Source organism: Perca fluviatilis, chromosome 6 (genome assembly GCF_010015445.1).
Source record: "Perca fluviatilis chromosome 6, GENO_Pfluv_1.0, whole genome shotgun sequence".
Taxonomy (NCBI): Eukaryota; Metazoa; Chordata; class Actinopteri; order Perciformes; family Percidae; genus Perca; species Perca fluviatilis.
The window spans coordinates 22776967-22837914 of record NC_053117.1 but is presented as its reverse complement, the minus strand read 5'-3'; the positions used below and the strand labels follow the sequence as shown (position 1 = coordinate 22837914).

The 60948-nt window shown below is 40.3% G+C and overlaps 5 protein-coding genes across 5 annotated transcripts; 3 read left to right on the top strand and 2 right to left on the bottom strand.

Moving 5' to 3' along the window:
• Positions 1 to 2844: 2844 nt before the first annotated feature.
• Positions 2845 to 11289, bottom strand: tspan36 (tetraspanin 36). Its single transcript, XM_039804277.1, has 7 exons — positions 11100 to 11289; positions 7537 to 7728; positions 7287 to 7361; positions 7073 to 7168; positions 5195 to 5344; positions 4778 to 4861; positions 2845 to 4434 (listed from the first exon to the last, which is right to left on the bottom strand). The coding sequence occupies exons 1-7, from the start codon at positions 11157 to 11159 to the stop codon at positions 4354 to 4356; spliced, it is 738 nt and encodes a 245-aa protein (XP_039660211.1). The 5' UTR covers positions 11160 to 11289; the 3' UTR covers positions 2845 to 4353.
• A 2425-nt stretch (positions 11290 to 13714) lies between these two features.
• Positions 13715 to 14599, top strand: LOC120559996 (protamine-like protein). The gene has a single exon (XM_039802079.1). It carries the CDS (start codon positions 13781 to 13783, stop codon positions 14348 to 14350), a length of 570 nt encoding a protein of 189 aa, XP_039658013.1. The 5' UTR covers positions 13715 to 13780; the 3' UTR covers positions 14351 to 14599.
• A 3394-nt stretch (positions 14600 to 17993) lies between these two features.
• mpeg1.1 (macrophage expressed 1, tandem duplicate 1) lies at positions 17994 to 21512 on the top strand. The gene is made up of 2 exons (XM_039804357.1): positions 17994 to 18506; positions 19096 to 21512. The coding sequence occupies exons 1-2, from the start codon at positions 18057 to 18059 to the stop codon at positions 20779 to 20781; spliced, it is 2136 nt and encodes a 711-aa protein (XP_039660291.1). The 5' UTR covers positions 17994 to 18056; the 3' UTR covers positions 20782 to 21512.
• An 823-nt stretch (positions 21513 to 22335) lies between these two features.
• On the top strand, positions 22336 to 25731 carry prf1.5 (perforin 1.5). The gene is made up of 5 exons (XM_039803610.1): positions 22336 to 22673; positions 23031 to 23306; positions 23507 to 23778; positions 24272 to 24413; positions 24576 to 25731. Exons 1-5 carry the CDS (start codon positions 22650 to 22652, stop codon positions 25461 to 25463), a joined length of 1602 nt encoding a protein of 533 aa, XP_039659544.1. The 5' UTR covers positions 22336 to 22649; the 3' UTR covers positions 25464 to 25731.
• A 791-nt stretch (positions 25732 to 26522) lies between these two features.
• smarcad1a (SWI/SNF-related, matrix-associated actin-dependent regulator of chromatin, subfamily a, containing DEAD/H box 1 a) lies at positions 26523 to 46377 on the bottom strand. Its single transcript, XM_039803609.1, has 23 exons — positions 46269 to 46377; positions 45671 to 45809; positions 45457 to 45586; positions 45099 to 45168; positions 44594 to 44688; positions 44218 to 44319; positions 43626 to 43704; positions 42803 to 43491; positions 41795 to 41991; positions 39555 to 39645; positions 38957 to 39056; positions 38537 to 38596; positions 38259 to 38334; positions 37990 to 38125; positions 37697 to 37828; positions 37426 to 37521; positions 36888 to 37005; positions 36682 to 36797; positions 36358 to 36546; positions 36126 to 36244; positions 34680 to 34862; positions 33886 to 33992; positions 26523 to 27858 (listed from the first exon to the last, which is right to left on the bottom strand). Exons 1-23 carry the CDS (start codon positions 46375 to 46377, stop codon positions 27794 to 27796), a joined length of 3198 nt encoding a protein of 1065 aa, XP_039659543.1. The 3' UTR covers positions 26523 to 27793.
• Between the last annotated feature and the right edge of the window lie 14571 nt (positions 46378 to 60948).

Sequence of the window (60948 nt, the reverse complement as noted above, 5' to 3'; positions counted from 1 at the left end):
TGATTGTGATTGGTTTAAAGAAATGCATCAATCCAGAGCATTGTTTTCACCCATCGTAGAATGTATCTGTGGTATAGCCAGACCTTACTCCACAGCGCTGTGGCAATGCAAGACTACAGGGACGATTACGCAATTAATACTATTTTGCAATAAAAGTTAAAATCTTTTCTTTCCCTTTCAAAATTGCTCAGTGTTCTTAAAATCACATACTATTTCATCATGTTATTTACATAAAAATAGAGAGATGGCAGGAAAAAAAACTGCTCTAATGTACCAGCTATATGTGAAAGTTAGAAAATAACCTCTTCTTAGCATTTCTGAGTAATTTGGGACACCTGTGATTTAAATTCCCTGAAACTATTTCCAAGGGGAGGAGTAACACAGGTTCTTTTATGAGTACTTCAAATTCAATAGTAGCTGAAGGCAGAGGGAAAGTCATTAGCCTCTGGAGGTTAGCCAAAAACTAGATACAATCACAGGCATCTTTTAAATAACACTGCTCACAAGAAACACTGAAAAGAACCACAAAGAAGAGAAAAAGAAAAATATTACAGAAAGAAAAGAAGAAGGATCAGCAGTCAGGATAATTGAATATCTTTTAAGTGAAGAAAATGATAGGTGATAGGGATAATATTATGCCACTGCTGGTACTCATTTGATTCATTGTTCTCTGTGCTGTATTTCTGTTCCTCTTCTGTATTTCTGCACTCTCTAATAACACTGATAGCATTTGACAAATGGAGACATCGCAGTGTCGGTGGTGGGTGGCATACACACACACACACACACACACTTACAAAGCTATGGCCGACTTTGGACTCCTGGATTGTGGTGCATCATCCCACCAGACCAAAAATGAACATCACCACGCTGATGCGGATAATGATAGCTGCTGGAACCAAAATGTACTTGTCCTGAATTAAACTGTCATAACGCACATACACACACACACACACACACACACACACACACACACACAAAACCTCGACACCGTACTGGTTCCCTGTTTGTTTTATTGTTTCATAAAAAAGGTCATATTGCCTACCATGCGATACAGTTCTTAAGCAAACTGTTGGTGGTAAGCAGGGTTCTTTGCTACTTGTTTGATGTAAAATCTAACAGATGGAACAAAACAAATCCAGGAAATGCATTTAGTATTAGAAATGTTATGCAAGGGATGAAGGAAATGACTGGACAAGAGTCTGCTGATCTCTACACAGAGAAACTTCCTGCCCTTCTGTCGATGTACCTTCACAGCAGCATTGTGTGTGTGTCCTCCTCAGATTACCTCCCTCCAACAGATCCACGTGTAAGTAGGAAAGGAAATAAATAAATTAGAGGTCAGGCTGAAATTTCCACGTGACAACATCTGGCTTGATCGGCTTGCTTGGTGTGTGATAAATTTGTTTCCAGAGATGTGATGGCCCAAAGTGGAAAGAGATAGACAGATGAGGGCACATCTGTAGTTGTGCAAAGATGACTCATGTGGGAATAGCAAATGCTACAATGGCAAATTATACTCACAAACAGCTCTTACCTCAGTGAATTCAACACCTTTTAGTTAGCTTTGTTTTTACCTTTAAGGTGACAGACAGGGAAGTCTGAACACAGGGAAGAAAATCTGACTCAAACCTTATTATATCATATAATATAATATTATAATACCATATAAACATTATATCAGTTATATATCAGTTTATTATTTCTGCACTCTCTCTCTCTCTCTCTCTATATATATATATATATAGTTTAAAAGTATAAACTATAGTTAGCTTAAGATTACATTTTTTTTAATCAGAAAACCAGAGGGGGTCAACAAGGTGCATGAGCTTTCTCTTACAAGCTTGGTTTATTACCATATAATCTTTTTTGACAATCTTATTTATAGCTTTCCATTCAAATATTAAACCAAGAAAAAACATCAAAACATAACACAATCCTACATCCCAACATCCACACCCACCCAGATCTACAACTGGAGCAAAAACAAAAAAAACTGTCTCACTATCTCACTTCACACATGGCCCAATTGTCATGTTTGTGATGGGATGCCTCAACAGAGGAAAGTACTTGACTCTAAGTAAGAGTTCACCGCACTGGCCCATATAGAGCTAGCTGCCAATGTTTGAGAACAGAAACTAATAATATTCTTGGTTAATATTCTTGGTCTTCAAAAGACAGCTGCTCTGCTCTGCATTACTGAGAAAGAGCTGCACCACCTGATATCAAGTGTTAACACTTGAGATACTACAGAGTGAGGGAAGAAGAGCAGAGAACAGAAAACAGATGGGTGGTCTTGGTAGGAGATAGAGATGCATATTCAACTTGAATGTAAAAAAAGGAAAGACGAAAGAAACCGGTAAAAAAAGATGAATGACAAGAGAGAAAAGGTGAGCTGAGAAACAGATAGAGATAAACAGACATGAGAGAGAAAGAGAGACAGTAGAAATAGGCAGCTTAAGGAAGGAGGGAGCTGACAAGGTTATCTAGCCGTGTGTGTGCCAACAGTTCTCTCTAAAAAGGACCGGCCTGTCTAAATGTCAACACAGTCCGGAGCAGCGAGGATATGCACTGAATAAGATATGCAGTCGAGAGATATGAGAGGGACACAGACTGAGACAAGGCAGCAGGGTCATTTACATCAGGGGGGTTCAGGTCGTTAACACAGCAGCACAGCAGCACAGCAGCACACACAAACACACACACACACACAAATGCACACGCGCTCGCACACACAAACACACACACACACACACTAATCACATGTAGAGCAATTAACTGAAACAAGTACCAAGTGTAGTTTTGTCAATATGAAGTAGATAATTGTTTAATGTCTCTTCAAACTTTAAAACATAAAAAAAAATCATATTTATTCCATTGTTTGAAAACAGACTTTCTACATTCATGCATTGTGTCCTTTATATTATAACTAATTTACTACCTCTGCAGCGAGTAAATATTAAAAGTTGTTTTTTTGGGGTCCCTTCACCGCCACAACTGCTGGTTTAGACCTTTAATTCAGAGCAGGTTCTTTTACACCCCCTGCAGGTCTTTCTTTGTTACTGCAACTACACTAACAAAAGTGTTGCAGTTGATGCTAATGGATATTTTTTCATTACAGAGGTTGGGACTGGCAGAAGGGGAAACAATTAGCTTGATACATGGTTGGTTTGACTGTATCATTAATAAAAAGAAAGGTCAAGAGATACTTTACATTTTAATTAAACTAATGGATTAGGTTAGTTAAAATCAACAGGTGATTTATCCTTTAATCTGTGCTCTGTGATGATTGATGACTATAATGAACCTGGACACAAGTTTACATTCCCAACCGTCAGTGGCAGATGGCCGCTCACCAAGACTCAGGGTCGGTCCGAAGTTTCTGCCTGTTAAAAGGAAGTTGCTTGCTCTTTGGTGGTGAAATTGTTGGGTCTTTGTAAATTGTAGAGTGTTGTCTAGACCTACTCTATTTGGAAAGTGTCCTGAGATAACTATTGTTAGGATTTGACACCATAAATAAAATTGAATTGAATTCTCAGTTATCTTTATGAACACTGACAAGACTTATGTAAGATGAACACTCCTATCTTCTGTATGTACGGCACTAAGGGCCTCTTTATCAGCAGAGTCAGGAGGTAAGACATGACGTGGGGCATGTTTAATGTTGTGCTCTGAATGTACACTCTGCAACTGTTTGCTGTGTCCTCCTAGTTTCATAATAACACATAATAATATGTGAGCAACTGTCAGCATGTCCTATCTATAAATATTTATTAATATGGTAAATTACAAAATGTTAAAAACACAAACAGTAAAATACAATAATGTGATATAACTGGACTGAACTCCAAATTATTGTGAAATGTTCACTTTTTTAATTTAGAAACACATAAACACAACCAAAGTCTATCTATGTAGAACTGTAGCTTAATTTAATACAGTTAACTGACCATAAAACTTATATATATATATATATATATATATATATATATATATATATATATATATGCATTATATATATAGGCATTAAACCGCTGTCCTTTCGTTTACAATCAATAAAGCTTAAAATATAGTTTGAAGTCAGACAGTACAGAAACCTTTGGCTACTCAAACATATGGAAAACGTTATCATAAACATTCAGCAAAAGTATTTAACAAGTCAGAGGAACATTTGTGCTGATTTCATATGTGGAGGAATGCTCTGGTAAGATCCACTTTAGATTGGGACAAGGTCTGCCACTTGTGTATACTTTATATGCCATTATCTAAATAAAACTTGTACACTGCTGAGTGAGTGGTCAGCTAACCTAGACAAGCAAAATGAGGAGGTGGTAGGTGGTTGCAGGAAGTGATTCAGGCATACAGAGGCTGGTAGCCGCTCCTCTGGCTGCCACTTTTACAGGTGATCACACATACACTCAGCATCCCAAAGAACTGCAACAGGAGAGATAAAGGTAATCAGAAACAAGCTCCTAAAATCACTTTTCTGCAGCTTCACGTGTTTAGTGATGGGACAAACTCAACTACTTTAGTTTCTATGTTTGAATAGATTATTCAACATATCACACAATTAGTGCTAGGGAAGGCACTCCAGCCACTTGGGAGGTACATGGCACGGAGGAGTATATTATGTAGCCCAGTATTCCTCCAAAATACACCAGCAATTGATGTGTCACTCACTGCACAGTCCCACTCTCATAGAGTAGGATTTACAGTAACACTCTACACAGCTGCTAAACTACAGTATATGTGTGAATGTGTATGTGACCGCCTTTACCTTGATGATGGCGAAGGCCAGAATGACCAGCATGGCGTAACCCAACACATCCTGTAGGAGGCGATCCAGCTTCGCCTCACAACCCTAAAATACATGCACAAGTACAGTGAGTGCACATACTGTACATGTACATTGAAAACTGTCTGTCTGAAATGTAGCTCTTGGGTTATTGCCACAGAGGTGGAAGATCATTTGATTTTGCAGATTTTATATTTTGAATCATCAAATCATTAAAAAAGCATACAATGTAAGATAGTTCAAGTTTCAAAGTATTCCCAAAGTCACAGGTGGAGAAGCAGTTAAAAGCATTTATGAAACAAAACCAAATAAACAGCTTACAATCCCAATCTAACCACATGTACACCCGACATGTTATTTAAAATCCAAAATAGGAAAGTGTGCTTCTGTATGATTTACCTGTATGTTAAGCAGGTCTGGTTGGTCCAGTCTGCCAGTGCACTGTGTGGTACTGTTTTTACAGCAGGACAGAGGCACTGTGTTGTTGTGGCTTCTAAACCAGGTAGTGTTGGACCAGCTGGTGTAATTCATGACACCACAGCACTGCAACTGCAAGGAGACAAAGAGAGAACAGGAGTAGGGGTAGTAGGAGAGTTAATATAGAACTCAAAAGAAAATATATATGACAGTGAAAAGGAGAAAAGGAAAGGGTGACCCTATATCATCAACCTTGTTGAGCGAGTTACAGAACACAAGTTATTTGAGATTGTGCGATGTGAGGCAGTCTTGTTTCTTCACACTTTCAATCAACCTGCTTTATCTTATACTATTACTGCATTTCCCAGAATGCCTTTTGATAGACTCAGAGGTGTGAATATGGTGTATTATGCCGTGTTCCATTTACCTTGGAACTCGGAAGCCGGAGCTGGGAATGACGTCATACACGAGTTGAATGCGTTCCATTTAAAAGTCGGATTTTCATTGTTTTTGTTAGCTCTAGCCCAGTTAGCTATTGTTAGCAATACCAGTTGATAACAACGCGTTACGCCGATTTTGTTGTGCATGCAAACACCGTAACAACATGTCCACAGATAGAAGTTGAACATGCCTGTGTGAACGAATGACAGAAGTGCTTATAACTTTATGTTACTGCAGCTTTCACAACTGTTGATACAGGGGGCAGCCATGTTGGATTTTGAACTCGGGCTACTGCGAGGTTGTCCGAGTTCTGAGCTCGGAAATCTGAGGTCAGGGGGCGTGTTTCCGACTTTGACCTCGGAAAATACGAGTTTTGAGGCATTAGGAGCAAGGGGGTAAACCAGCCTCCACAAAGCATAGCTCCTATGGAGCTATGTTGATGCTAACAAGCCATCACCCCTTAGCATACCATTGACTGCAATTCATTTTGGCATCACTTTGACAGCGAATAACTTTACATCTGAAGCATTTAAAGACTTTATTTGTCCACTGTTTATTTCTAAATAAACACCACAATGTATAAGAGGCTCCATTACCTTGTATCTCACGTTATGGCTCCATAGTAGACGTTTTTTGTAAAAAAAATAGGCGATAAATGATTGTGTCATAACCACGTGACTTACTGTCGCATAGTAGAGGAATTACCGTACAGTACAGGAGAAGCTTGCAGGCAGTTTCAACTTACATTAGCTGTTTAAGTTTAATTACTAATCTTAACTAACATTTCAGTTAGCAATAATTAGCCTGTGCCTATGTTATCTCCTTACATATACCTACGCTCTCCGTCTCTGCAAGATTGGGAATGATTGAGATTTCTCTTGGCACAGCTACCAGAAGACTTCCAACTTTCAGACACGTTGCTCACGTCACATCTACATCGGCAAGCTCAGTTTGCAGCTGCGCAGTAACACTCAGCCATCACCGGAAAAGTGCTTCTAATATACTTCACTGGTCTCCGTCCAGAGCGAAGGGATCTGTTGGTCCATTTCGTTTACTGTCTATGAGTAGGAGGATGTAGGTGGAGAGCGCAGTAGACGTTATTTTTATTTGTCTGTTTAGTAAATACCTCAACATTAGGGTAGGCTAGCATGAGCAACATAGCATGATATTTCTGACCATATACTGTGACATTGATATGTATGAAATACAAAATAAATCACCAACAAAAAATCTCTTTTTTACCTTTTCTTAAAAAGGTAAGAAAGAGAAAGAAAGACTGAGGATTGAATTGAAAGTACAAGAGAAGGAAATGAAAGCAAGCATGCGAGAGAGAATGCAAGCAAAGCAGAGGAGCTGGAAGAGAATGAAAGTACAACTGAGAAAACAAGCTATTTAAATAGAGTAGGATATAAAACCAACCTGAGCCTGCAGATAGTCAACAGCTTTGGTCTCTGGGTCCTGTCCATCATACTTTATGAAGACTTCATTCATAGAGCGCTCCAGGTCTGCGTTTATCTGAGCAGACACAGGACAAAAAAACACATTGTTGGCAGCTGTGTACTTTACTAATGAGCACACAAATTACTGTCAGCAGCAAACATTGCATGCCAGAGAACATGTATATGTGACTCACCTTGCCTTGGTAGATGAAGCTAAATACCAGAGCAGCCACTTCAGCTGCAAACATCCCCACGATGATCAGAAAGAACTGGAGGGGAAGAAAATTTGAGATACTGAATGAGTAAACTAGAGTGAAAGGATAAACAAAAGCTGAGGGGAAACAAAAATGAAACATGAAAAATTATGACTAACAGTGTAACTTGAAACAGTAATTGTTTGCAGATGCATTTTCACCTTCAGGCTACGCACACGCACACACTTACAAAGCTAAGGCCGACTTTGGACTCCCGGATTGTGGCGCAGCATCCCACCAGACCAAAAATGAACATCACCACGCTGATGGCGATGATGATAGCTGCTGGAACCAAAGTGTACTTGTCTTGAATGAAACTGTCAAAGTTGTCATAGCTCTTGATCACGTAGGCTCCGACGTAGGCCAACGCTGCTCCTGCAGCCTGCGAAGAGGAGAACGCATCATATGTTACACATCAAGGTGTTAATTCACAGTCGACAAGTTAGCAATATGGTTATGGTGGGAATAAACATTGAACACAGTTTCGATTATTATTAAAAGACATTAGTTTTCCCTTTTTTCGGTATATTGGGAATAATCAAACCTTAGCATATTTAGTTTTTCTCTCTGTGCTGTAGTTGAAAGTGTCATGTTCATATTCTGTAGTGTAAATTAAACAGCCAATCTCTCATCCACTCATTTATAACCTTTATTTATAAAGCGGTCATTTGTTTGGCAGCTTTAAAGCTAATCTGAAAAATCATCTAAAAATTCTCAGCAGTGCTCGCACACTGTCAGTTAATCATTCCTCAATACTTTGTCTCACTATTATTTTGTGTGTGTGTGTGTGTGTGTGTGTGTGTGTGTGTGTGTGTGTGTGTGTGTGTGTGTGTGTGTGTGTGAGAATGTGGGGGTTGTGTGCTGTGCACACTTGATCATGTTGTGTGTGTGTACCTGTAATATGAGATTTATTTTATTGCTATTTGTTATGTTCTTTTTTACTAACCGAGCATTGTTTGGTTTTTAAAAATTGTTATATTTGTGTTTTCTGTGGGACTACAGATGCAAATTAGCCTACGGCTAACTTTGGTGCAATGCATTATATGAGTACATTTATGTTTAAATTGCACACTGTCCCTTACAAATAAAATTTAAATTGAAATTGATCAGCTGCTTGTTGATGCACTAGCACAAAGATATTTGTTCTCCCATCATTATCTGCTGTGATGAACACAGGCTGTGAATGTCACTGATGGTCTGTCAGATGTGGATTAGGCATTAAGTCACACCATCATCACCACTTTTCTACAAATCATGCTTCAGCAGTGAGCTCACCGATCATAAGACTGCATGTATATGGGCCTTTTTTTGCGCATACACTTTACAGACAACTACAGAAACTTCAAGAACAGAGACAACAGTTAAGAAAACAACGGCACTAAAGTAATGATCTCATAATCAGCACTCTTGATTTCCCTTTGCCCTTTGAAACTCACTGTAGCAGACTTGATTTAAACTCCAATCTGCGCTAAAAGAAGGCCAGTAGTAGGGTGGGAAAAAGAACAATGGAACTGATTAGGTAAAGCTACATAAATAACACTTCAGAATTTAAACTGCAAATGAGATTATTTAATAATAATTGAACTTCCCTTCGAATAATAGCTGGAAAATGTGTGGCAAAAAGATGATGCCATTTCCCTTTATTACTTAAAGTCAGAAATCCCCCTTCATGTGACTGCAGATTAGCGTCTTTTTAAGTTTCACTTCCCCCGTACTAACGCAAGTTATAGACTATGCGTTTGTCTTTGTTAGTATGTGAGCATGTGTGTTTTGTGCGGCCTAACAATCAATTCATCCTCTACTTCAGCCTCATGACTCACTTCTCTTAATCACACCATAGTCACGGGATCCCTGTGGGGTAGTTACTCTACACCCAGCCAACCCTTCCCCTCCTCCGCTTACCCCTAATCTTTCCAGAAATTCTGATATTGTGCCTAACAAGCAGCACAAAGAGGCTTACACAATGTATAGTCCCCATGCACGGTGCCGCCTCTCTGGAATGTGAGAAACCTCTGAGGCGATGTCTCTTGATCAGATGTATTTAGCAGGTCCCTACTGTATCTTAGAACAGGTTCCAGGGGGCCGACACAATGTACGCAAATTATGCTTCAAACATTCTCAAAACATCGATCTTTTAAAATGATGATTTTCCACTTAAATCACGCACTTTTATTAGAAAAAAAAACTTTTTTTAATTACGCAATCCGATTTTATCGCAGGACCATTACACAAAATGGGAATATTCTAATTGTTTAGTGGAAATTTTAAACACATTTTCTGCAGGTTTGCTATAAAATAACAACCATCTTTTGAAACGTTGGGGTCTTCAGAAGACTTTTTGGTTTGGTACAATGTTTAGCTGCATAATATGATCTTGTAAAGACAGACCTGCCAGTGGGACAGGCGGGGTTTAAAAGGATAATTTATTATAGATATTGTTTTAATTATGAATAATAATACTCAATTCTCAAAAAGTCTCCCCTATGCCCAAGTTATTGTTAGCTTGTTTAAAATGTGTGCTTTCTCACAGTGTAAACCAGCACTGAGAGCCTTGAATGGCTTGATGAAATTCAGCAATGATGGTGAAGCTAATGATAAAAAACAAATCTAACTGGCACAGCTGGTGAATCAGAAGATGGATGCTCACTTTTAGATTCTAATACATTGACTTGGCTTGTTTAGTTTAGCAACTTTGACAGACTACCTAACTGAGCTGCAGCTGTTTGAGAAAACAGGACAAATCCAGATGTGTGTGATGCTTTGAGATACTGTATGTGTTTTACAAATGAGAGTTGAGCTCTCATTCAATTTTCACTGCTTTAACCCTACATGTGGCAGCACTTTGCCTGTGGTAGGAATGTGTTGGGGGTAAAGCCTAGCCGGTGAGAAAACAAGAACAGACTTTTTGATTTTGTAATATAGTGATGGGCGGAGGAATGCATGTGTCTCTACACACAGAGAAATAAAAAGCATTATACTGGAAAGAAAACTGAGAATAAGGAAGTGAAAAGTGGATGTGGATATTTGAATTGAAGAGATAAACCATGCCCATGTTTCCCCTTGTAAATACACAGGCACACAGGCCAGTTTTCTCTCACAGTAATCAAATTACACAGACATGCACAAATATTTACTGGGTCCCTTCAAAACCTATTACCTCTGGAGGAGACAGAGAGTTGACAACTGGGGAGAGACATGATGACGCAGCTAATATGAGACAACAAGATACAAAGCCAGGCAATGAACACTGGTCAAACTTTGATAATGAGTCAGAGTTCAAGCTGACTGACTGACAATGTCGCAGCTAAATCCGCTTAGTCAGTGATCCCACTGACCTCAGCTGGACTTAAATTCACATTATTGGGAAATGTTACTCATAGCCTTAAAGGAATCATTTGACTTAAAAAAAGAAAAAAAGATGTGACCTATATTAGGATACAGTAAAAATGAGGAAGTACAGTATAGCGATAGGGACTGTGCCGTCCAAAAATCTGGGGCAGGACCAGGACCAGGTCAAAACTCTGATTTCCAGGATGTAAATCTTAAAGCGCACATGACTAAATGGCTACACAATAATAATAATAATAATAATAATAATAATAATAATAATAATAGCCAATAGCAATGATTGACAGAAAAAGGCAAATCTGTACTATTGCAAAGACACACCAAAAACGTTTAATTTCTCCCTCTTATAAAGCCGCCAGTATGAATTCAAATCTCTGCAGGTGGAGAAATAACACCGCGCCTTACCCAAAATATCAAGCTGAGGAGGAGGAGGACGGTCTTGGAGGTGAATATCCCGCAGTCCATCTTGTCTGGCGGTGATGAAAGGATTGAAGAAGGACTGTGGAGTCGCTGCGGTACAGTTTTGTGGTATCGCAGAGCTGGTTCTCCTGCTGTTTTGGTCACAAGTTTTCTCGGTCTGTCTGGCTGCAGTGACTGTGAGATCACATGAGAACAGAGCCCCGCCCCCCCCCCCGAGGCTACATCACACATACCCCTCCCACACAGAAGAGGGGAAACAATCCCACATAACAAGTAATACAACGGACTTCAATGAGAAAACTAGACGATAATAGTCCCCTCTTTTGCCCATCAGTAGTTCAGAGCAACGATCTCATATGAGGAACACAAAAAAAACACAGTGGAAAATTACTGCTACTAAACAATGGTTATTAACATTACTTCCATAGGGGGATATGGGGCCTTCTACTGTATCTGATGAAGTGAATGCCTTAGTTGCATCACAGTGGCACTGTGATTTAATCCACTGACACATTTAACTCACGTTACTAGTTATTATGGAGGTAACTGCCGCTCTTTACCATATACTTTTCAAACCACAACAGCGAATAATCTAAAAGCAGTCACTTGTAAGTGAAATATGTACAACATTCCTTACTTGTTCATTCACAAGTGCTGGTAGAAATGGAAACCCCCACAAAATGTTCAGTAACTCTTTGCTCAAGTAAAGTTTTGGTTTAATTATGGGGACAACATGTCAGTCACAACAAAATCTGATCCAAGCTGTATACAGAGTAGTGATAAAGAAGGTTAAAAGGGCGTTCCCAATTGAGATTATTACAACTTTATCTGATATGTTTGCTTCAGTCTCTGTTCTCCACTCCAGCCCAGTGTATCTACACTCCTCGTCTACAGGGAAATGACACATTCACTGACAAGCCATTTAAAACCATAACTGCATTTTTTTCTTCAAGCTAATTTTACTCACTCTGTTGTACTATGGTCTGTATGTGTGTGTGCGTGTGTGTGTGTGTGTGTGTGTGTGTGTGTGTGTGTGTGTTTGTGTGTTTGTGTGTGTGTGTGTGTGTGTTGTGTGCGCGCGCGCAAAACAGGAGGAGGCGCTATCAGTGCACTGCAGATGGCAGGACTACATTTGTCAACCTTCTCCCTCCCTCCCCCCTCCTTTTAAGATCAAGTTTGCTTTTCCAGCTCAATGTCAAATGCAATTCAAAGTGCTTTAAAGGCACAATCTGCCTGAATTTAAGGACTAACACAACAAATGAATTGGTCATTAATGTTATCTACTGATTTGTTCAATCAAAATCAATAATGTTTATGCTGTTTATGCAAACACATCAGAAAAAACAGCATTTATAATAATAATAATAATAATCACAAACAAGTTTTTTCATCAATACGTCAAACTATTGAATTTTATAATCCATGTGAAAATACCTGTAATTTGGTCAAGATTAGATTACTGATTGTGCACACAAAAAACAAAACAAATAATATGGAGTAAATCCTACTTTATGTTTGAAATCTGACTGAACTTCATATTTCAAATAATCCTTAACACTAACCCACTATACTGGAGTATTTTGTGCTGTTCATTTACCAAAAGAACAGACTGAAGAAATGCAGTCAGATGAAATACACTATGTTGCCATTGCTTCATTAATGCCTTTGCACTTGAATTATATATGCAGAGGATGTTGCTGTTAACAACGCAATGGAATAATTACGTTTTCTTTATGGCATCATGTCCTATAAAATGTTTAAAGTGATTGTCAAACATAGACTGGCACTGTAATGCGATCAAACTGGTTTGAAATATATGCATGCATACTAATACAAATGCATCCATCACTGGTCATTTCATAAAGAGAGGGAAAAGTTCAAAAAGACCCGGGAAATTAATCTTAAATTCGTTTTTCTTGCCGCTCCACTGATAACTCTTATTCTGGCTGAGGCCCATCTCCCTCCACAGAGGAGACAGTAGCCCACAGTAATATTTAGCCTATATAACATATTATGACATAAAACGTCATTTTCTATTAAGCTATTTAGCTTTTTTTCCCATCTCGCATTTTCATTACAACTGTCCTGCCTCTGCATTTCAGGAGTTTATATCTATGCTGAGTACACGGTGGTGGTGGGTCTGCAAGGCAACTGTGTTTCTTTGGTCATCTTTAAATGAATTCAATTGGCAAAAACGGCTGAAATAAAACCAGGTTTTGGAGCCAGTATATCAGACATATTACTATTTAAGCTTATTTAATTATAGAAGTCTGTACTTGTTTGTTTAGAGGGTTTAACCTTGTTAAAATGTTCAAAATGCACGCCTCAAATTACGCTTCACAGCTGTCAGCCTGTGATTACACAACAGACTTTAATATATTTTATTAATTAAAAATACTGTTATAGACAGTTAAGATTACGCCTATTCATATGCTTTGCTTTTTATATGGATATTCAATATTTTACGCAGGGGTTTTAAAGAATAATCCAGCTGGAGAAAACACAAATTTGATCAAGTTTGATTGACAGAGAAGAGGCGCGCTGTGGTGGCGAGGCTCACTCTACACGGTTCTCACCGGGGCTTTATAAAGCGTGAAGCTGCCAAGAGGGCAAGCAGAGATAACTAGTCTTCTCAGTCTCTTGATCCTGACATCATCGCTAATACAATGTCTTCTGCTGTGAGTGCTTTGCCCTCGGCGGCTCAGGCCAAATCTCCCAAGAAGAGAGCCAAGTCTCAGAGGAAGAAGACGGGTCCTACAGTGTCACAGCTGATACTGAAGGCTGCATCCGCGTCCACAGAGCGCGGCGGCGTGTCCCTGGCAGCCCTGAAGAAGGCGTTGAAGGCCGGAGGATACGATGTGGTGAAGAACAAAGCCAGAATCCTCATGGCCATCAGACGCTTGGTGGCCAGCAAATCCCTTCTCCGAACCAAGGGCACCGGGGCCTCCGGTTCCTTTAAGCTGAACAAGAAGCCCCCCACACCTAGGAAGAAGAAGGTGGTGAAGAAGAAAAAGCCAAAGGTGAAAAAGGTCAAGAAGGCCAGCCCCAAGAAAGCAGCCGGAGGTGCGACTCCAGCAGCCAAGAAGTCACCTAAGAAAAGAAAGAGTAAAGCAAAGAGTCCGAAGAAAGCAAAGAGGCCCGCTGCGGCCAAGAAACCCATGAAGCCAAAGAGTCCTAGCAAGATCAAAAGCAGGATGGCCAAGTCTACCAGGACCAGGGCTGCTGCCAAGAAGTGAAAACTCTCTTAATGAACACTGAATTAGACTAAACGCCTTTCTGGCGACGCTTGACTCGTCTAACGTGTGGCCCAAAATTCTGCCTTCATTCCGAAAACTTGAGCTTGCTTTACCTATTTTACAGTTTTTCTATAATGGAAAAACACTAAACCTGCTGTTGTGACACATCTTTCTCTGACACCATATGCCATGGTTTGTAAAGAATTGGATTTAGCAATTGTAAAAAAATAATAAACCTATTTTAATGTATAGTGTGTCGTGTGATTTTTTTAATCTCAGTTATGAAAAAAAAAACTTTGACAAACTGGATATAGCTTATAACATTTTATATTACATTTTTTATACAAGAACTATCTGGGTAAGAATGTCTGCTGTAGACAATATAAAACGGAGAAAAATAAAACGTAATTGAGCCTTTACAAGTGAATTATTTACTTATTAATATTATGTTGTTATTCAGCACCACTGACTTCAGTATTTCAGAAATATAAGTATTCTGTGGTTAAGTGACCATGGCATGTAACTACACTACTTTCTGTTATTAACAATCCCACAGTGCAATGTGGGGAATTACCATTGTGCGTCTCTACAGCTGCCAGTAACAGAGGTGTATAGTCCAGGTGCCAGAAAGTAGAAATCCTGTCCAGCAGCTGTCCCAACCATCACTAAACCAGCTCCTCTACCAGGTAGATGAGCTCGTTAGTGAAAACACCTGTTCTAGATGTAGAGGCAGATCCAAAAACATGGCAGGATTTTTACTTTCTGGCACCTGGACTATACACGTCTGAATTTCAGTATTTGTGATGGTAGTTTTGTAAAGTAGATTAGAATTGTATTCTAAAGTACAGTTGCTGATATTTTAATTTGAAAAGTCTGTGTAGTGCATCCATGTCTCGTTTGGAAACTACTGTATACCGTCTAAGATGTGTTGGCTGCTGAACAGACGTGTATAGTCCAGGTGCCAGAAAGTAAAAATCCTGCCATGTTTTTGGATCTGCCTCTACATCTAGAACAGGTGTTTTCACTAACGAGCTCATCTACCTGGTAGAGGAGCTGGTTTAGTGATGGTTGGGACAGCTGCTGGACAGGATTTCTACTTTCTGGCACCTGGACTATACACCTCTGGCCAGTAAGGACGCAGAATGATGATGATTAGTATTCCAAAATCTGCATTTACTGCTCACTATTGAGTGTCCATCATATAGGGAGCAGTGGCTGAGTGAAAAGGGGGGTGATTTAGGACACAGCGTTGATTTGCCTGATTTACAGTGACGCAGAAGAACGCGCGGGACGTTTTGAAGTGGTGCTTTTACGCACCGTTACGCACGGGGACCATGGCGTCCAGCACTGTGTATCCACACACATTTGAACACAAAGTATTTGTTGTGTGGCGGACACAAAAAGCTATTGTGGTCACAAATGATCTTGAATAAAACGTGTTTATGCGTTACACTTAGGCTACATGAAAGAAAAACGCTATCTGACTATGCGTTACAGTAGCATCGACTTTTGTCGCCAACAGTCAGATAGATGCTGAGAAAGAGAAAGTTTGTTGAACCTGGATTCGAAACACTGTACTACACAATTTGTAATGTTTTTGTTTGTACCAGTTTGAATTGTGTACTCATGTCCAGCCTGGTCTTAACACGGCAGCTGGTGACACACTGTATAGTTTTTATACAGTCTATGGGTGACACTCGCCAGCAGCTTGCCAAAGGCAGCTAATCATCACAGTGAGGCTTGACGGGCGTGACGAGCCGTGTTCGCTGTCCTCTTATCTCCAGCAGAAAAACCACATGCCAGGGTTTCAGTGTGGGTGAAGCGATCATCTGACCGGCGGACGAGTATAATACAATCCTTATCCAAGGTTATGATGGAAGTTAGGCGACAGATGAAATAGTGTTTACTTTGAGTGAGTTTGGGATGAGAATAGCTCCAGGTGAACAGGCAGGTGGTATTTCATCTATAAATTCACATAAAAAGAAAGTGAGAACAAGCTTGACAAAAGCATGATCTATATTCATACGAGCCTTAATGATACTATATGTTGGAGTAATGAAGTCTTGAATCCGTAAAGTGAAGGTATGTTGTGAATCACACAGCTGAAGAGTTCATCAGCTGTTTAGTTTCGTGTTGCCACCTACTGGCCGGGTTTAGTCATCATTAAGAAGTGGCAACCGCAGCTGGCCGGAAAGGTTCACCTCAGGTCAGGTTGCATTATGGTCATATTTTACTTTAGGTAAAATGTGGCAACCGTGGAGCAATTAAAAATAAATAAATACGATGTTCTCCTTGTGTGCAACCCAAATTTAACTTTTTCCATAAAAACTTAAATATACACAATTTGTCAAATTGAATTCGATATTTTATCTAGATGTGTGAGGATAGTCAAAATGACAAGTACTAATGTAAACTAGAAAAGTTTCTGTGAGTCTATTAATTACACTAAAAATACAAATACGCAATATATTGAAAACGTTAGCACTGAATAAATCAATAAACAAAGAAGTAACAACAAGTAGTAGCAAACAAGTAGTGCAGTTACATGTATCTTAATGTTTTTAAAAACGTATTTTCTTACATTTGAGTTATTTTTGTACTGGTATTTTTTATCGATAGACCAGTTATTTAGTCACTTGTAACAAGAACCAGTTTTTCAACAAGCTTGTAGGCCTACTTATTACTTTATACAGTGTATTGTTGAGTCTTATCACCTGTGATCCTGTCAGTTTAAACATGTTTCAGAAGTGGGATGTGGGAGGAGTGCGGCCTGATAAGTGTGAGCATTATTGATTTATGCCATGCCACGTATTAACCTAAAATATACAATGACAAAAAAGGAAAACTCCCCATGCGTGATATAATACAAAACTTATATTACTTATATTGTTCTAAATGTTGCATTTATTGTAATTATGATTCTAAGTGTATTCCTACATATATTGTGTTTACTTTGTACTTGTAGTTTGCCTAACATTTAATCTGAGGCTTGATGTTGGGTGTTGACTCAGACATTCTCCGGACATTCCCAGTGACATATACTCATGTGACTGTTCACAAACATGTGAAAACACAACCACTTCCTTTTAGGTATATGTTGTTTTTAATATCTGCTTTCTGTTCCCTTTATTAAGAGGATGTTTGTGAACAATTGTATCTTTACTTTTTATTCAGAAACACAAAAACTATGTAAAGCAGAGCATTTATCAACCAAAGCAGTCTGGTCTGCTCTGTTTATGTTAAGCTTAAGTTTAGTTTCCCCTTTTCCTCAACCATCCTTTTGTGTGCAGAGAGAGAGAGATAAACTAACTGAGAAATCACATCTTTAAATCACTTGAATGTTTAGATAATATAAATCACAGTAATTGCAGTAATATACAACACAGGTTTGGCTCTTATTGCTGGTTTTAGAATATTGCCTTTAAATATGGTTATATTAATCTTTGAAGGTATTTTTTAAGGTATTCAGGTAAAATTCCATTCCAGCCAGCAGAGTTCTCCTTTCTGTTAATAAGTAGCCTGGAGTATATATACTTTGGGATTAAAAAAAAAAAGCAGACTTGCAAATGAAAGTAAAACTTCATCCTCCCCCACCAGTTCTTAAACTGGATGTTCCTGTTTATCATATGATAAACTGCATAAGAGAAGGAGGAACTTGTCACGAACCCTATATACAGTCGTCTTAGCTCTTTCTGACAGAGTCATCATGAAGGCAGCAGTGACCCTCCTGGCTCTCTCTCTCCTTAATGTCAGCTTCTCTGTCCCTATTAGCCGCCCCACCAACTGGCTCAGACAATGCCGTGCCTCCACCAACCTCTCCATCACAGCACTGGAGGTGCTGCCGGGCGGAGGCTGGGACAACCTGCGGAACATGGATACGGGTCGAGTCATGAACCTCAGCTACTTCCAGTGCCAGACCACTGAGGACGGGCTCTACCTCATCCCTGATGAGGTGTTTGTCATCCCCCACAAGGAGACGGGTGTGGAGACAAACTCAGAGATAATCAGCTCCTGGCTGGAGCAGAAAAGCTCTACATCTTACGGCATAAATGCTGACATATCATTCCTCTCGGTGCTGAATGGCAAATTTTCTACAGAGAACCAGAGGATGAAAACCCATCAAGTCAAAGACTCTTCAACTACAGCCAGAGTGCAAGTAAGTTTCTATTTTACATAGTTTGGATGAATAAACGGCACATATAGTTGTGGCAGTGGTTGTGAATGCAAAGCTAAAATACTCTTTTATTATTAAATATTTTGTTTATGTATGAAAAATTACTACTCTACCATGGATCATGTATACATTTGGTTGATAAAAATGTTGATTGATTTTATCTATTTATAGGTCTATTTACCATAGACCGTGCACATTACACAGTAAATTTGCCAGTGTGAGTCAGGAGGCTATTTATTATGTGTAGTTCCTGGACAGATTAGATTAGATTCAACTTTATTGTCACTGTGCAGAGTACAAGTACAAAGACAACAAAATGCAGTTTGCGTCTAACCAGAAGTGCAAAAAGCGCAATGTGGTATACAAAGTATAGGTGGTGCAGAGGCAGGACAAGAAATATATTGCAGTGTTATAAGAGCAGAATCAATATGGCAATATGAACAATGTATGAACAACCTGATGTTACAGATGTCACCTTAAATAGTAAATTAAGAAAAGGAATACAACATTAAAAGGCTGAAATAAAAATAAACTATAACATAATGACATTTCATATTTTTCTTTTAAAAAGGTCCGTAACTTCATCTACACGGTTAAGGCTTATCCAGACTTCACTCTGGATACACGTTTTGCTCAACAAGCCAAAGAGATAGCCAATGCTATTGAAAACAACCAAACAAGGAACGCAGCTTATCTCTCAGAGAAGATGGTGCTGGACTATGGAACCCATGTTATCACTAGTGTCGATGCTGGGGCTACTTTGGTGCAGGAAGACTATCTCCGTTCTTCATATGTATCGGACGGTTTATCAGAAAGTTCCTCTATCAAAGCACAGGCAGGCCTTAACTTTTTTGACAAACTCAAGTTTGACATAAGCAGTCAAAGTACCCAACAGAGCTCATCACTTCAAACATATCAGTCCAATATTCAGTACTCTCTTATCCAAAGCCATGGTGGCGGCACACCTTTCTATCCTGGCATCACTCTGCAGAAGTGGCAGGAAAGTACCAGGAACAACCTGGTTGCTATTGATAGGTCAGGATTTCCCCTACACCACTTCATAAACATCAACAATTTCCCTGATCTGCCACAGCCTACAGTTGGCAAAGTGGCTGTTGCAGTGAGTCAGGCCATAGAGCGGTACTACAAGGTCAACACGCGACCTGGATGTGTCGATGTCAGCTCCAAGAACTTCAACTTCCAAGCCAACATTGATGACGCATCCTGCGAGGGCCCCGCTACCAACCTCAGTTTTGGTGGTGTCTACCAAGAGTGCACTCATTTAAGCCCAGATGCAGGCCCACTATGTGATGTCCTGGCCCAGAAAAACCCTGAAACAGGGGCCTTCTCCTGTCGTTCGCCTTACTCTGCCACCTTACTGAGATCAGAAGTCAGACAGCAGGGTTACACATCCTACGATTGCCACAATGAACGCTATAGATGTGGGTTTTTGGGCCTTTCACATTGCAATCGTCAAGTGTGTCAGGACAACTACCACGTTCGCTCTGCTCGCATCGACACCTTCTGGTGCTCTGTAAGCGGAGAGGCCCCAGACAACTCAGGGTATCTGTTTGGAGGCATATACAGCACCTCTCTCTTGAACCCCCTCACCAAAGCCAAAAGCTGCCCCCCAAACTTCATTCCCGTAAAATTTCTCTCAGATGGCCAAGTGATCTGTGTGAGTAACGACTATGAAACTGGCAGCAGATACGCTGTACCATTCGGAGGCCTCTTCAGTTGTCAGTCAAACAACCCGCTGGCAGGGAATCAACGTCGCTGCCCTCCTAAGTTCAGTCAGCACCTTGCATCAGTGAGTGATGGCTGTGAAATTCTTTACTGTGTCCAGTCAGGACTGTTCACAGGTGGGCAGCTGCTTCCGATCCATCTGCCACCTTTCACTAAACCTCCACTTGTCAGCATGCAATCCACAAACACAGTTATGGTGATGACAGAAGGAGATAAGAGCTGGGTCAGAGTGGGGCAGACCAAGGCGTGGAAACTGGCACAACCAGAGGAAATCCAGGCAATGTTACGGAAGATTAACCCAGAATCGAGTCAGATGTCTAGTGGTGAAAAGGCAGGGGTAGCATTCGGGGTGATGGGTATGATGGTGCTGGTGGTCATAGCGGCAGTTCTTCTGGTGAAGAGGAAGAGGAGGCCGTCTGGGTTTTTGCCAGCTAGAGGCTATGAGGCAATAGGTGGTGAGGTTGACCGTGATGAAGAAGGAGAGAGGGAAGCACAACAAGCTGAGGCTTAAAGGCTTGGCACGCAGAGACGGAAATGTATCTGGTGTGTCAGATTTTGTTACCAACTTCCTTGTTGATTGTCACCTCAGAAATCACTGTCATGCATCTTACAGGGGTGGACTTTTTTGTATGTTTAAGGGCTTCTAGTTTGAATCAGTTGAACGTATTATTCTTTTGAATCGTCTATGAAAGCAATTCACATTTTAACAACTGCTATGGAAAATAAATGTAATTATTTTAACAGTACATTTATTGGTAGACATTTTTTTCCTAGTAACGTGTTCTTTAAGCCGTTGCTTAGCATAAGTAAACTTTGTATTATGCGTATTAAAAACTTTATCATATTATGTCTGATCTAAGAAACAACAATCTGCCTTTGAAATCACCAAATGGCACGAAGCAGAGGTGCTTTCCAAGGCAACAGAGAATCAATACTGCCCTCATGAGGCCAAGATGCATTATGTCATGTAGTATATAAACCCATTTAAGAACCTGCAGGCTTTGTACCTAGTACCATTCACAAAACATGCTGTTAATACATATTATTTAGATAGTTGATTCACTTTTGGTGAAGCCTTTTTTTTCCTGAATATATTAATAAAAGAAGCGTTAGATTGGGGATTATGTTTTGTGCTTAACTTTTTGTATCACGCCACTGAAACTGACAGGATTTATAAATGTCAATGTCAATTAAACTCTTCTGCACTGTACTTAAATTCTAATAAAAGTAATGTAAAACAATTCAATGGATCGATGTCTTCATGTACAGTATATATTATGTTTATGATTGGTATGTCTCTTTTCCTATAAGAAACACCCTAAATTCTTTAAAGAAATGCCTTGGCCAGCGGTCACTTAAGCAAAGTAATCAGTTAATCAGTCTTGTAACAGATCTGCGCTGAGTATTCAACTTTTTTAATCTTGCAAGCTTAACAAAAAAGTTATATCTTTGAGCTAAACTCAAACACATCATGACAGAAATCATATTTACACTGCAGTGTTGAGGTCAGTACAAAATACAAAATCATTCTGTAAGCAAGCATAAGTCTGTAAACGTGGCACCAAAGCACATACTGGTTCTCAGAATAAAACGTTGACTAAAACCTCTCGCACAGAGACACCTTTATTTTAAAACCACCAACATTCCACCCACATCCAGAAATAGACAATGGCAAAACTGACCTCATGATGTTGGTAAGGTTATCAGTACATTAGTACAGTACCTCAGACATTATATACACAAAATCACAGTCACTCCAGACAGACAGACACATATGTACTGTACATTCCCATGCATGTACATACACAAAGCAATTTCCTGTAAAGAGTGCTCATACCAATGTGCATCTTTTCTCTCGTGAGTCTCCCTCCCCCACATATGCACATGCACACAAAACATACACAGCTGTGAAGGATTCATAGAGCTGGGTCATGAACATGAAAACAAACCCACTCATGCTGAGGAAATTGTCAAGGCCTGGGGGGGGAAGAGAGAGAGAGAGAGAGAGAGAGAGAGAGAGAGAGAGAGAGAGAGAGAGAGAGAGAGACACACACAACGCTGAAGCACCGGAACTCCCTCCTTGGTCTTTTTCATAGGGCAGAGGACGGACAAAAGAGTGCACCCAGGCTTTCAGCACAGTTGGCCAGTAAAGCCAAAGCTTTCTCAACCGTGATTTCATTTCCAGCAGGATCAAGAATTTAGTCAGTTTGCATTTCATCTTTTTGACGGTGAGCTGCGCCATCGATGGGGTTAGTAAAAAGAGGGAGGCACAACAAATGTGTTTGTCTTGGCTGTTAAAAGCTCCAAGTGGTATTTCAGTAGGCAGAGAAAGCTACAGCCTGGCAACTCCTAAAAGAAGACGAGGACACACCCTGAAGGATGATATATAGAATACAGACCAAGGTAAGAGTGCATGTCTATGTTGTATTGTATGTCTCTGTTGTGCATGTTTTCACAGTTGACACAACATCTGTGGCAGGATTACTCCAGTTTATAAAGCAGAGAGGATTAGGAGCTCATCTGCATTTACTATGTGACAGACATAACTCATCAGATAGTTTGCATACTAGCAACAACCCAGCAGTCTGCTCACTGGTAAACCTATGGAAATTAGTTTAAGTACAAGGCAAAAAAATGCAACTGCCTACAATGGGCTTTATATCAGACACTAGTTTCATGTTTACGAGAGTATTTAAGAAGCAATCATTAAAATATAGACTTTACTGACTTCTTTCTCACCCTCTGTGTTGTTACATTTAGGTAACCATGCAAGCTGGAGGATCCCAAAGGAGCAACGTTGGGCTGTTTATATTGGGTTTACTGGTCATGTTGGAGGTCTGCAGGGTCCATGGCTGTCGAGTTGGCTCAGGGTTAGAGTGTGAGAAAGCCCCTTTTGTCCCGGGCCACAACCTGGCAGGGGAGGGTTTCGATGTGGTGCGGATGCGTCGAACGGGGGCATATGTCATCAATGTCAAAGCTCACCTGGCTGACAACCACACCTGTACACTCTGTCCGAACCGCTTCCAAAAAGGACAGGTGAAAACTGTAACACTCACTCTTATCCATTGTTTCTTCAATGTCAAAATTCCCTTAACTTAATTCCATCCAAACTACTTTTTCTCTTTTTGCTCCTCCTGCCCTGTGTTTTTCCTCCTTCTGTACTATTCCACACTTCCTATAACTATTTTCTTCCTCCACCTGCTTCCCAATCAACATCCTGCCTCTTCTCTCCTCAGATTCAGAGGCTCCCAGCTGCGGTGCTCGACTGGCGTCCCTTCAGCCGCTGCAGCAAGCAGCTTTCTAGTGCCCTCCACCACTCTGTGGATTCTCTGCTGCGTAGCTCCAACTCCCTGGTTAACAACAACTGGGGCCTGGGCTTGAGTTTAGAAAATATTGGCAAGGCAGTGCTAGGAGGAAGCCGCTCAGACTTGGCCAAGTTTGCTCGGTCGCAGCACAGCGTGGACAAGGCCACTTTTGCCATCCATGAAATCAGTTGCACCTACTACAGGTAAAGAGGAGTGTGCTTGTAAAAATTGTGCTTTGTAATCATATGTAATTGGCTGATTGATGTAGAATTACTAGGATTATTACATTAATCAGACTGATAGTCTGCACTAAAAACACATTCTTATGATGAGGCAAATGGATTTGAATAAAGTATTGTTCCATCTATATCTAGTTTTGTTATAACTGGATATTGAGGATAAGTATGGATATTATTGTGGATATGCCAGTTGCAAAATTATTATAGTAATTGCTATGTGCACATACTAGCTCATTTTGCTGGCATCCAATGCATTTAAAGAATGCAAATGTATAATTAAAATATATAGGTCACAGATGTGTGCAGTTTTTTTGGTCGTTTTCTTAGAAAAAAACAGACTTTGGGAAAGTTACAACAGCTTATGGTGAAACCTTATGGTGAACTTGACTGTATATTGTTTGTCACATAAGCGTGAAGATTCTATTCTCATTGCTCCACCTGCCTTTTGTTTTTCCAGCTACAGGCTGGCTGATCACCCCCAGCTGAGCACAGAGTTCACAAAGCATCTGAAAAGACTCCCACAGAGCTTAAATACGAGCCAGAACAGAGCCCTATATAGACGGCTGATAGACACCTACGGAACACACTACATACACCAGGTCAGGTGGTTGACAGTGCTCTTTTACATGTCTTTTTGATATAGCTTAACGAGTGAAAAATAATCCTGAATATTATGACGTAGGGAAGAATGATGAATCGTGTTACTGATAGGCCAAAAGGAAGTTTTCAGCCTTCATTTTATTATTTGTTCCATCTCTTAGGTCCAGCTTGGTGGTAAGGTGAGGCGAATCACTGCATTCAGGACCTGCCTGGCCACGCTGAAGGGTTTCTCCGAGTCAGACATAAAAAACTGCTTGAATGTTGAACTCCGAATGGCTCTTGGTTTCCTCCCTGGCAATGCATCCTTCTCCAACAAGTGCGAGAACCTCCTGAAGGGTAACATGAGCATGGGCTTCTACCAAGGCTTCATGACCCATAAGATTGAGGTTATTGGAGGGGAGAGGTACTTCCCCGACATCCTCTACCAGGAGGACCCATCTGAAGCGTACCAGAGCTGGATGAACAGCCTCCACGACAACCCTGATGTGGTTTCTTACGGCATCTTCCCTTTGCATCATCTAGTGGAGGACTCACAGATCAGTGCTAATCTGAGAAGCACTGTCACAGAGTATATTAAAGATAACCAGCTGCAGGAGGACCAGGTCCGTCTTAAGAACTGCTCCCCAACCGCCAACCTGGACCATAACTGCTGTCCTCTGCGGGCTGGCAGAGGAACTCTCAGACTGGAGATCCACAGAGCTGCAGGTCTGAGGGCGGACACCTTCACCAAAACGGACGCCTACGTGAAGATCTTCTACAACGGCATGTACGAGGAGACCAATACGGTGATGGACAACAATGACCCGGAGTGGAACGTGACTTATGGCTTTGGATCGGTGGAACTGGGTCAGGCGTTGAGGTTTGAAGTCTGGGATCGAGATGTGCTTTACAATGACGTAGCGGGTAGATGTGTGGTCTTCCCCGAGCGAGGAACTCACTCGCTTAGCTGTCAGCTGAGCAAAGGAGTTCTCTATTTCACCTACACCGTCAAATGTGATGCTCACTTGACAGGATTCAGGTGTGGACGATACTCCCCTAACGCTGAGTAGATTAGATTACAACATGTTAATGTAGATTTCAGCAGTTTCTTCATGCATAATTTTAAACTTTCAAGTAGCAGATTTTTCAGCAAGAGCTAGTAAGCTGTCATTTCCCATTTTAACCAGACTGTAAAAATAGTGAACGCAGCAGCAGTGACGTCACACATTGGTTTGTGGACTATTGTTTCTAACACGGATGTATAGTAATAATGGCGAACAATATTTCAGTATTAACTAACCAAAGTATAATATAATAAAGTAATTTTGATGTAGGATATTTACTGTTGTCACCTTGAATTGTATTAAGTCTGATGCAATGACATAACGCATTCATAACCACAAGGGCTACACACACCATTTCTACAAACCTTTCTTATAAGTGACTTATCAAAAAGGTATAGGTTTTTTTTTTTTTTTTTCCTTCACATTTTAAATCATTTAAACCTCTTAATTCGCAAGAAATTAAATGATCTTAGTAGACTGCTGTTCAAAATGTAAACTCATTAAGTGTACTTTTTTGCAAAACGTGGACATACATCTTCAACCAGGTAGCACAGATCATCTATACCAGAGATCTTCAACAGGTGGTCCCGGACTCTCGCTCTCCCTCCTCTTCTCACTCTGGCACGCCTCTATGTTTACACGCGGCGGGTTAAGTCTTCTGCGAGGAGAAATCAGTGTATCCTCGATTTTGACTTCTCCAAGGAGCCTCCTCGATGCTCGATCATCACTCCTCAATGTGCCTTTTAGGAATTGTGACGTCCTTCAACACGGCGCACTGAGAACGATTTCCGGGTCACAAGCCGGAGTATCGGGGGTCGAGGAGGTACAAATTTGGGAATTGGGAAAAGCCCATGGTTTAGTGAAAACCCTTACTAAATGTATACCACAGACCTTTTTGTTGCCAAACCTGGTGTTAAGAGGTGCAAGTCTTTAATCTGCTGCCAAATCATTGGTAGTATAATATACGATAATTGATATCATTCAAGAAAGATTTTTTAAATTAAAAGATTGTTTTCTTAATGGCAGCTCCTCCTGCTGAATTGCTGTAGGCATGACCACACAAACTTTTATTCCAACCTTTATTTTTTTTGTTCAAACAGGAACCTTTATAAACATACAAATGACTTAGTAAAAGCTTTTCACTTACACGTGTACACTTACAACACATTAGCCACTTACACAGTACATGAATGCAGCTGCTGCATTAAATCATCATCTCTGTGTCGCTTAGCTCAAGATATTTAAAAGGAGTAGAAACAGCAAAGAAACCAATTCAAAAATCGTTCTTATTAAACATTCCATATTTTGTTTATCTAGTTTTACAAACTAGAAAAACTGTACTAACTTCACTGACTACACTGACACAACCATGTATCTCCTGCATTTTCCAAGAAAATTGCCTTAAAATATATAGGGTATACGACAAACCTTGACATAGATACTTGGCTTACTTTCTAATGCAACCACAACTGTCAAAACCGTTTGATTGGGAATGGTATCAAAACTAATCAATGTGAACAGCAACATTTTCTGTGAAGTGGTCATCATCTGCTGCTGTTACAATGTTGCTGTGGATTACAGGAGCAACAAAAGTTCTGATGTAAACCATTTTTCTTTTTTTTAAGAGCTGGCTTTTTAAGTAAGAGCATGTATATTAGGCAAGATCCAACACTGTCAGGTAGGAAGGATAGTATAAAAATCAACCATTCTCCATCTCTGCACAATTTCCGTGCTAGAACTTTATGTTAAGTGTTAATAAGCAGTAGGCATACTTTTCCTTACCAACATACAGCCCCCTTTATCAGAATGTGAACAATATAAGACTGCATGGCTTATGTGAAATTCAGATACTTTTGTCCAAACAAGTACCATGGGGTACTCCACCACATGCTGCATTACTGACGGTTGGGTCTTAACTTTGAAACACCACTTTCAAGTTTCTACAAAGTAACCTTGGATAACATGTTGCAATTTTAAAAAGGCAACATTTTTGTTTAGCCTTTATATACTGATCTCATAATCAAAGTAGAAGCAAAAACTGTGTGCATGTAAAAAATAGTGTTTTAGGCACAGCTAACATGCTACACAGTAAATCAGATCTCAACATCAAAACTTTGTTTCATGGCAGCATATGGTCTCAGTAGTTTCCCAGTATAGACGTACGTGTGTGTGTGTGTGTGTGTGTGTGTGTGTGTGTGTGTGTGTGTGTGTGTGTGTGTGTGTGTGTGTGTGTGTGTGTGTGTGTGTGTGTTCAGTCAGAACACTCAAGTCTGCCCAGAATCACAAGATTGCTATCAAAAATGTATTTGTACAGTCAAGTTTCATGTGTTTGTGTATCACAGTCCTAGTGAGGCTTTGAGCAAAGATGCCATATCTTCAGGTATGGTCCCCTCACCACCACCTAAAGAACACATGATGCTTTATTCAGTTTTTTTTTCCATTTTCAAATCATTCAGAAGGTTAGGGTAAACAAGTCAACTGGGTCAAACACTGTGTGCCCAGAAATATGGCTAACCAACTTGCAGTGACAGACGATTAGTCACTGCCCTCAAGCTTTAGATATTTTGTACTGCGCAGTACTACATTAAGGCTTGGAGGCACCTGAAAGCTATATATACACACACCGTATTGGTCTGAATATAAGATGACCCTGATTGGCATGGGGTACTTTCCATAAAATCATCTCTCAGTGCAAATCAAACCAGCTATTAGGCAAACCGACATAAAACCATGCCAGTCTCTAGGTATGGTGAAGGGTATGTGATTATGTCGGGCTATTTTAATTCCAAAGGCCAAGGGAACTTTATCAGGATGCATAGTATCCTGGATCCATGAAATAACTGGCCTTTAAAAATAAAAATCTGCCTGCCTCTATGGGAATTTAACATAGGGTTGTGCTCACTTTTGTTGCCAGCGGTTTAGACATTAATGGCTCTATGTTGAGTTATTTTGAGGGGACAGCACATTTACACTGTTACACAAGCTGTACACTTAATACTTTACATTGTAGCAAAGTGTAATTTCTTCAGTGTTGTCCCATTAAAAGATATAACAAAATATTTACTAAAATGTGAGGGGTGTACTCACTTTTGTGAGATACTGTAGCTCTCCACATGCAAAGTTAGGACTAACAAGTTAATTAGCAGTTAAGAAATAGAACGTATAGCCTATTTACATTTTTATCATGCAAAAGACGTTTTTTTTAAACTTTATACAAAAACAAATAAAAAAAACGCAGTGTCCGTCGTCGAATCACAGTTACTGTAGTTTGTGTTAGAGTTGTTGGTTTAATAGATAAATCTATGTTTTTGTGGTGCCTGCAGAGATGCCGTGCCATGTTAGTTGTGCTGCCAGTGGAAGAATATGGTGCACACACATAGCAGAGCTTACAACTGTGGCACTGGAAATCCATGCCATGCTATCTTTTGACTGGCTGTAGCTAAGTTAGAGGAGGTTGACTTGCAGCACTTCAACACGTTTTTCCGCTTGGCAAGCCAACCGGACGGGACATGGGGGCGTGACAGAATTGACGATTCCATTTTTTTATTCGAAGTTCGAGATTGTGACTTAATTTCAGTCAATTTAAAATCGAAATCGTGACACCCTTACTGTTTGTAAAATTAAATGCCAGTTTATAGCTGATTCTCTATTGGCTGTTGAAACAGATGACGTCCCTTACGTTCTGCGACTTGAACAGCTGAAAGTCTAGACCCTAGGGCTGGGCGATAAAACGATAACGATATGTATCGCGATAGACACGTAATCAATATCAATAGAAAATGCGGTCGATAAAACGTTCGATAACTTGTTTTTCTTCTTTGGAAGAAACCAGAAGTTGCAAAGCAAGTTTGGTTGCATGAACAAAGGCACTCACTCTCTGGTAACCTAGCAACGTAGGGAGTGACACTCTAACAGCCAATCATGTAACAGTATCATGTTGTTTGCGGCCACTACTGTTGTCTCGTGTTGGATTCTACAATAACAGAACCGGGCGGCGTGTAGCGATAAGTGGAAAGTGAGTGCCGCAGCGAGCGAGGAAATTGTTGATAAAACAGGAAAAGTCAGTATGGCAGTTTTGGGGATTTTATAAGTCTGACCGTCGTACCCACCAACACTACCGCAAACTTGTTTTACCACCTTAGCCGCGCTCACACTTTGGAGCACAGCCGTATTCGTCAGCAACGTCCAACATCTGCAGCTGCTACACCGCACAAGCAGCAGACCGCCATGGAGAGGTACTCTGCATCAGGGCCTTACTAAACGCTACAAAGAAGTAACGGAAACAGACGTGCTGAGCACTGTCCAGAAGCCAGGTTACCAACCTGCAGAAAATAGTTCTTCTCAGGTTTCAGGTTTCTCTATGCTTATATTTAACACTTTGCACCATTTTATTACACCTTATTAAGCAGTTCTTACTTATTCTTTCTTCACTGTGGTTTTAGAATTTTTATATTTTTTTAAAACGTCTTTTTACAGACGTTTACATTTTAATTATTTGAGTGATTTCCATGGTTGTGTTGACATTTCTGCTTTTATAACTGAGGGGATTATAATCAGAGGAAGGTTACATTTTAAATAAAAATGTTTAAATTTAATATATTTTTCTCCTGGTCCTTATTTTAAATAGGTCATAAAAAATATCAATAATTATCGATATCGACCGATATGAAACACTTATATCGTGATACAGTTTTCAGCCATATCGCCCAGCCCTACTAGACCCCGATTATAAGAGGACCCCACTTTTTCACGGGAAAAAACCCTGTCTTATATTCGGACCAATACGGAGTATATACAGTACAGGCCAAAAGTTTGGACACACCTTCTCATTCAATGTGTTTTCTTTATTTTCATGACTATTTACATTGTAGATTCTCACTGAGGGCATCAAAACTATGAATGAACACATATGGAATTATGTACTTAACAAAAAAGTGTGAAATAAATGAAAACATGTCTTATATTTTAGATTCTTCAAAGTAGCCACCCTTTGCTTTTTTGATAGCGCTGCAAACCCTTGGTGTTCTCTCAATGAGCTTCATGAGGTAGTCACCTGAAATGGTTTTCACTTCACAGGTGTGCCTTCTCAGGGTTAATTAGTGGAATTGTTTCCCTTATTAATGGGGTTGGGACCATCAGTTGTGTTGTGCAGAAGTCAGGTTGATACACAGCCGACAGCCCTATTGGACAACTGTTAGAATTCATATTATGGCAAGAACCAATCAGCTAAGTAAAGAGAAATGAGTGGCCATCATTACTTTAACAAATGCAGGTCAGTCAGTCCGGAAAATTGCGAAAAACTTTGAATGTGTCCCCAAATGCTGTCGCAAAAACCCTCAAGCGCTACAACGAAACTGGCTCACATGAGGACCGCCCCAGGAAAGGAAGACCAAGAGTCACCTCTGCTGCTGAGGATAAGTTCATCCGAGTCACCAGCCTCAGAAATCACAAGTTAACAGCAGCTCAGATTAGAGACCAGATGAATGCCACACAGAGTTCTAGCAGCAGACACATCTCTAGAACAACTGTTAAGAGGAGACTGCGCGAATCAGGCCTTCATGGTCAAGTACAGTGCCTTGCGAAAGTATTCGGCCCCCTTGAACGTTTCGACCTTTTGCCACATTTCAGGCCTCAAACATAAAGATATAAAACTGTAATTTTTTGTGAAGAATCAACAACAAGTGGGTCCCAATTATGAAGTGGAACGAAATTCATTGGCTATTTCAAACTTTTTTAACAAATAAAAAACTGAAAAAGTGGGTGTGCAAAATTATTCAGCCCCTTTACTTTCAGTGCAGCAAACTCTCTCCAGAAGTTCAGTGAGGATCTTTGAATGATCCAATGTTGACCTAAATGACTAATGATGATAAATAGAATCCAGCTGTGTGTAATCAAGTCTCCGTATAAATGCACCTGCTCTGTGATAGTCTCAGAGGTCCGTGTAAAGCGCAGAGAGCATCATGAAGAACAAGGAACACACCAGGCAGGTCCGAGATACTGTTGTGGAGAAGTTTAAAGCCGGATTTGGATACAAAAAGATTTCCCAAGCTATAAACATCCCAAGGAGCACTGTGCAAGCGATAATATTGAAATGGAAGGAGTATCAGACCACTACAAATCTACGAAGACCCGGCCGTCCCTCTAAACTTTCAGCTCATACAATGAGAAGACTGATCAGAGATGCAGCCAAGAGGCCCATGATCACTCTGGATGAACTGCAGAGACCTACAGTTGAGGTGGGAGACTCTGTCCATAGGACAACAATCAGTCGTATACTGCACAAATCTGGCCTTTATGGAAGAGTGGCAAGAAGAAAGCCATTTCTTAAAGATATCCATAAAAAGTGTCGTTTAAAGTTTGCCAAAAGCCACCTGGGAGACACACCAAACATGTGGAAGAAGGTGCTGTGGTCAGATGAAACCAAAATCAAACTTTTTGGCAACAATGCAAAACGTTATGTTTGGCGTAAAAGCAACACAGCTCATCACCCTGAACACACCATCCCCACTGTCAAACATGGTGGTGGCAGCATCATGGTTTGGGCCTGCTTTTCTTCAGCAGGGACAGGGAAGATGGTTAAAATTGATGGGAAGATGGATGGAGCCAAATACAGGACCATTCTGGAAGAAAACCTGATGGAGTCTGCAAAAGACCTGAGACTGGGACGGAGATTTGTCTTCCAACAAGACAATGATCCAAAACATAAAGCAAAATCTACAATGGAATGGTTCACAAATAAACATATCCAGGTGTTAGAATGACCAAGTCAAAGTCCAGACCTGAATCCATCGGAGAATCTGTGGAAAGAACTGAAAACTGCTGTTCACAAACGCTCTCCATCCAACCTCACTGAGCTCGAGCTGTTTTGCAAGGAGGAATGGGCAAAAATGTCAGTCTGTCGATGTGCAAAACTGATAGAGACATACCCTAAGCGACTTACAGCTGTAATCACAGCAAAAGGTGGCGCTACAAAGTATTAACTTAAGGGGGCTGAATAATTTTGCACGCCCAATATTTCAGTTTTTTATTTGTTTAAAAGGTTTGAAATATCCAATAAATTTCGTTCCACTTCATGATTGTGTCCCACTTGTTGTTGATTCTTCACAAAAAATTACAGTTTTATATCTTTATGTTTGAGGCCTGAAATGTGGCAAAAGGTCGAAAAGTTCAAGGGGGCCGAATACTTTCGCAAGGCACTGTAGCTGCTAGGAAACCACTGCTAAGGAGAGGCAACAAGCAGAATTGATTTGTTTGGGCCAAAAAAACACAAGGAATGGACATTAGACCAGTGGAAATCTGTGCTTTGGTCTGATGAGTCCAAATTTGAGATCTTTGGTTCCAACCGCCGTGTCTTTGTGCGACGCAGAAAAGGTGAACGGATGGATTCTACATGCCTGGTTCCCACCGTGAAGCATGGAGGAGGAGGTGTGATGGTGTGGGGGTGCTTTGCTGGTGACACTGTTGGGGATTTATTCAAAATTAAAGGCATACTGAACCAGCATGGCTACCACAGCATCCTGCAGCGACATGCCATCCGGTTTGCGTTTAGTTAGACCATCATTATTTTTCAACAGGACAATGACCCCAAACACACCTCCAGGCTGTGTAAGGGCTATTTGACCAAGAAGGATGGAGTGCTGCGCCAGATGACCTGGCCTCCACAGTCACCGGACCTGAACCCAATCGAGATGGTTTGGGGTGAGCTGGACCGCAGAGTGAAGGCAAAAGGGCCACCAAGTGCTAAGCATCTCTGGGAACTCATTCAAGACTGTTGGAAAACCATTTCAGGTGAGAATACCAAGAGTGTGCAAAGCAGTAATCAGAGCAAATGATGGCTACTTTGAAGAAACTAGAATATAAGACATGTTTTCAGTTATTTCACACTTTTTTGTTAAGTACATAATTCCACATGTGTTCATTCATAGTTTTGATGCCTTCAGTGAGAATCTACAATGTAAATAGTCATGAAAATAAAGGAAACTCATTGAATGAGGTGTGTCAAAACTTTTGGCCTGTACTGTATGTACTTTATCTACCTAATATTGTGAATTGTGCTGCTGCATATTGTAATTATGTTATTGTTATTTCTGTATACGAAACAGCCTGGAGGAATCCCTACTTTCTTGCTTTTCCTAACATTTTAAGAACAGAACATATCAAACCCAGGAACTGTACAGATTAGTTCAAACTGTATTTACACAGGACGGTTCCTGGGGCTTTTATCCGATCTTACAAGTCAAACTGCTTTTGAGGAGTAAGCTTAAGGGCTATAGCTTGGGCTTAAATGGCCAGCACTCCTTAAATAAAATAGCACTGCTTTTTTGTTGTCATTTTGATTACTTAAAATGCATCGGCAAATTCAAATCAATTTCATGTATTTATTACAAAGATTGTGTGCATGCAGTCAAGAGAGTACAAATCTCCTTACCGTCAGCAGTAGTCATGTCCTGCTCCAGCTTTAGTTTCTTCTGGCTCAGCTGCAGCATGCAGTCATCTATGCTGTCCTTGCTTATCAGCTTAATCACCTGTACAGTCCTGACACCCACAGCGAGGTACATTAGTCACTAGAGGACATCAATACATTAATCCCTTAGCATTGCTCCCCCTTTTCTAGAGGGGTAGGGTACAGGGCATGTTTAGGGGGTAACAGCAAGTCAACAGTAGATTCCAAACAGAAGTGGTATAAAGCATCTGAAAGCTGTCAAGTTTTCTAGTCATGAATCAGAAATAAATATTAATTAAATAACTGATTAATTAATTAATTAATATGAGTATATGATGGCTATATCATGCTCACTTATGCCTCATAAGTTGTTGCGGCAGTTTTTGAGTTGACAGAATTTGTTGCACGGATTTGGTGCACATTTTAACCATTTTTGACCACTCGAGAATTAATAAAAATGGTCAAACGTTCCTCCAAAATACCACATTAAGTCACGTTCATGACAAATTCATGCTGTGATTTGGCATAAAAAAAAAATCCTTATGGAAGACCTCAACCTGAAGAGGACATAATGTACAGTTCTAATTCAACTTTTGACCTTTAGGGCCTTTTCACAGCTGAAAGTACGGAGCAAGGTTCAACATTTTTACCTGAGGTGGTCCTGTAATTGCAATGAATACCTACTGTAATATTCTGAGATTTGAATCTACAGAATCTGCATGCATACAGCGCAAGTGTTTTCTGTCCAATTGTTGTGTAATTTACAGATTCCATCTTACTTGGTCTGGCCTACGCGGTGACATCTGTCCTCTGCCTGTTTGTCATTGTAGGGATTGAAGTCGATGTCATGAAGGATGACAACATTAGCGGAGGTGAGGTTGATTCCCAGGCCGCCAGCACGTGTTGACAACAGGAACACAAATATGTCAGGATCCGTGTTGAACTCATCAATCAACACAATCCTGCAGGACAAAGAAATCATTTTAACCATGACATGTGACACAGTTTATGTGGAGGGATGTCAAAATGAACATGATGATAACGAGTTAACGCAAATTCCTTTTAATGGCACTGATTTTGACGCCTGATTAACGCACGCATGTTCTGTACTTTGGTCCCTCGCACCGATCCGTAGTTTGGTCCGTAGCAATGGCGCACCGGAGATTTCTGTAATCACAGTTACCTCGAGGTCACAGCACATTATTTATAATTCTTTTTGCATTTTAGGTCTTTATTCGATAGGACAGCTTAGACATATGACAAGGATTGGGCGCACACTCTACCAGGTGAGCTACCCTGGCGCCCACAGCACATTATTTTGACCCACAGTGGGAACTTTCGTTTGCATGCTTTGACTGTTATGAAGACAGGAGAGGCATTTTGCCGGCGCGTGCGGCAGGCACTTTCTGCAAGTAGCCAGACAGTGGGACATTGAACATAAAGTCAGCACAGCAGCCAGGCAACTCCCGTTGGAGCATATGCCTTGCACATAGCCTCCACCGAGCCATCCATGTTTCTCTCACACTCATTTATTTTTTGTTTTAATACATTTTTTGTATCACCCTGTTTTTATCCCACTTAGCAGAAGGGGATCGTTTTGTGTGCCGTTAAACACAATTATATTGTTAAATTACATGGTTACATTTAGCTGACCAATGTACTTGTACAATTTGTCTGTTGCTGTAGTGCACAAGGTCCATTGTTTTGTGTTTAGCTGCCTTAAAACATGGGATGTTTAGTTAACCTTTATAAGTGTAAGGTGTAACACTACATTGTGTTAGCATTACCAAGTAATGTTCCATTCAGGTCAATATGCCCATCTGCTGTTGCATGATGGGCATGAGTTTGCCATATTAATCTTTCAGCATATTTTTTGAGCATACAGTACCTTTGAGGTTATTCTGGAGAAAAATGACAGCATTTGTCATTGTTTTTGGATTGTTGCAATCATAATAAAGATTTGCACAAAGCAAGCATATTTGTCAGCTCCCATGTTGAGAGCATTAAAAAAAAAAAAAAAAAAAAAAAAAAAAAAAAAAACTTAAAATAACCCTTTGAAATTACATTGAGAACAGATAAAAAAAAAAAGTGTGATTAACTGCGATTAAATATTGTAATCAATTGACAACCCTACTAAATAGATTTTGAATTAATAAGATTATACTTCATGATCCTGCCTTGTTGGCTACAACTGATTTGACTTCAATGAACTGTACAACGCTGACCTGTTGGCTATGGGTGTGGATCCATCCAGTCGGACATAACGATGCTTAAGATGTTTCAGCAGCACCTCCACAATGTCCAGCATCATGGTGAACTGACTGAATAATACCACTCGGTCTCCCTGTAAGACAGAGGAAAAGCTATGTTACAGGATAAAAAGTTAACTCGTTGGTAAACGCAGCCTGCACTCCCCCTGCATGCACCACAGGCATGGTTCTGCAAATTTGTATTAACCTTGGTTTTAAGTGAGGCCAGCAGCTCTGTGAGGAGGAGGAATTTCCCAGAGTCAAGCAGGAGATTGTTTTCAAGCTGGTAGGAGCTGATAGAGGAGTACTGCTGGCACAGACGATGCAGCTCAAAGTCTGACATCACTTCCATGTCCTCCTGGATCAGAGCAGCATCTGCATCAAAGTGAGTTGGCTCCTGTGGAGGGAGAGAAAGAATGAAGGCACAGATGTACCCCAAAAATGGTACAGAGGGAACAGTAAAAAGGAGGGGCATTAGTGTGGAATAAAAAAACAGTTGAAATATTGAAGAAAAACAGGGAGTAGGACTGACCTTGAGCATGAGTTTGCTCATGGCTTTGAGCTTTTCTGTGGTGTAGTACTGTCTATGAAGCAGAGGGTGGTTGGCCATCTTCCTCAACTGCATCATCACATTACACAACTCGTGTTCTGCAGAGAAAATGTTAACCAGACATTTAATTTCTGTTATTTGCACAAAATAACACTCATGTACAACAGTGAGCAGTGAATCAGGCTTACTTTCACCATTGGCTGAAGCCTTGAGTTTATTTAAGAGGGTCTGGTAGAGAACCTGCTGTTTCTCACTCATCGGGCAGGACTCTACCCGCTCTTCCTTGGCTGGCAGCTGCTTGAGGACCTGGAAGAAAGGGAAGACCATTAGTTGTTCACAATACTTACACAGGATTTGAACTATAATTACTCTCACTGTGACCATTATTTAGCAAATGGGGATGCCCTAGAAAAAACGGTTTGTGTGAAGTGTGCTTCAGCAGAATACTGAAATAAGTGCTGAGGAAATTAAGTTCCTCATGCTGTTTTAATGGAGACTCATGATTCTTCACTAATTAACAGAATGAATCAAAAGGTTTATTGGATTCTACTACTACCAACGTTTTTAACATAGTTGGATGCAGAGAAACCATTTCATTTATTTACATGCCAGTAATTTCAAACTGGGAGACTGAGAAAATCATTTTTATGCCATATTTCCCTAGAGAACACACCTTCCACATACATGATATTTACACAATACAAATCTGTAACTTTATCAACTTACCTCGCTCTTCACTCTTCGGAGGATAAAAGGTTTCATGATGAGTTTGGCCTGAGAAATACGATCCCTCTCAAAGCGGCTCTGCTCCTCATGGGATTTCTGACGCATAACATAAAACAGTTAACACTTTGGTCAGATGGGCCAAGAAAAAAAAAAAAAAAAAAGGATGTCTTCACACAGCCGGTTATTTTATAAAAGTACCAGGAGTGTTGCTTTAATCTGAGCTATCCATTCATCCAGCTTCAAATAGCATATCGGTCTAACACACACACACCATAGAAAACATTTTGGAGAGCTGTGTAGTGGAGCTGGAGAACATGGAAGGCATGATGAAGTTCAGGAGAGACATCAGCTCCAAGAGGTTGTTCTGTAAAGGAGTTCCTGTCAGAAGCAAGCGATGCTCAGCCTGCAGGGAAAGAGAGAGAGAGAAAAAGAGACATCCTGCACTGTTACATGCAATACTTCTGGATAGAAAGGCAAATCATTCTGATGACAGATGTGAAGATACAACAGAAATAGGTAGTTTGTGGTGGTAGAAAATAAATTGCGAAATGTCAGTGAACTAACGTTAATATCCATAAGATGGCGGTAGCGCAGAGAGTTCATGTTCTTCAGCATGTGACCTTCATCAAACACAGCATACTTCAGACGCAGCTTACGGAAAAGGCTTCGGTCGTTGGCATTTCCTATGGCCATGTTATACCTGTAAAACAAATCAAACAAGCAAAGCGGAATAAAACAAATGTACCCCATGACTTTGCGTGTAGGTGTGAGTGACAAGTTGCTTCAGGCTCTTAATGGCCCTGTAGTCACCAGCACAGAAAGTGTTTGCTCACGTTGTCACAATGACGTTGCACTCATCATCTCCATTGAGGAGGTCGTGTTTGAGGTAGCGGCGGTCCTCCACAGATCCTGCACACAACATATGGATACACTGTTCAAAACTGTGAAAAGACCATACATAAGGCTGTGTACAGAGTAACAACAGCACCGCATCAAAATATACGCTCGATCACACTGAACACTTAAGGTTCCCAGATCAATTGCAGGGTTCACATAAGAAAGACAACATGAGACAAGTTATTGTGAAAAGATGTAAAAATTAGAGTCATACCACAATAGACTAGCACTTTGAGGCTTGGGCACCACAGCTTCAGCTCTCTGACCCAGTTATCTACAAGACAGAGATAATTAAATAAGCATTAATCATAAAATAAATGATTTTTTTTTTTTTTTTGTACTCATTTTACAAAGCAAAAAAAAGAATGAGCTCCAAGAAGTTCCAGAAACAGACACAAGGTAGTATCTATCTACTTTAGATACTCCAGAGCAACAGGTGAGGTGAAAAGAGCATTACTTTGTTTCCTCCTCCCAAAAAGGTCCTTTTTCCAAAGAGAAAATTCTATGTGTAAACATGGCCTTAGACAACAGACACAATGTGCCGTTATGCTAAACGTTATCATCTAAATGTGTGTTGTTAGATTAGATAATATGAAGCAAAGTAGCAAAGGGTGTGATTTACGGAGATCATTACCTAATGTAGAGGCCGGCACAGTGATGAGGTGAGGACCGTCTATTCCATTCTGGTACAGCTGGGCCAGAAACGCTATAGCCTGGATAGTTTTTCCCAAACCCTGAGAGCAGAAGAGTCAAAGAGAGATGGAGAGATACAGAGTCAGTCAGATATTAAGCACCGAGATAAAAAGATAAAGAAACAGCCAAGTGGACAAACAAAAGATATTTGAACATCTGCACTTCAGACACGACATACGACAAGTATTAACAGCAAATATCCTGACAGACTTTAAACAGCACTGTAGTTTTACTAAACCATACAAATCAAAGTTCTCATCGTCTTGGGCTAAAACAACATATTTAACTCTCTGCTGCTTGTACTCTTCTTCTCTGTACTTTCTGATGGTATAAAGCTGTTAAACAATATATTCACCTGCAAAATGGCTACATATTCAAACAAAACCCTCTTTGACAGTGGCACAGTAAGACTCATCGAGTGGTGACTTACACAAAGGGTAAGCACCTGCTGCCCTGCTTGGCTGAATAAATGTTTACATTTCTTTTTTTTTTCACTCTGGGCTTGTGATCAACACATAAATGTTGGTAGTGCACCTTACCATTTCATCAGCAAGGATACCACTCAGTTTGTGCTCATGCAGAAGAAGCAGCCACTTTAGACCAATCAGCTGATAAGGTTTCAGCTGGTACCTGAAAGACAACCAATAACCGACTGAGAACAAGAATGGGATCCCTCATTTTCATCAAAACACATACTGTAAGCCAACTGTCACAAATAGTCCTGATGCATCATTTATGGAAACACAGATGCAAAACTGCTGCAACTATCAGCATGCAAGATGTCAAAAAAAGTGTCTGGAATAATTAAAAAATTTGCGAAGTCGAGTGCCCCATTTGTAAGGAACATGCATTTGTGAAATGAGTAGCAGCGCTGAGTATGTGGGTTGCGCCCATGAAAAATTTGCCGAATCTTCTCTGCCAATGCCAAACATATGCAACACGTGCACTGGAACCTGAACATGTGGAGGAACGTTATATTCAGTGATGAGTCCAGATTCTGCCTACGGCAGTTGGATTGTAGGGTCAAAGTGTGGAGAAGACGCGGAGAACGCTATGCTGATTGCTGCACCGAGTAACAGCTTTTGGTGGAGGCAGTGTGATGGTGTGGGGCGGCATCTCCTTCACTGGAAAAACGAGGCTTGTCATCATTGGAGGCAATCTCAATGCAGAGAGACATAGAGATGAGATTCTGCAACCAGTGGCAATCCCATATCTCCACAGTCTGGGACCGAACTCTATCCTCCAAGATGACAACGCTCGCCCCTGCAGGACAGGGTTTATCAGAGACTACCTACAGAATGTGGGAGTGGAGAGGATGGAATGGCCTGCCAGCAGTCCTGACCTCAACCCCATTGAACACTTGTGGGATCAGCTTGGTTGTGCCAGAGTGACCAACACAACCATGTTGGCTGATTTGCGACAAATGCTGGTTGAAGATTGGGACCAGGTGTGTGACCAGGATGGTGACCAGCGGAATCAGAATAAGCTGTTTGGCATTAGCAGAGAAGATTTGGCAAATTCTTCATGGGTGCAACACACATACTCAGCGCTGCTGCTCATCCCACAAATGCATGTTCCTTACAAATGGTGCACCATTTGAAAACTAAACAGGTTTTCCAATGGTATAAGATTTATTGCCAAAAAGCATTGTTACCACAGAGAAATACTGACTGTTTTCAGTAAACAGCAGCAGAGTGTACAGCAGCTGGCTAACCTGCCTGCAACACTGACTGACAGACGACAGAATGTAAACTAAAAGTAAAATAGTTTTCATGTCTGCTCCATGGAAGGAAAATAGAAGAACTCCATGAGGATTAGTGGAAAGCAGGAGTTAATGGCCCTCATTTATGAAACGTGTACGACCTAAAAACAGGCGTAGGACGGGCGTACGCCGATTCCTACACAAAGCTCGGCATTTATCAATTGGGGGGGGCCCTATACACGGCAGAAAAAGTCTGCAACATTGTTTTAGCCTGTGGGGTTCTGCACAACATCTCGCAGGAAAACTGGTGCCATTAATGTTATACGGATGTTACATTTCCATCAGTCCCATTTCATTCTTCCTTGGTATTATATTTTATATGCTGCCACTGTGTATTTTTTCATGTGTCCCATGTTTTTATGTTTCCGTCTCCTTCCATGTGTCCACCATTTCTTCCTTTTTTTTTGTTTTTTTGGTTTTTTCCTTTGTTTCATTGTCTGCACTTATTGAGTGTATTAATATTCTTTATTACTTTTATAGTTTATCATTTTTCTACTCTTCATTCTTATTCGTTTCATTATGCATAATGTAAGTGCCACATGTATACTACTGTTGTTTTATTATTCATACATCATTGTTATTATATATATATATATATTATTATATTTATTATATATATATATATATATACTCTATATATGTGTGTATATATATATGTTATATTATATATATATATATATATATATATATATATATATATATATATATATATATATATATATATATGTGTATATATATTGTGTGTATATATATATATATATGTATATATATATATATGTGTGTATATATATATATATATATATATATATATATATATATATATATATATATATATATATATATATATATATATATATATATATATATATATATATATATATATATATATATATATATATATATACACACACACACACACACACACACACACAGATCAAGATGAGATACAAAAATAAAAATCTGCACTCTCTGAGTGCCCTTCTAGTTACAGTACATGTTTAGGTGCATTTTACTCACTGACTGTTGAGTAAACTGGGCTGCTTCATGGACCCTGTGCCCCTCTCCATCACCTGAGTGACCTGTTTGAACATTTTTGAGGAAATGGTATTGCATTTGGACATCAGCCCCAGGACAACCTGCCGCTCTTTGAGAACGACTCTGCAGCCCAGCAGTAAGGCATCCGACAGTCCATTATCCTTATGGAAGACATCAATCTGAAGAGGAAAGAATGTACAGGTATAATTCACACAATATGTTGAGTATTTAGACAGTAGCCATTGACTACTACAGCACAATCTATTAGCGAGAACTCTGATAAGTCATTAAATGACCCGACAGTGGATAGGGACAAAATGTTTGAGAATCACTGAATTACTTCACTGGTGCCACTGCATTGAAAAGCAGACTGTACTGCGTTGCCAGGTTTCATATATCTATGATCAGGGTAGTGTTTTTTTAAGCCCATCTTGTTAAAAACATTAAACAAACAATACTTTTATTTATTATAAGCCAAACTTACAATAAAAAGGTGCCAACAACACTAGCTTTTCGTTGAGCTTGGTTTATACAAAAGGTATTAAATATGTCAATGCTCCATTATTGCAACATAATTATGACAGGGCCACCACCGTTAACATTTACTCTCTGTTGACAGATGTTTGGACAATGAATGAAGTAAATCTGATAAAAGAGCATGAGGTGAGATATGTCAGTCGGTGAAGAGTTCTGCTATTCAATAGATTGTAAGAAATATCTTGTCTCTACATGAAGACCTTGGTGTAGCACGCTCAACAAGTGAATACAGTGTGACAGAAACTCAACAAGTCATGAAGTCATTTTCAAGGTGTTTCGTAGGAAACATTCAGAGTATGGCTGACTGTAACACTTTGTTTTTACAACTTTTCCCATTGATAACTTGTGCAAACTCTTTCATTTCAAATGAAGGAATCACCTGCATGACGTCTATTTTATGTTTTTTGTCTCATTTGTTTAGAAACACGCACACAAACACACACTCTCTCTCACCAGGCTTTGCCAGCCATCAAAGGGCCTCAGTTCCACAATCTTCTGGGCCTTTTTAACAGAGCACCCAGCGATAAGAGACAGCTCATCGATCGTTGCATCCTGGAAAAACTTGAGTATCTCTTTCTTCAGATCTGTCATTCCACCGTTAGAATCCAGCTCATCATCAGAGTCCTCAAACTCACTACTAACTGTCTCCTCTTCATCGTCATTTTCCCCCTCAGAACTGACATAATCGTCTGATGCGCGTGCCTTCTTCTTTCTTTCTGCTGCCTGCTTCTTAGCTATACTGGTCCCACTGGCAAATCTGGACAGCATCTGAGCAGCAGAGGAAGAAGAGGACGGCTTCAGGGAGGAAGAGGTAGTCGTTTTCTTGACAGAGGAGGATGAGGATACGGAGTCAGAACTTTTTTTAAGCCTGTTTGACAGAGTGGAAGTGCTACTTCGGTGTTTGGAATCTTCACTGTCTGAGTCTTCACTGTCCTTTGTAGCATCTGAATCATCTATACGGTCCTCCTCAGTTTCACTAATAATTATATGGTCTTCGGAATAGTCGTTTTGACCTCTGCTACTTGTACTGTCTCCATGGTCTTTGTGGCGCGTCAACTTCCTGTGGCCCTTGCTCGACTTGTCTTTGCTCTTCGATTTAATGGATTTCTTTTCTTCGGTGTCAGGTGAGCTGAAACTGGCATCTGACAACAGAAAAGAAGAAAATTGACTTGAGCCTGAATCTGTATCACAATCCGTTACGGAACATGACAGTTATAAGGACACGTATACATGAGGTCAGTGAAAAGATGGCTAAATTCAGATGAAGCGCTCGCACCTGGGTCTGAGAACATTTGTAGAACCTGCAGAGCATCGTCAACATTCCAGTCGTGTTCCTGCAGCACCATCCGCAGCTCCTACAACATGACACACATAAGCAATGGTTAGAACTAAAAAACAAGATCCACTGTTTCCAGAAACAGCCTTGGAAAATCTACAATTTGTTCTTTTCTCATTGTAGACTGCCGTGGCTGTTAAGTCATTTTCTATTGTCAGCCATCCTTTTAAGAAGCTGCAAAACAGATGATAGATCAGTTAAGTAGTCCGTTTTGCTAAGGCTTTATTGGTGAAACACACGGCTTATGCCTTCATTGGTCTTTGCTTCAAAACAGTTCTTTTCATTTTAGGAAATTATCTTTGTTTAACATTTAAGAATATTTTGGGGACACTATTAAATGGAAACATGGCATAAGTAGTGTGTGAGTTGTCATAATGAGCTGAATGTCAATCTCAGTCACAAACACAGCTCAGTGTTACGTTATGTAGAGTATAAACCACTTGAGAGGGTGGAATCAGATTAAACTAAAATTATTTCAATATGAAATGACTTAATGCGTTAAAGAGAGGGACAAGTGTCTGTGCGTTCTCACCTCCTTGTCCTGGTCAGGAAACTTTTTCTGCAGTCTTCGGACCATGGCTTCCTGCTTCTCCCAGTTTGGCTCTTTGCTGTCATCATCATCTTCTTCAGAAACCTTTTGGTTTGAATAAGAAAAGGTGTATAAAAAACATAGGAAGCCACCTTACCACCTCAAATATAATCTTTTCTGCATCAGGCCTCATTAATACATAATGTGTGATTTTCTTATCAATATATGCATACATTTGTCTGTGTTAAAAAACTTTTTGGACAGTTCTTTCTCTACAGTGTAGGATGAAATGGCTTTGGCTGTACTTGACAGGATCTTAAAAAAATGTGTACATGTTAGGCCATTGTTTTAAATCATAAGGTTATCATTCTAATCTTACCACTGATGACCTTCTCTTCTTGCTGGGTTGAATTTCACCACTTTCCTGAGAACCGCTAGATCCATCCTGCTTTCTTTTCCTGCCTTGGTCTGTGGCTAAGAACATAAAGCAGCCAGTGTTCTCAAAAGTAGCCAACTGATTGAGAAAAGTAGACGTGTGTGTGTGTGTTTTTACTGCAACTACTACTTTTCTCCACCTGCACACCAGCTTTAGTAATAACTTCTTGCATCAAGTGTTAAATTTTTTTTATTGCGATGAGAATGAGCCAAATATTGTTGAACATATCACAAAAAACTAAGTAAAACCTTTTATTTAATTATTTTACTTCTTTGTGTGTGTGTTTTTTTTTTTTTTTTTTTTTACTATAAAAACTAAGCCTTCTTTAAGCTAGAATTCCTTCAAGGAAAGTGTTTAACTCTTGTTCAACCTTATCAATTCCATGTGACAAATGAAATTTGCAATTTAGCATGGACTGTCATGTGCTTATGAAAAATGAATTGTTTACCTTCTTTATCACCAAACTTTAAAAGGCATGCAGCTACAGCCCCATCCAATGTGCTTGTGCTCCTAATAACCTGAAAAGGGAACAGACAAGGTGCTTTGAACAGAGAAAATCAAGAGATTAAAAAGGGATGGTGTCATATGAACAGGGTCCAAATTATAGCTGGCTGTTACGTAAAATTAAATACGTTCTCATGAAAACAGATTTAGCCTAAAGTTGGTGTACAGTCAGTAAAATCAACCAAGATAGGTTTGACAGAGTAACACCACAATACAGATCCTTCAAATTGGCTTTGGATGTCCCTGGAGTCAAACTAATGTGTTCTATGTTGAGAAGTTGCAACGCCTCTATCTTAACTCACCTCCAGTACCTCTGTCCTTGACAACTGAGGAAACATCTCCAGTACTCTGTTCATGTTCTCCTCCATTTCTTTGTCCTCATCATCTGTGTAATCCGATGTCACATTTTGGGATGATTTCCCTTTGGGATTCCTACAGAAGACAGACAAGAGGACTGTGAAGCAGTATGAATCAGCATGAACATGAGGAATCGTTGTAATTTCAGTTTACACTTACTTGGACTTCCTGGATAATGGAATTTTGGTCTTTGTTTCAGAGAGAAGCTCATCCTCCTCCAAGTCAATTGTAAGGACTTCCTCAAAAACCACTCCTCGCGCATGGGGCTTTGGTGAGGCTTTGACAGGTTTCATCTGAGCTGGACGGCACAATGTTAAAAACAAGTTAGCATATGCATTCTTGGCAGTAATGCACAATACAACAATACTGTAGACTTAAGGCTTGGCTTCCCTACTATTTAAATGTAACTGTTGCAAGTGGGGTGATTACAGCAAGGAGAGCGACACCTGAGAATATTGACCAGTAACTCTGGAAGCCTGAGGGGCCATGTAACGCTGCAACACAGGCGCACAATCTCACTGCAATGATGAAGATGTTACAGTTCTAGATAACGTTACATCAGAAACTAAGACAGTTTTGGTTCCATGGGCGCAAACCTCACTGTTACTTCGGGAAATAGTCACTTTGACTTGCGGGAAAAGACAGCATGTTAATAATAACCATGTTACCTAACTACTGCTAACGATAGCATAGTTGACACATCTGGCTAACAGCATCGTAAGCTAACGTTAGCTTAACATCTGCTAACGTTAGTTACCTGGCTTGTTCTCCTTCTCAGACTCTGGACTATTGGATCCGCTATCCTGGTCTTTGTTTGTTGTCGTCGCCGCCTTCTTGTCAAAACGAAAACGGTCTAAATTGAACATGTTAACAGTCTGTTCGTGTCTGATAGCGGCAGCTCTTTGTCTCTTTCAAGTCAGCAGTATTTTCTCTGTCCTGCCGCATGAAGCACAATGTTCCTGTTAGCCAATGAGACAACCTAACGTTTCCTAAGGTTACCAAGCGTCGGGTGTTAGCATAGCAGCCAGGGCAACAGCCCTGAAGACGGCGATTTTAAGATATGTCACTACTCCGTTTTTAACCGTTACAGTTTAAAATGTATTGATTCATAAAACGCTAATTTAGTATCAGAGACGGCTGTTTGACCCGGGGTCCAATTACGTTTGTTGTATCTCGACCCTTGACTACAGCCGGTTTCCCGCGAAGAGGAAGAGGATGCTATGCCAGGCCGGCTCCGCTTATTGGTCAGACGAAGAGGCGGGCGGAAACACTCTAGCCTACTTCCGTTTCTGCTCAAAATTCTGTTGGTCTCATCTTCATCGTGTTACAGTGTGGTAAACGGTGTATTCCTAGCAATGACTGTAAATATAAGGTTTTATATAAATAAAACCTTATATAAGGTTTTATATAAATAAAACCTTATATTTACAGTCATTGCTAGAATACACCGTTATATTATATATATATATATATATATATATATATATATATATATATAGCACAGTAAAGTACAGAGCAATTTTGGGGGTGTCTGGTTTTGTCAGGCAACAAAACTGAAGAAAGCTTGAAGAAAATATAACTTGGATAAAGTCTATCAAATATATAGTGTCATTATCTTTTCTCATAAATTTTTTACATTTTTGTCATCCAAATTGGCACATTTCAGTATCCAAATTTTCTCGCAGAGCATGTTTTGACTTGTCAAAACAGGGAAAGTAAAGGTGTATGCTAACTAACATTAACAATGTCTCTTTTCCCTTTAGGTGTGCCAGTAAACTATAATAGCAATAGCACACAGTTGCAGTTATTATCAGTCATTATTATTAGAATCAAAATCAGAAAAGTGTTTATTGCCACAGTAAGTTACACTTAGGCCTACGTGGAGTTTGCCTTGGTATTTGGTGCATAGGCTTACATAAACAAACAAACATTTTCAACATTAATAAGAATAAACAACACATACAGAAACAAATAGGCTATATACCAAATAGCTGTTTAGCATAGAAAAAGGAAGCCGAATGGGTTGAGTGCAGTTTGCAGCTTGTAAAAAATATATAAGTTTTATGGGAAGTAAAATAGAACTATCGTCAACAAAGCTACAGGCTTCTTCTTCCTTGTTATTTTAGTCAAATTCACCTGTTTCTGTGTGTTGTCCACTAGATGCCAGCCTGGCATCGCCACTAGATGCCACACTCATAGGCGAAACTGACCATATTTTGCTGGTGAGTCAGAGACTGTCATACATTTAATGATCCACAGGGGGTAGCAGATATACATTCTCTAAGATGGGCTAAGGGTATGTGAGGAGGTCTACCTGCAACTTGAATGCTACCCCTTTGTAACTTCTTTATCTGTGTGTGGGTGCGTTCTTAAAGGTAATTTTGGAAGGACAAATACTGTGTCTAATGATTTGAACAACTTATTATACACAGTGTCTGAGGTCCCATACCATTGCACTGATAACATGCTCTTACACAAAAACTCTTGTGTGCTGGGTCTCTGTGCCCCATTGCGAGGTACACCCTTCTTAATTCAATGACAAAGAGTTGCAAAAAAATATTGATTAGAGTGAAATAGGAAACAAAATAATAGAATATGATTATGATTATTAAGACAAACACTATGTAGAATCTGACATGAAATTGAAGTCAGTCCCTCTTAATCTGGAAAAAGGTCAAATGAAAGCTGTTCAAAGACTATTCTAAAGTTTAAGTGAAAGACTATGTTTGTTTTCCTGAGTTTAATTTTTTTTTTTAAAACAACAACCTCACACACTAACCAACCAGGTTGTCTTGGGTCTCCAGTTGTCTGGCTTTTGGAAAGAGTTGTGCATGTTCACACCGATTAGTCTGCCAAAGTTGATAAAGATTATAACATGTTCAAATGAATGGGTTACATAGGACTGTATTATCAGAGTGACAATGTTATTTTTTAATGGTAACAGACTCACAATAATCTGCTACTTCCCTGAGAAGCCAACACAGCCATTGTAACTCCTTTCTTCATTTGGTCTTGATGGTCAAAGTCAATGGCAGATGCAGATACCCCCCTTCCTACACACACACATACACACACACACACACACGCACACACATACACGAGCACACACACACACACACACACACACACACACACACACACACACACACACATACACACACACACACACACACACACACACACAAACACACACACACAGACTCACCCACAGCTTGACTGTCTCATACGATTTACTTCTTAGTATTATTGACAGAGTTCAAAATTAATAACAAAACAACAACAGTCTAATCATTTAGGGTTTTGTCGCTAATTAAAATAAAATATTTAAAATATAACAGCAATAATGTACAGTATATGTCACACATTTTGCATGAGCCACCTATGTTGTTCTAACCCACTTTTCACAGATATGTAAACACTTCACCACTAATGGACTTACACCTGTAGACTTTGCTCAGATACAGTGAATATATTATGATTAGGTTGGGTCCTCTCATCAGAACACCAAAGCGCCATCCTGCCGCCTTACTGTCGCCCCCACCATCGTCATGGAGACCATGTAAGTTAATGCATGTGTGTATGTGTGTGTGTGTTTGTGCTCTACCCTGGGCACAATAGGCTGACTGACACAGAGTCTGATAGGGGTCATGACCCCTAACAGCAGGAAGCTCAAACTATGGCTCCTTGCCTTCTCCTGTCCTGGTCAAGGTTTTTGTGTATATGTATGTGTGTGTGTGTGCGTGCGTGCGTGTGTTTGTGCGTGCGTGGGTGCGTGAATGTGTGTGCGTGCATGCATGTGTGTCGTACATCTGCATTAAGATAGACTTTTTTATTGTTTTCTTCTTTATTTTGGTCAGGGTTGTTGCCCATATGTGTCAGTTTACTATGTGGGTGTCTATGTGTGTATGGAAACGAAGACACCCACACACACTGACAAGCAGGCGCATATGCAACAACACCGAAATATAAATCATCAGGCCGTCCTGAGGCAAGTCGTAAACACACAATCGCAGTGATGAGTACTGTGGATGTTTTAATGGACGTTTTGGCTCGAGGCGATAACTGAGATAACAGCCTGGGAAAAAAACGCACCCACCCACACACACACTAGCACAGATAGGTCCAGTTGGCTGGAATTATACTGTATGTGTGAGTACTTCTCATACTATACATACTGTACATGTATGTATGTAATATTCAATAAGCTTTCATCTGCATATCCTGTGTGTCAATTATGTGTGACCAACATTTGTATAGTAAATGCATGTGTCAAGTGCATATGTACTTGCATGTGTGTCTGCGTATGTGTGTGTGTGTATGTTTTTAAGGTTGGTGTCATTGGTGCATGGTGTCCCAGTGGACTCGTCACAAAGTCTGTCACCACCCAGTCACCATGGCACCCAACTTGGCCGAGACCCGACGGCGGCAGGGAGCACCTTGTCACCGTGGTAACACGTCTGGGATGTAACCACCCCCACCCCCTAAGAAATACACAGAGAGACAAGCACCACCCCATATCAAGGATCTTTCTAAGGGCAGAATACATTTAATGTTAATAAAATAATTTTAGCCATTGACTGATGGGGCTTTGACGTGAGAGACGGACAGAAAGCAGAGACAAAGATAAGTAGATAGATAGATAGATAGATAGATAGATAGATAGATAGATAGATATATAGATAGATAGATAGATAGATAGATAGATAGATAGATAGATAGATAGATAGATAGATAGATAGATAGATAGATAGATAGTTAGGATTATCTTAAATTATCAGCTTGCTCTGATGCCAATACAACCAATACTGTTCACCCCATGACCTCTATCATATGAAAATAATATAGAGTGGGGGTTTCTGGCACAACTTCACCTACTTCCAAGGTGCATGTAGAAGGGAAAGAAGTCTGAAAACTTCCTTCAGATGAACCTGATGACAAGCCGAAACACCTCAGTTTTACAATAACGTTGTTCTGTATGCTAGTGTCTTTGGAGTTTTTAACCTCTTCATATGAAAATAATATGGAATAGACAGGCATTAGTTTTTACCTAAAACCCTTCTCTATGACTCTTGTGTGTTTTTCTTTTTTCTCATACTGATTTAACAATTTCAGGAAATTATCATTGCCATACACAAAACAGTTATCCAAAAGTTCTCATTTGCAATTAATTCAATATAACATTTTGGAGAGAGAACACAGATAAGATGATATTATAGAGATAAAAAGAACCCTAAGCTGTCATTGGCCAAGTTTCAACATTAAAAGTTCCACATACATACCAGTGTGCAATGTTGGACATCATAGAGGAATACCAAATTAAGAAGCCAGAGCAGAGTACCTATGTTGCCACAATGCTATGCTGCTGGAGATCATCTGGCCTGTTGATGAGTCTCTGCATGTGTTGCAGATCCATTGGTGCTGTGTTGTTTCTGAACCTGCACAGAGACCAAAAAGAATTTGGCTGAGATAAATAAAGTAGCACATTATTATCATGCCATAGACGGTTGATCCACTGGAGTGTAGTGTGTCACCCACTGTTGCTTATGTTGCTTATGGATTGATCCAGTAGACTGAAGTAAGAAGTGATACTGTCATAACCAAAACAATCCAAAAACAATTGTTCATACAAACCTGCTGAAAAGAGAAGTAGTGTATATAAATGTAAGCATTTGCAACATACAGGTGAGCAGTGGAAAAGTTAATGTTCTACAGAAGCAGTCGTTGCCAATGAAAATCTTAGGCCTCAGGCCTCAACAATGCCTATTAAATACTATAAAAAAGAAAATCACGCCAATTAAATTACAATCTGAATCTCTGAGACACGGCAGCTATCTTAATTTAATGCGTCCTACTTTAGTGCTGCAGGAGCTCTGTGAAGTGTTTACAGATGTTCGTCTCATTGTTCTGCAGTGAAAATGTGTCACTATTGCAATCCATTGTAACTGACAGTCAAGCTGACCACAACTGCTGTTCTTTCAAGAGGGAAACCACTAACTTTCACCATCCACCTTTCAAACATACAGGGCTGAGTGTTTTGATAATAATAGATATTTTTGTTTAAGTATCACTTTAATCACCTCTCTTACCTCACCACTCTCAATTTTGGCAAACAATATGATAAGAGAACATAACTCAAGGTAGTTTATGCATAGCTAATCTGGCTCAACAGATTTACATTGCTGGGAGAAAGCCTGACATCAGACTTCGCTCTCCTTCCACTATCGCCAATATCTATCCGGTTGGGATTGGTTTAAAGAAATACAAACAAGCCAGAGCGTTTTTTCCCCTATCCCAGAATAGATAAGCTGTGTATTCAGCGCAGTGGAGATAGGTCTGGCAATGTGAGACAAATTTATAGCTAATGCATGACTCATGATGACTTAATGCGAAATCTGGCATAAATATGATCATCAGTTTATGTTTATTTTTAACATTACATGTCACTGACTTTGGACAAAACTTCCCAGACTAATGCATGATCAACCAATATGATTTTACTTTGGGTGCACAGAACTGGCCTTAGGGACTTTCATTTGTTCAACAAAGTTATTGGGGCTTGCAGCAAAGTATCATACATATACAGTAGTTGATAGAAGCAGCAACATTTCCTTTGGACTGCACCATCATTTGCAGACTTTCATGTTGATGTCATCGAAACACTCTTAAATGATCTTATCTGCAGTCAGATAACTTCTTTTGTACTGCTTTTGTTTAGTCATCACTCATGTTACCTCTCTCTCTCTGTCTCTGCAGGCAAAGAGAAACAGCTGCAGGGGAGAATTCCCATGTTGCTAGAGGTGATGCTGCGGAGCAGCCGAGACAACCCACCAATCACAGAGAGACAATGACTGATCCTCCTGGCTGCCTTACAGAACATCAGTCAAACTGAGCTTTGTTAGTGCGGCATTCCTCTGTATTGTCCTCCTGTTCGCACTCCTTAATCAAACAATGTTAATTTCATCTATATCATATATTTCTTTCATGCATTCATATTTTCATGATGCACCATAGGTGCTGTACACCACTCGTTTGTTTTTGACTGTGGGTTATTAATGTTGTTAATAATCCTTGCTGTGAAAAGTGTGGTTTAAATAAAAGAATATCCTTTGTTATACACTCTTTTTTTTTTTTTTTAAAGCAACAGAGATCAGTGGCTGCAGTCAACTCTGTTGGGTCTGTCACATTATCACAGTGTTTTAATTAAACAGAAGGAGACGTGCAGAAAGACACGGGGACAATGACTGATCCCCAGGCTGCCTTACAGAACATTGTTCAGACAGAGCTTTGTTGGTGTTGCAGGCCTTTGCATTGTCCTCCTGTCTGCAATTGTTTGAATCAAATGATGCCAATTATGTCTCTGTCATTTAGACATGTAATATTGTGAGCTATATGATTCAGTATTCTACTTTGTTGTTGTTGTTGTTTGGGAAATGATATATATATATATATATATATATATATATATATTCAACAGTGCCAAGCAGTGGTTGCCATATCTGGATAGCTTGGTGTAGAATATGGAGAGTTGAAATATCTACTCCTGCAAAATGACAACCATTTTCACTTTAGTTGCTTTAGCATGTCCCATTTTCCAGTTTAGATTGGCCTTGAGATGTAGACATGCATGCGTTTTCTGGCAAACATTAAGTAAATGATTACTTTCAATTTTACTGGTTGACTGTGACAAAATGTATTTGTGTATTGAGCATTTCGTAATCCAATTTGAAGCACAAGCAACATGGCTGACTGAACTCTTTTTACATTTAAATAACTTTAGAAAACAAATGGTATGGTGTTATACACCATTGCCTGCAGTTGTTCATGAATGCTAATGATTACTATTTGTCTAAAATAGACTTACTTTTGGTGTTTTTGACTGACTTCTCATTCTCTTTCCGCAACTTCAAAAGCTCCTGCATTTGGGATTCCATTGAACAAAGATATCTGGAGTCACAGTGAGTATGCTGAAATGTTCTTGAATTATCATGTTTGACAGCAGATTGATAGACTTTACAATCAGGGTACATAAACATCTTCCAGTCTAATAATAAAGCAGATGCACAAAAAACGTGCATCTACGAGATGCAGTGACATTTTGATCTAATTTACCATATCTGTGGAGAAGAGGGGCTAGACAGGAAGAAAATGAAAAACTCGTTAAACTTTTCTTTTAGCTGGCAGACTAGCTGAGACAACTGTGACTGTGTGTGTTTCTGTGTGTGTTTCCTGGTCTCTCTATTCTGTAAGCTGACAGAGAGGTTGAGACGACTGAGATGGGAATGTCAGCACAGGATCAGAAACCCTGCTGGTGGACGCCAGTTGGGGGTCTGTCTCCTCTGGGACGCCTCTGCATCCAAATATGTGTGTGTTTGATAAGGCGTGTGAATAAGCGTGCGTGCGTGTGTGTGTGTGTGTGTGCATTTTAACATTAATGTGTGTACATCATAAATATGTGCATGTCTCCGTGAATCTTAGGGGCCAGTGTCTGGGCCTTTTTTGGGGGGAAGGGAGGTTAGCGTGGTGACAGCCTCAGCTGTGTTGAATTGTGGGAGAAAAAGAGCTGACGCGACGGGAGTTGATGTCTGACATGACCCCTCTCAGCGGGCGCACCACGGGGAGCTGGGAGCTGCTGCTGACTGAGTGTGTTTGTGTGTCTGTGTGTGTGTGTGTGTAAGTGGGAAAGTGAAGGAAAGCGATGGCGTTAGAAAGTGAGCAACAAGAAAAGTAAACAGGAATCTTGACAGTATAGAAACTTTTCTTGCACTTTTTTCTTTCAAATCCTGATCTCTCTGAAACTCACAGCAGAGTCACGTTCTCTGTGAAACACCACCTTGATGAACATGATACTGGAATTCTGCTGTGTAACCCAATCTTCTACGGCCCTTTACCTCCTCCGCTTTCCATTTTCTCTCCCTCCATATCGTATACCTTTTCTTGACCTTCTCACTCTTTGTTGGTGTCCCTGTTCTCCCTCCTTCTGTCTCTTTTTCTCTTCCTTAGTCTCTCCTGAAGGTGCATTCAGCTTAGTAAAGTGATCTACGGGGTGCTATGCTGCTGCTTATTTTACCCCATTTTGCGCTTCACAGTTTCTCATCTATCTTTGTATCATCTCTCTATCCTTTCTTCCTTCATTCTCTTCCACATAACCAGTCCAACACACACACACACACACACACACACACACACACACACACACACACACACACACACACACACACACACACACACACACACACACACACACACACACACACCTTCGTCCCTTTCTATTCACTGTCTCTCCACTCTGGGTCCACTGCTTCGCCATCAGTATCCGATAAGTGCCCACAAAGCCCCCACTGTCTAGTGTGACCCTCTATTCTTCCCCCATCCCCTCTCCTTCTCTCCTTCTCTCTCCGTCCTGGAGCACCCAAGCGTGAGGTAAAGCGGAGGGGCCGTTTATCTTGTGCACACACCCCAAGTTGTCGCCCCCATCTCTTTCTCCCCGTCATACTTTTTTGTTTCTCACTCGATTTATGCTCCGGTCACATCCTATTACTTTTTTTCAACTTTCTGTCATTCGCTTTTTCTTTCCTCTCTCTTCTTCGTCTAACTTCCCTCCGCTCGCAGGGAGACCTTGCCCTTGTGCTCTCACAATGGACGCTGCTGCTTTTAATGTGGGACAATGGGACAGATCTGAAAGGTTAGCCAGATCTTTGCACTGTATCCCCATGCACTCTCCTCCCTCCATTGATCCTTCTCTTTCTTTCCACTGCCACCTACACCTGCCTTTTTTCTCCACCCAAATCCTTGGATCCTTTATTTCGAAAAGCTTCATTAACATCTTCATTCAAACAAAACAGGTCTTACCGAGGTATTTGTGTACATGTGAAATTATAAGTCTTTCCTTGTTTTCTCCCCCTCCCTTTCAGCCCCAGTCCACTCCTGTCAATCAGCAAGTTAGTCAGTCAGTCTGCCAGCCATCACTCTGAAAGTCTGAGTAGTACTAATGGGTCTTGTTAAACACTTAACTGCCTACCTTGCTCTCTCTCTCTCTCCAAGTATGAATAGAATAACCCTAATGGTGCTTGTTTGCCACTCCACTGCTCTACCTTATCCTCCCATGGCTTTATCATTGCTGATCAGTGTACCTGGAGATAAGTCTCTGTGTTAGTGTGCAGTATCCTCTTCCTTGAGCTTTTATCAGTCCTGATCAGTGTACCCGGAGTTCTCTGTGAGGGACCCCGCCTGAGAAGGTCATGTTTTCATTCTCCCCAAACGGCTCGCTGACCGATAAGACAATTTGTCAGGTGGAAATAAGAGATGCCTTTTCTTGGTTGTCCAGGAGAAGACAGATGGAGGAAGGAGATCGAGACGTGGAGACAGGGAAGAAGTAACATGAGGTGAAAAGAGGTATAGCATGTGAAACTCAGTTTGTCTTAATCCTGAATCTTTACTATTATAAAAGAGAAAGCCAATGTTTGAAAATACCAACAGCACAAATAATGAAAGCGTAAATTCAACAAAACCTTGTCACTTGTCCAAGTAACTTGCATGCCTGCAGCGTAAAAAGCTTAATAAAGCAGCTTATAAGTCACACTTGTTTTGCTCAAATTCATTTGAGTTCAATCTCACAGTCTACCATTTTTAATCTCTACTCCACGCCATTTTACACATTTTGTTATAAATTGCATACCTGGATCGGGCAAACAGGCTGTAATGTGACAAATAGTTTCAATGAGTGAGGATTACCCCACGTTTGTGTATGTGTAAAAGTGATATTACTTACCAAAGAGTTAAGGGAGTTGAACTTTCTGCAGGACAGGAGCCCCTTTTCCCCTCTGCAGAATGGTGCTTGCTGATAGAGGACAAGATGAAAAACTATGAGAAACTGTGTCTGTCATTGTGATCTTTCCTCAATCATTCCCACCTTGATTAGTGCTGCAGAGGCCAGGTGAGGTTGTCTCAAATGTTTTAACATAGAGGTGAACCAGCATATTGTGCAACAAAACAACACAAATTACCACACTGTTCCATGTGCTTTCTGATGTTTTTGAAGAGAAGTGGAACCAATATAGCATGTGCAAAAAAGTGTTACTTTTCGAGTGGTTACTTCTGGGACCTTCTCATCAGTATTCACTCCCTCTCCCTCAGGCTTCCCACTCCGGCCCTCACTAATCTAATCACCTCCTCTGCAGACTCTTACAAAGCCTCCAATAGTCCAGCCATGGTCCCTTAATCGACATGTTATTGCCCACAATCACATTTACAGCACAGAGGCAAATCTGCACAGATGCGATTGTGTCGGCTGCTAATCCAATAATACCCCGCTCACTTCTCTTTTGCCCGGCATCTTTCATCTTCAAAAACAAGGTGACAGTGTTTTAATTTTCATTGTCGGGTTACTCTCCATCAATTTAGCTCACGGTGTGTGGTGGAGTTTATGGAGCGAGACACATATAGGTGCTGGTTATTGTACAAGCTTTTATTTCTCTCCTGTGGGAAAATAAAAAGCAGGGTTTTTGGTTTCGATGTGATTAAAATAGGAGCTTTCTGTTATTGTTTATTCACCAAGGTAGTGTCTATTGGATCACACTGGGAAGATTTGTTGGAGCCTGGCAGTTTGGTGCTGACTATTTGGCTTTGATATTTGATGTCAGTCAGTGGGGTCAGTGTACAAGAAATGTTTTTCAGAAGGCAAAGGCCCTGCTACTCTGTAGTGGTGGATAACATAACCAGCCTTTATACTCTGGGGAAGGAAACAGGGGCAACAAACACAGTGAGAGATACAAAAACTATTTTGAAGGAAGTTATAGAAAATCAAAGCGTCAAATTGATCATTTCCATTTAAAATAGGAAAATATCTGTAGACAGTGCCAAACAGGCACAGAAGGAACAGAGAGAACATCTGATCACTGTATAAGTGAAAAGTCTTTTTAATATGTGATCTTTAGTACTTGCTTGTCCAGGTATTGAGGAATGTCTCATCTCTCGTCAACGCCTTCAATCTCATTTGCTAAATTCATCAAAGTTGCTTGTGGCAATCAATCCTATAAGTCAGAAAGACACACAGACTGACAAGAGACAAACACACGGGCTGCCTTAACCAGCCACTGAAACATGGCAGTGTGTTACCGCCAATGGTCTGACAGAAAGAACCCTAGCCAAACTCCCAAACTTGCAAATTAAAACAAATCTCGCGAAACCTCGAAAGTAAGTGGCGTTCCACAAAAGTGGAAGAATCCCGTTTGGATTGGCAAGAAAGTCTCAAAACCTATAGGAAGGCCCTAAGAAAGGCCAGATCGGACTATTACTCATCACTAATAGAAGAAAATAAGAACAACCCAAGGTTTCTTTTCAGCACTGTAGCCAGGCTGACAGATAGCCACAGCTCTACTGAGCCATCTATTCCTCTAGCTCTGAGTAGTGATGACTTCATGCGCTTCTTTAATGATAAAATTACAACAATTAGAGATAAAATTCATCACCTTTTGCCCTCAACTTCTAACGGTTCACCTTTAAACGCAGGGTCGCTAGAAATAACGACTAGTCTCGACATATACTTAGACTGCTTTTATCCTATAGACCTTCAACAATTAATGTTAAAGATATCCTCAGCTAAGCCATCTACCTGTCTCTTAGACCCCATCCCAATGAGACTACTCAAAGAAGCGTTACCCGTGGTTTATACTTCATTACTAGATATGATCAATATGTCCTTATTAACAGGTTATGTACCGCAGTCATTTACAATAGCTTTGATAAAACCTCTTCTGAAAAAAAACACCCTCGATCCTGAGGTCTTAGCAAAATATAGACCTATATCTAACCTTCCCTTTCTATCCAAGATCCTTGAGAAGGTAGTTGCTAATCAGTTATGTGATTTTCTACATAGCAATAGTTTATTTGATGACTTTCAATCAGGATTTAGAAAGCATCATAGCACAGAAACGGCACTGGTGAAAATTACTAACGACCTTTTAACTGCTGCAGACAAAGGACTTGTCTCCATTCTTGTTTTACTAGATCTTAGTGCTGCATTTGACACTATTGACCATACCATCCTGTTACAGAGATTGGAACACTTAGTTGGCATTAAAGGAATTGCTCTAAGCTGGTTTAAGTCCTATTTCTCTGATCGATCTCAATTTGTTAATGTTAATGATAAATCCTCCAAGTACACTAAAGTTAGCCATGGCGTTCAACAAGGCTCAGTGCTTGGACCAATTCTATTCTCCTTATATATGCTTCCTCTTGGTAATATCATTAGGAAACACTCAATTAACTTTCACTGTTATGCGGATGACACACAATTATACTTGTCAATCAAACCAGATGAAACCAGTCAGCTAGCTAAACTTCAAGCGTGCATTAAAGATATAAAATCCTGGATGACCTATAATTTTCTGATGTTAAACTCTAACAAAACTGAAGTTATTGTCCTGGGCCCTAAACACCTCAGAACCTCGTTATCTAAAGACATAGCTACTCTGGATGGTATTGCCCTGGCCTCCAGCACTACTGTCAGAAATCTAGGGGTTATTTTTGATCAGGATATATCCTTTAACGCCCATCTAAAACAAACCTCAAGAACAGCCTTTTTTCATCTTCGTAACATTGTCAAAATTAGGAATATCCTGTCTCAAAACAATGCTGAAAAACTAGTCCATGCATTTGTTACGTCCAGGATGGACTATTGTAATTCCCTATTGTCAGGTTGCTCAAATAAGTCCCTTAAGACTCTCCAGCTGATCCAGAATGCTGCAGCACGTGTTCTCACAAGAACTAAGAAAAGAGATCATATTTCACCTGTATTAGCTTCTCTGCACTGGCTTCCTGTAAAATCCAGGATTGAATTTAAAATCCTTCTCTTGACCTACAAAGCTCTAAATGGTCTAGCACCATCATATCTAGAACAGCTCCTAATACCTTATTGTCCCACTAGAGCACTGCGCTCCCAGAATGCAGAGTTACTCGTGGTACCTAGAGTCTCTAAAAGTAGAATGGGAGCCAGAGCCTTCAGTTATCAGGCTCCTCTCCTATGGAACCAGCTCCCGATCTGGGTTCGGGGGACAGAAACTGTAATCGCATTCAAGAATGAACTTAAAACTTCTATTTGATAAAGCTTATAGTTAGGGAGTGAGGAGTTGCAGTGTCCACCTAACTGGCCCACCTGCTTCTCTTCATAATTGTTAGATTAATAATATATAACAAAGTAGAGGGAGGCAGGCCAGCAAAGCCCGATCCGGCAGGGGAGAGTTCCAAGCCCGAAAAAGCTACCTCTCCTTATGACCTGTCTCTCTTAGTTACGCTGTTATAGTTTTAGACTGCCGGGGGACTTCCTTCCTTTCTGTGACACACTGAGCTGCTCTCTCCTCTCCCTCTCTATTACCATTTGTGTGTATCCCGTCCCAGAAATGCTTGTTATTAATCCTAGCTTCTGGGGAGTTTACTCCCCGGAGTCCTTATGTTTTTTCCCCCAGCGTATTTCCTTGGAGAACGTTGGCACCAAGAGCTTGGTTCCAGCTGTCGCCTTGGTCCTGCTGCACTCCCTGCTGAGCTCAGCAGTGCCCTGCAATGTCATGCTGCGTCCTGCTGAACCCTGCAGCTTCCTGCTACGTCCATCCATGCTCTGCTGGGCCACGCTACATCCTGTAACGTCCTGCAGCGCCCTGATATGACATGAACTACTACGACTACCATTTGAAGACTGTTCATCACATCCCCAACCGGCCCGTCAGACACCGCCTACCAAGAGCCTGGGTCTGTCCGAGGTTTCATCCCAAGAGGGAGTTTTTCCTCGCCACTGTCGCACTGGTCGCACTGCTTGCTCTTGAGGGACTTATTGTAATTGTTGGGGCTTTGTAAATTATAGAAGTGGTCTAGACCTACTCTATCTGTAAAGTGTCTCGAGATAACCTGTGTTATGATTTGATACTATAAATAAAATTGAATTGAATTGAATTGATTTGAATAGCCAGGGGTGTCCATTGTGCTGCCTGCAGTGTTACACACACACACACACACACACACACACACACACACATATATATATATATATATATATATAGAGGCATAAATGTTACACTATACATTACTGTTCTTTAGATCTCTTTTATACACTTAAAGATACATTAAAATGCATACTTTATCTCTAAAAATATACTACACAGCTCTACTTGTTACAAAATATGCTAAATACAGTATGTTTATTATGAGTTGCTAAAAGATTATTGCTCTTATAATCAGTGCTAAATATGTGCACACGCTGTACACTGTATGGATACAAATAGCATGTACAAACATGTTGAGATAGAGTTAGAAAAATTACAATATTCTCCACTTTATTATAGTTAGGTAACACTAGGGATTCTTGTTTTAGTCCGCAAAGTGTGTTTGCACTGATACTCACAAACATAGACTTTCCTTCTCCTGGTCAGCAAAGTGGTTAGTCAGGT

What these genes read in the sequence shown, in the direction of transcription:
- mpeg1.1 (XM_039804357.1), top strand. Translation starts at nt 18,057, where the DNA reads ATGAAGGCAGCAGTGACCCTCCTGGCTCTCTCTCTCCTTAATGTCAGC. An exon ending in CAACTACAGCCAGAGTGCAA is followed by an intron (nt 18,507 to 19,095) that starts GTAAGTTTCTAT and finishes TCTTTTAAAAAG; the next exon opens with GTCCGTAACTTCATCTACAC.
- smarcad1a (XM_039803609.1), bottom strand. Translation starts at nt 46,377, where the DNA reads ATGTTCAATTTAGACCGTTTTCGTTTTGACAAGAAGGCGGCGACGACA. An exon ending in AAAGTTTGGTGATAAAGAAG is followed by an intron (nt 44,689 to 45,098) that starts GTAAACAATTCA and finishes TTATGTTCTTAG; the next exon opens with CCACAGACCAAGGCAGGAAA. An exon ending in TGGCCTCACTTAAAACCAAG is followed by an intron (nt 36,245 to 36,357) that starts GTTAATACAAAT and finishes TCTGTCTTACAG; the next exon opens with GGAGACCGAGTGGTATTATT.
- tspan36 (XM_039804277.1), bottom strand. Translation starts at nt 11,159, where the DNA reads ATGGACTGCGGGATATTCACCTCCAAGACCGTCCTCCTCCTCCTCAGC. An exon ending in TCCTCAGCTTGATATTTTGG is followed by an intron (nt 7,729 to 11,099) that starts GTAAGGCGCGGT and finishes TCCTCTTCGCAG; the next exon opens with GCTGCAGGAGCAGCGTTGGC. An exon ending in CCAAAGTCGGCCTTAGCTTT is followed by an intron (nt 7,362 to 7,536) that starts GTAAGTGTGTGC and finishes CTTCCCCTCCAG; the next exon opens with TTCTTTCTGATCATCGTGGG.
- prf1.5 (XM_039803610.1), top strand. Translation starts at nt 22,650, where the DNA reads ATGATATATAGAATACAGACCAAG. An exon ending in ACCGCTTCCAAAAAGGACAG is followed by an intron (nt 23,307 to 23,506) that starts GTGAAAACTGTA and finishes TTCTCTCCTCAG; the next exon opens with ATTCAGAGGCTCCCAGCTGC. An exon ending in ATCAGTTGCACCTACTACAG is followed by an intron (nt 23,779 to 24,271) that starts GTAAAGAGGAGT and finishes TTGTTTTTCCAG; the next exon opens with CTACAGGCTGGCTGATCACC.
- LOC120559996 (XM_039802079.1), top strand. Translation starts at nt 13,781, where the DNA reads ATGTCTTCTGCTGTGAGTGCTTTGCCCTCGGCGGCTCAGGCCAAATCT.